This window comes from Microtus oregoni, unplaced genomic scaffold, assembly GCF_018167655.1.
Source record: "Microtus oregoni isolate MIOR12 unplaced genomic scaffold, Mior012 000007F_ref0000211, whole genome shotgun sequence".
Lineage (NCBI taxonomy): Eukaryota > Metazoa > Chordata > Mammalia > Rodentia > Cricetidae > Microtus > Microtus oregoni.
Window position 1 is genome coordinate 37,736,110 of NW_024543066.1, and position 72,089 is coordinate 37,808,198.

The 72,089-nt window shown below is 39.1% G+C and overlaps 3 protein-coding genes across 3 annotated transcripts; 1 reads left to right on the forward strand and 2 right to left on the reverse strand.

The window, feature by feature from the left end:
• Positions 1-7,818: 7,818 nt before the first annotated feature.
• On the reverse strand, positions 7,819-8,076 carry LOC121451121 (anaphase-promoting complex subunit CDC26-like). The gene has a single exon (XM_041656649.1). It carries the CDS (start codon positions 8,074-8,076, stop codon positions 7,819-7,821), a length of 258 nt encoding a protein of 85 aa, XP_041512583.1.
• Positions 8,077-10,362: 2,286 nt separating this feature from the next.
• On the reverse strand, positions 10,363-28,344 carry LOC121451015 (cysteine-rich secretory protein 2-like). The gene is made up of 7 exons (XM_041656466.1): positions 28,276-28,344; positions 21,495-21,611; positions 16,917-17,004; positions 15,285-15,427; positions 14,762-14,859; positions 12,878-12,966; positions 10,363-10,490 (listed from the first exon to the last, which is right to left on the reverse strand). The coding sequence occupies exons 1-7, from the start codon at positions 28,342-28,344 to the stop codon at positions 10,363-10,365; spliced, it is 732 nt and encodes a 243-aa protein (XP_041512400.1).
• Positions 28,345-42,358: 14,014 nt separating this feature from the next.
• Positions 42,359-62,680, forward strand: Rhag (Rh associated glycoprotein). The gene is made up of 10 exons (XM_041656468.1): positions 42,359-42,503; positions 52,904-53,087; positions 53,291-53,441; positions 55,797-55,944; positions 56,159-56,325; positions 57,985-58,122; positions 58,989-59,101; positions 60,413-60,486; positions 61,019-61,092; positions 62,606-62,680. The coding sequence occupies exons 1-10, from the start codon at positions 42,359-42,361 to the stop codon at positions 62,678-62,680; spliced, it is 1,269 nt and encodes a 422-aa protein (XP_041512402.1).
• The last annotated feature ends 9,409 nt before the right edge of the window (positions 62,681-72,089 follow it).

Below are 72,089 nucleotides of genomic sequence, written 5' to 3' on the forward strand. Positions count from 1 at the left end.
TCTCTGTTCTGCTTTCTGGATCCTTTTTCCTTTCTTTTAATATCATGAGATATAATAGCAAAAACACAAACCTTTATAAATATACTAAAATAGAAAAGCAAATACCCCTAAAGATCTTTACCCATTAACCTTACAATTCCAGTTTTATCCAGGAAGAAATCTGCCTCCCTAAAGCATTTAGAGATAGCAGAGTCAATTCTTCATATCATAACATGCAGACTGATTTGCCAGGACATGGCTCATGATGCTGCTTCTGGAAATGGAGGCTATGTAATCTATTCTCACAATTATAACTGTGAAATAAGTCAGAAATCAGTAGCCACAAGCTGAAACAGAAAGACAAAGCCAAATAGATGGGTGCCTTGCATCCGAGACCACTTAAGGCACAGTAAAGGAGAACAAGCCAGAACAGATAAACATGTTAGACTGGAAACCACTAGGCCAAAATCTAGGAAGACAAATCAGAATAGGTCAGTACCCCAGGCCAGGGATGGGAAGGATGACCCATCACGTAGTTAATGAAGAACAGAAGAGTGCTTTTTAACTGTGGGGAAGATATGGGTTTTTTTGTTTTGTTTTGTTTTTTTGTTTTTTTTATTTTTTTTATGAAAAAAAAATTTCTGCCTCCTCCCAGCCTCCCATTTCCCTCCCCCTCCTCCCACTCCTCTCACCCTCCCCCCACTCCTCTCCTCTTCCCTCTCCAGCCTGAAGAGCAGTCAGGGTTCCCTGCCCTGTGGAAAGTCCAAAGTCCTCCCCCCTCCATCCTGGTCTATGAAGGTGATCATCCAAACTGGCTAGGCTCCCACAAAGCCAGAACATGAAGTAGGATCAAGACCCAGTGCCATTGTCCTTGGCTAATAAGCAGCCCTCATTGTCCGCCATATTCAGAGAGTCCGGTTTTATCCCATGCTTTTTCAGTCACAGTCCAGCTGGACTTGATGAGCTCCCAATAGATCAGCCCCACTGTCTCAGTGGGTGGGTGCACCCCTCGTGGTCCTGACTTCTTTGCTCATGTTCTCCCTCCTTCTGATCCTCATTGGGACATTGGGACCTCAGTCTAGTGCTCCAGTGTGGGTTTCTGTCTCTATCTCCATCCATCGCCAGATGAAGGTTCTATGGTGATATGCAAGATATTCGTCAGTATTCCTATAGGATAGGGTCATTTCAGGTTCCCTATCCTCAGCTGCCCCAGGAACTAACTGGGAACCTCAGCTAGGGCACCTGGGAGCCCCTCTAGGTCCAAGTCTCTTGCCAACCCTAAGATGGCTCCCTTAATTAAGATATATGCATCCCTGCTCCCCTATCCAACCTTCCTCTATCCCAATCATCCCGTTTCCCCAAGTTCCCCCCAACCTCCCCTTCTCACTTTCTCTCCCCATCTCCCCTTACCCACCTCCCACCCCACCCCAAAGATCCCATTTTTTTTGCCCGGCAATCTTGTCTACTTCCCATAACCAGGAGGATAGCTATGTTTTTCTTTGGGTTCACCTTCTTATTTAGCTTCTTTAGGATATCAAATTATAGACTCACTGACATTTATTTATGGCTAGAACATAAGTATGAGTGAGTACATCCCATGTTCATCTTTTTGGGTCTGGGTTACCTTACTCAGGATAGTGTTTTCTATTTCCATCCATCTGCATGCAAAATTCGAGAAGTCATTGTTTTTTACCGCTGAGTAGTACTCTAATGTGTATATAATCCACACTTTCTTCATCCATTCTTCCATTGAAGGGCATCTATGTTGTTTCCAGTTTCTGGCTATTACAAATAATGCTGCTATGAACATAGTTGAACAAATGCCCTTGTCATATGATCAGGCATCTCTTGGGTATATTCCTAAGAGTGGCATTGCTGGGTCCAGGGGTAGGTAGATCCCAAATTTCCTAAGAAACCGCCACAGTGATTTCCAAAGTGGTTGCACAAGTTTGCATTCCCACCAGCAATGGATGAGGGTACCCCTTCCTCCACAACCTCTCCAGCAAAGGCTATCAAAGGTGTTTTTGATTTTAGCCATTCGGACTGGTGTAAGATTATATTTCAAAGTTGTTTTGATTTGCATTTCCCTGGTCACTAAGGAGGTTGAGCATGCCCTTAAGTGTCTTTTGGCCATTTGAACTTCTTCTTTAGAGAATTCTCTGTTCAGATCAGTGCCACATTTTTTAATTGGGTTAATTAGCATTTTAAAGTCTAGTTTCTTGAGTTCTCTATATATTTTGGAGATCAGACCTTTGTCTGTTGCGGGGTTGGTGAAGATCTTCTCCCAGTCAGTGGGTTGCCTTTTTGTCTTAGTGACAGTGTCCTTTGCTTTACAGAAGCTTCTCAGTTTCAGTAGGTCCCATTTATTCAATGTTGCCGTTAATGTCTGTGCTGCTGGGGTTATACCTAGGAAAAGATCGCCTGTGCCCATATGTTGTAGGGTACTTCGGACTTTTTCTTCTATCAGGTTCAGTGTGTTCAGATTGACATTGAGGTCTTTGATCCATTTGGACTTGAGTTTTGTGCATGGTGATAGATATGGGTCTATTTTCATTCTTCTACAGGTTGACATCCAGTTGTGCCAGCACCATTTGTTGAAAATACTTTCTTTCTTCCATTGTATACTTTTAGCTCCTTTATCGAAAATGAGGTGTTCATAGGTTTGTGGGATAAAATCTGGGTCTTCTATACGATTCCATTGGTTGACTTCTCTGTTTTGATACCAATACCACACTGTTTTCATTACTATAGCTCTGTAATAGAGTTTGAAGTCAGGGATGGTAATGCCTCCAGAAGTTCCTTTATTGTATGAGATTGTTTTGGCTATCCTGGGTTTTTTGTTTTTCCATATAAAGTTGATTATTGTCCTCTCAAGATCTGTGAAGAATTTTGATGGGACCTTGATGGGGATTGCTTTGAATCTATAAATTGCCTTTGGTAGAATTGCCATTTTTACTATGTTGATCCTCCCAATCCAAGAGCAAGGGAGATATTTCCATTTTCTGGATTCCTCTTCAATTTCCTTCTTCAATGCCTTAAAGTTCTTGTCAAATAGATCTTTCACTTCCTTGGTTAGAGTTACCCCAAGATATTTTATGCTGTTTGTGGCTATCGTGAAAGGTGATGCTTCTCTGATTTCCTTCTCTGCTTCCATATCCTTTGTGTATAAGAGGGCGACTGATTTTTTGGAGTTGATCTTGTATCCTGCCACATTACTAAAGGTGTTTATCAGCTGTAAAAGTTCTTTGGTGGAGTTTTTCAGGTCGCTTATGTACACTATCATATCATCTGCAAATAACGAAAGTTTCACTTCTTCCTTTCCAATTCGAATCCCCTTGATCCCCTTATGTTGTCTTATTGCTATTGCTAGAACTTCAAGCACTATATTGAAGAGGTATGGAGAGAGTGGACAGCCATGTTGTGTTCCTGATTTTAGTGGGATGGCTTTGAGTTTCTCTCCGTTTAGTTTGATGTTAGCTGTAGGTTTGCTGTAAATAGCTTTTATTATATTTAGGTATGACCCTTGTATCCCTAATCTCTCCATGACTTTTATCATAAAGGGATGTTAAATTTTGTCAAAAGCTTTTTCAGCATCTAATGAAATGATCATCTAATTTTTTTCTTTCAGTTTATTTATATGATGGATTACATTGATAGATTTCCATATGTTGAACCAGCCCTGCATCTCTGGGATGAAGCCTACTTGATCATAATGGATAATATTTCTAATGTTTTCTTGGATTCGGTTTGCCAGTATTTTGTTGAGTATTTTTGCATCAATGTTCATGAGTGAGATTGGCCTGTAATTCTCTTTCTTGGTTGAGTCTTTGTGTGGTTTTGGTATCAGGGTAACTGTAGCTTCATAAAAGGAATTTGGCAATGACTCTTCTGTTTCTATATTATGAAATACATTAAGGAGTATAGGTCTTCTTGGAAGTTCTGGTAGAATTCCGCATTGAAACCATCTGATCCTGGGCTTCTTTTGGTAGGGAGGTTTTTGATAACAGCTTCTAATTCTTCGCGACTAACAGGTCTATTTAGATTGTTCACCTGGTCCTGGTTTAACTTTGGTATATGGTATTTATCTAAAAAAGTGTCCATTTCTTTTACATTTTCCAGTTTTGTGGCATACAGGCTTTTGTAGTAAGATCTAATAATTCTCTGAATTTCCTCTGTGTCTGTGGTTATGTCCCCCTTTTCATTTCTGATCCTATTAATTTGCATATTCTCTCTCTGCCGTTTGATTAGTTTGGATAGGGGTTTATCAATCTTGTTTTCTCCAGGAAGCAGCTTTTTATTTCATTGTTTCTTTGGATTGTTTTCTGTGTTTCTATTTTGTTGATTTCAGCCCTCAGTTTGATTATTTCCAGTCTTCTACTCCTCCTAGGTAAGCCTGCTTCTTTTTTTTTTTTTTTTTTTTAGAGTTTTCAGGTGGGCTGTTAAGTCTCCAATGTGTGCTTTCTCTGTTTTCTTTAAGTGGGCACTTAGTGCTATGAACTTTCCTCTTAGGACTGCTTTCATAGTGTCCCATAAGTTTGAGTAGGTTGTTACTTTATTTTCATTGAATTCAAGGAAGACTTTAATTTCTTTCTTTATTTCTTCCTTAATTCAGGTATGGTTCAGTATTGACTGTTCAGTTTCCATGAGTTTGTAGGCTTTCTGGTGGTAGCATTGTTGTTGAATTCTAACTTAAATCCATGGTGGTCTGATAAGACACAGGAGGTTACTAATATTTTTTTGTAACTGTGGAAGTTTGCTTTGTTACCGAGTATGTGGTCAATTTTCGAGAAGGTTCCATGAGCTGCAGAGAAGAAGGTATATTCTTTCCTATTTGGGTGGAATGTTCTGTAGATGTCTGTTAAGTCCATTTGATTCATTACCTCCATTAATTCTCTTATTTCTCTGTTAGGTTTCTGTCTGATTGACCTGTCCATTGGTGAGAGAGGAGTGTTGAAGTCTCCTACTATTAGTGTGTGTGGTTTGATGGCAGCCTTGAATTTTAGTAATGTTTCTTTTATGCATGTGGGTGCTTTTATATTAGGGGCATAGATATTCAGGATTGAGACTTCATCCTGATGAATTGTTCCTGTTATGAGTATAAAATGTCCCTCTCCATCTCTTCTGATTGATTGAAGTTTGAAGTCAACTTTGTTAGAAATTAGTATGGCCACACCTGCTTGTTTCTTAGGTCCATTTGCTTGATAAACCTTTTCCCATCTTTTTACTCTGAGTAGGTGCCTGTCTTTGTGGTTAAGGTGTGTTTCTTGTAAACAGCAGAATGTTGGATCCTGTTTTCGTATCCAATCTCTTTGCTGTGCCTTTTTATAGGTGAGTTGAGTCCATTGACATTAAGTGATATTAATGACCAGTGGTTGTTAACTCCGGTCACTTTTTTAGTAGTAGAGTTTGTGTGTTTCCCTTCTTTGAGTTGTGCTGGTGAAGGGTCTCTAGATGTTTGAGTTATTGTGGTCATTGTTGGACTCCTTGATTTGTGATTTTCCTTCTATCACTTTCTGTAAGGCTGAATTTGTGGCTAAGTATTGTTTAAATTTGTTCTTATCCTGGAAAATTTTTTTCTCCATTTATAGTGAACAAAAGCTTGGCTGGGTATAGTAGTCTGGGCTTGCATCCATGGTCTCTTAATTTCTGCAGTACATCTATCCAGGACCTTCTGGCTTTCATTGTTTCCATAGAGAAATCAGGTGTAAGTCTGATAGGTTTACCTTTATAAGTAACTTGGTCTTTTTCCTTTGTAGCTCTTAATATTCTTTCTTTATTCTGTGTGTTTTGTGTTTTGATTATTATATAGTGAGGAAATTTTTTTTTTTGGTCCAGTCTATTCGGTGTTCTGTATGCTTCTTGAAATTCATAGGAATATCTTTCTTTAGGTTGGGAAAGTTTTCTTCTATAATTTTATTAAATATATTTTCTGGACCATTGAGCTGTACTTCTTCTCCTTCTTCTATCCCAATTATTCTTAGGTTTGGTCTTTTTATTGTGTCCCAGATTTCCTGAATGTTTTGTGATGAGAATTTGTTGGTTTTGCTGTTTTCTTTGATCATTGTGTTTATTTTTTCTATGGTATCTTCAGTGTCTGACATTCTTTTTTCTATCTCTTGTAATCTGTTGGTAGTACTTGTCTCTGTAGTTCCTGTTCGTTTACCCAGATTTTCCATCTCCATCCTTCCCTCGGTTTGTGTTTTCTCCATTACTTCCATTTCATTCTTCAAGTCTTGAACAGCTTCCCTTACCTGTTTGATTGCTTTTTCTTGTTTTTCTTGGGTATCTTTGAGCGATTTATTCATTTCCTCTACCTTTTTGTTTGTAATCTCTAATTGTTTATGGCAGTTTTTCACCTCCTGTTTAAGGTCTTCTATTATTTTCGTATAATTCACTTTTGAGTCGATTTCTTCTAATTCTTCTGGAGTAGGGTGTACAATTCTTCTTATTTCGGGATCCATGGATTCTGGTGATGTCATGTTGCCTTTCAGGTTGTTGGAGGAATTCTTGCATTGGCGCCTTCCCATCTCTTCCTTCAAATGGAGCCAGGAGAGGCCTGGTGTCTTGGTCCAATCTTTGCTGTGACTGACTCTCTGGGAGTATCTCTTCAGTGTAGAAGCAGGAACCGTCCCGTCCAGATGGAACTCCTCAGCACCGAAACATGGATGCCTGGTAGTCCAATGACCCGCGGACAAAAGAGAGAACTTGGGGGGCAGGGCGGGGACGAGTAGAACACAGGACACCCTGCCTCAAAAGCTGAAGGTGCTCGTGCTCCCTTTCGGGGGTCCTTGAGGCCTGCCCAGTATGCAGGCACTCACCGCTCTGGGTGGGTAGCCTTTGTGTAGGAGCAGAAAACCGTTCCTGAGCAAAGGACCTAGCAGAAAAAGTGTGGAGCAGGAAGAGGAAGCTACACAATTCCCTTTTATCTCTACCTTCCTATTGATATCAATCAGGAACTATCCAAAAGCCTGGGTAAAACCCAGCAAATGAGTCTCTTTGAAACTTGATTCCAGATGTTCTGGCTTCCCCAGCCAGTACTTCTGTCCCTAAATTTTATGGTAAAATGGGGCATGGTGCAAAAGTATCCAGAGATCAGATGGGTTCCTGCTGCACAGATTCTCAGACGCGTCCCAAAGGAAGAAGAATTAGAGTGGCCCGTGCTGTTGGAAATGTCCGTGTTTCCCTCGCTGTATAAAGTCTTTCTGTAAATGAATCTGACTCTTCGTTTTGTTTGTTCATTAGAATCCAATCTCCATGAGGGTCGGAGTCTTTGTCTTGGTTTGGTTTGTTTTAGACATTCTGAGACAAGATTTTACTCTGTTGCCCAGACTAGCCTCCAACTCATGAGAGTCCTACCTCAGCCTTCCAAGTGCTAGATTATAGGCATGAACACACTCATCTGGAATCTCTGTTGCTTGCACGATGGTCAGCAGTCACCAAATACTGAATAAATGGGTGAAGTGCAAGTTCGGGGATCAACTGCGGGTTCGGGGTCCTTTTGTAAAGACAAGGAGGATGACATCACCTCTGGCAGCGTTTGCCTCTCAGAACTGGGAACTTCATTGCTTTTAGGGATGTCTCGCATTTTTCCAAAAATATATTTAAATTTAAAAACAAAAATCAGGTAAATTTTCCACAGTTCAACTTTCCAGAAACAAGCCAGAATTTGGCTTCTAGCTTATCAGGAAAGTTGAACAGCAGTAATTTCATTCAGACATTATTCCTCTCTGTAGGAGACAGAAAACATTCTTGGTTGTACACACTTAATTCTCTAAATCTGTTCTGTACTTCTGACATCATTTCATTTCATTCCAGAGGTCTGGCATGCAGAATTCATGTCTAAAACTCCAAGTTTCCAAATTGAGATGTGCGGTTGTTGGGCTTAGGTTGGGGTTTATAACCAATTCGATCATTAATCATTTGTTCCCGGCTTTTGGGGTCACTGCTAAGCCCAGTGGCCCCTTCTCCATCACTGGTTCCTCCACCTTCCACATCTTCCTTCTGTTTCTTGCGTGTCTCCAAGTCCTTCCGAACACTCTCACACTCATCAATGTCATTGAGCTTGAGCTCCAGGCGTGTTGGTTTCCACCGCAGCATACTGGTCAGCGCTGGCAGTCACACCCAGGGAGCTACGGGCTATCAGAAATGGTGAGAGAGGAAAAAACTTCAGGTGGCGAATCTCAGCTACAAACAGATGAATTCAATTCACAGGATTATCCACAGGCTCTAACCAGGTCCTAAATGGTGAATCATTCATTAATCAGATTCTTCCTGCGCTGAGCTGTGAAAACAGACAAGAAAACAGACTATGCCAGTCTGGTGTAAGAGCAGAATTCAGGTGGGTCCTTCCAGCGCTGCATGAGCACTTAGCCCAGGCTGGGCTGTTCAGGAGTAGCTGTGGATGTCAACTCCCTCTTTTCAGGCCTCTGCAATTTCCCAGAACCTCAACTCCCACCATGACGCCATTGCTGCATGGCCTGAACTCGGAAGATATGTTTTTAAACTCAAGATTGAAACCAGAGAACACAGAAACTCAATTTGTTCTGTGAAGTTGAAATTGTTGGAAAGTCCCCAAATGAAATTACTAAGCAGCACTTTGTGAGATTTCTTATCCTGGAACACAAGGGTGTTCCAGTATCAAACAGTCTTCAAAATGAAGTACATGTGTGTATACATGTGATGCAAGAATACAGACTTGAAAGTTCCCCTAGCAAAGCATGTAGAGAAAAGGGTATGAGATGTGAGGGGTCTCCAAGAGCTTCCAGAACAATTGCTAGTGTGTTTCCTGCTTAGCAAAGATCTACCATAGACTTGAAAGTCTTTACCAAACTAAAGGACAAATCATCCTGTCTACCTGACTCCCACTGAGTCATGGAAGTAGCTTGGAGACATTTGTAAATATGACGTGTGATAGTTAATCTTGGTTATCAACTGACTACATCTGGAATCAGCTGAAACCCAAGCAGTCTAGTGCAACTGTGAAGGGTTTTTCTTGATTTGACCATTTGAGGAGAAAAGATTCACACTAAATCTGGGTCATTGTGTTCAGGAGATCCACCCTAAATCTAGGCCTCACCTACTGGTGGCAGCCAACATAAGCAGACATGGAAGAAAGAAGCTTGTGCTTTTTGCCTGCTTGTCCTCATTCTCATGCTGGGAAATTCATCTGTGAGTGTAGCTGAGGGATTCCTTCACTGATATTAGAACCTATTTCTTAGAGATTCCATGTAGACCGACGATCAGCTGAGACACCCAGCCTTGTCGACTGAACCACTACCAGATTCTTGGACTTAGTCAGGAGACAGTCATTGTTGGATTAACTAGACTACAACCTATAAACCAATCTAATAAACCATCTTTTAATGAATATAGATCCATTCCATCAGTTCCTGCAGAGAAACCTGACTAATACATGACTTTCCAGAAAGTCAAACTAAAACAGTTCATTTGTGAGTACACTGTTATGACACTGTATTAAAAAATTTAAAAGGGGAAATGATACAAAACAGATTATGAGACAATTGATTTCTCAAAGCAGCAATGAAGAAATGTTATTTCTGTAGATTTCCACTGACATTCATGGGTCTACAGCAAGAATGAATGTGCTTAATAATAGCAATGAATCCTCTAGGTTTACAATATAAGGTCATTTACTCTAAGAACTTGTTCCAACTCTTAGTTCCACAACCACTTGACTTTAAAAAGACATAATATATAAATGTCACATAAAAATTAAGCTGGGCAGTGGAGGCGCACACCTTTAATCCCAGAACTTTGGAGGCAGAAGCAGGTGGATCTCAGTTAGTTCCAGGCTAGCCCGGTCTATAAAGCAAGTTCCAGGACAGGGTAACACTGTTACACAGAGAAATTCTAAAAAAAAAAAAATATTACATGAAAAATGCATCTGTGTAGTTGCTGAAGTTCTTTATTGAAAAGGATGATTGCCTGTGTTTAATTAAAAGGACATAGGACAAATTCAGATGTCAGGCTTTATCCTGGGAGACACTGTAGAGTAGATTGGTGGTGACGTTATTACAGTCCACTATCTTGTTGCAAGTTGCTTTAAGACACACATAGTTCTCTTTTTTTCAAAGTTCTAATGATGAATGATGACCTGTGTTCATACAACTTTCAAAGTTCTGCATCCAACTCAATCCACTATGTTTAAAGCGCCAACATTGGTAATAATCAAAAAGTTGTCATCCTAAATGACACCTTTTTAAATAGCCGTATGAAAGAGATTTCTGTGTAAATGCAGGGAGGGAAAAGCTTTGTCATTTGGGATCCAACTTATCACTAATCTCCTCTAGGTTTCCCTGGCATGCCTCAGCTGAAAACTGCATCCCCTTTTCATGAAGTCCTTCTTGCTGTGCCCTGGGCATGTTAATGGATTTTGTTTTCACATAGGCAGGTAGCCTTGCACTTTTCCATCAGCAGTTCATGTTCACAGCCTGCTGATTTCTTCAAGGCCTCACAGTTACTAAGGGAATCTTCAAACTCACAGCTATTGGCTGCAATGAAAACAGTTTGGGTTAACTTATTGCCATTATCTGAAAAGCAGAAAAGTAGCAGCAGAAAAGCCCACCCATTAAAACATCCATGGAGAGGTAGAAATGAGAAACACACTAGCATTATTGCCACTGTGGTGGTCTCAAGTGACCCAGGGAAGACCCATTGGCTGAGGCCACTGGCTCACCCATCACTTTTTCTTATTTTTAATTCAATGGCATATTTCTAAAATGAGTTTACTTACTTATATCCCCTGGCAGTCAAAGAGAAAAAGAGATATAAGCATATCTATAACTGCTGAGTCTGATGCAGAAGCCACTAGATAAATGTAGCTATTTTGGTGCATCATAAACTCAATTAGTTTCTTAGCCTAACTCGGTCATTTCAAGTACCCAAGATCACATTCGTGGCTAATCTTCTCAGACAGATGTTACAGAGACTCCTCTTATCTCCCATTCTGGAAACCTAACTTTACACTTTCAGGAGTAAATGCCCTTTGTGAATGGGCTGAAACAAGAACAGTATGCCATGTTTTCCTCAGACCCTCAAAGTTGATTATTTATGGGTGTTAGTATTCAGGAATCTATACTGGCCTGCCGTTGGGGTTCTGACAGCTGTAGCCACACAGAGCCTAAGAGCACCTCCTGAACACATTCACTACATTCCCTTCTGAAAAGGTCCTGCTCACCTCCTATCTTTCTCTTTCTCTCTGTCTCTCTCTGCCCCCCTCTCTGCTCCTCTGCCTTTCTGTGTTCCCCCTTCTCTCTCTCCTCTCCCCCTCCTCTTCCCTCCCTTCATCTCTTCTCTTCTGCTGCTCTGGTCCTCAGAAGTCAGTCTCCCCCCTTCCCTTCCCACTTTTTTATGTTCCCTTTCCCCTAATAAAAATCTCCCTAGCAGAGAAAAATGTTTAGCTCAATAAAATCAATTTTAAAAAAAAAAAAAGAACCTTCTATGTGAACTCTGTCACATGGTGTCATTCTCTTAGGCTGCTTTTTAAAAGTACAATTATTGGGTATGGTCTCTTTGAAGCCCTCCTACAATCTCAAGGACAGAGCATTCTAATAACTTTGCTTCTAATTCTGGAGCAGGAACCAAGCAGGTATAGTCCATCTACTCCTGGCAAGCATGAAGACAGCACTCGGGCCCCGTTTATTTGGCTCACAATGCAACAATACCCATTGCAGCATTTAAACTGTTTCCCCGCTGCTTCTGAACTTGCTCCCATTTGCGATTTCTGTATCCTGGTGCCAGAAGGTTTTAGGACACATGACTGACACCTCCTTTTATTTAAAAAATTTCCTGTTTTATACTCACTGAAAGTAGGGTATATTCCTAACTGTTTAGCAAGTAGAATTCTGCAGAGGTATAGTGATTCAACACATTTTCTTATTAGTCTGTAGCTTTGATACTAATATTTTAAAATTATAGCTATAGAATTGAGTCAGGAATGATGCTAAATAAAAGAGAACATATTTGAAAGGTAAAAATCTCAGTGAGTGATTCAATTCTGTCATTAACAGTAATTTAAACAAAAAACATTTGAAGTGTTGGGCCCCAATAGTTATGCCTGTTTCTGTTAACGAAAAATAAGATACATGGCTTTTATGTTATTTATTCATTTGTAGCCATGTTTTCTCTATAAACCAATAGTATATGCACATTAGATATTGTAATTAAATATTTGCAAAAAAAACTACCACCCAATTATAGGAAAAAATGATAATTTTAAAAGTAAATAGTATGTTTCTAAATATACTAGAGAAATGAAAAAAAAAATCAACATTTTTTTTCAAAGACTAGTACTAGGGGATGTAAGAGGAAAAGCAGGATCTCAATTCATGCAGGTATACAGAATATGAATTTTTTAAGTTATGAGAATTATGTGTGCCTGCAGGTCTATATGTCCAGTACCTGCATTCAGGTACCTGAAAGTGGACTTCAAGTATCTTGAAACTGGAGTCATGGGCAGTTATGAACCACTAAGATCAGTTATGGCAATGGAACCCAGGTCCTCTGCAAGAACAGCAAATGTTCTTAATTGTGGAGCTATTTCTCCAGCACCATGATTTGTTTTTTTTTTTTTAATATCACTTTGGGCCTGTTGATATTAAGTTTAAAGAACAATACGTGAATGACTTGCAAGGTGAATAATAGTCTCTGCACATCACTCTCACCGAGGGTAGAAGGTCCACTATGTAGCTCAGGTAAAATTCTTCTCATTACAAATAAAATATAAGTTAGTAAAGTGTATAAACTATTTATTTAAGTGCTTCTCCTGAGTAAATTTTTTTCTTCTTCTAAGAATACATCACTTAGCTGGTTTAACCGTTTCCAGATAGATAACATACTGACTGTCTTATAACCCACCAGTGGCTCCCCTCACACTTACTGCATAATCCGTTATCACAGTTATTGGGACAGCTAGCACACGGTTCCCCTTGCTTGTAAGGAGTGCCCTTTGTCAACACATTGTTACCGCTGAAATTTAAAGCATACAATTATTTTTCTCTCATTGCTCTTTTATAGACCAAAGGATCAGTGAACACATGTTCATGGTTATGCATGATTTTCAATTTTGTTTACATCATTTTATAAACAAAACTGAAAATACTGATTTCCACATCATAACTCAGACAACAACAACAATTAAGAACACACTTCACACATGAACCCCTTTGCTCTAAGTTGCTGTCTGTTGCTAAGATAAAACAATGACTAAAAGAGACTTTGCGGGGGCGGGAAGGGTTTTATTTGACTCATAGCTTACAATCTGTCATTGAGGAAAGTTGTGGCAGGAACCTGGAGGCAGGAGCTGAAGAAGGCACAGTGCAGATTTAAATGCTGCTCACAGGCTACACCCAGGCTCAAGTTCAGCTACCTTTCCTTCAGGCTAGGTCTACCTACCTAAAGGTTGCATGGCCAGCAATGGGCCAGACCCTCCTACATTAGCCAGCAGAAAATGGCCTCACAAACAGGGACCCGGGCCAATTTAGTACAGGAAATTCCCTAATTGGAAGCTTATTCCCAGCTGTGTCAGGGTGACAACCAAGACCAACAAGGACACACTGTCTCTCTAGCCACAATAATTCATCAAACTAAGTAAGGAAATGGAGGTAACTGGCATCTAGAATTGTCCCCTTCAATTGCCAGACAGATGAAATCATTACTAAGGCAAGACACTCCCAGGTGTGGGTTTAGGAATCCCATCACTCTAGAGAAAGAATATCTCATAAATGGCAGTGGTAATAGAAAACTACTAATATTGGAAAGCTGAGCTAGTCCACGGTTACTCTAAAATCGAAAATAAAGTTTCAGCATTTGTTTTCTGGCTGAGAGTGAGTTCATACCGTTTGTGCATGGCTAGTAGCATGTACTTAAGCTGCTCTGTATGAGAATTGTATAGTTACTATGAAGAGAATGTCAGTTTGCATTGAGTCTCGGTGTATTGAGCACACACTTAGAGAAACAAACCATGAGGGTTCTACACAAGCGCTATAGGTTCATCCCCCAGCTTCCTCCCTCTATCCATTCCATATCTGGTTTCTTGCATCTGCTCGTGGGATGCTTTTATGATCAAGGAATAAATTTAGTTACAAATCTCCATGGTCTGTGAACTTTCTCTAGTCAACGTTAAAAGATGTATTGGCAGAGAAACAAATTCTGAGTTCTAAGCTCTCCTACTCAAGTCTTCTTTCACCTGAGTAACCATCACTCAACAAATCTAACAAGAAGCGTGGTCCCCACCCCTTCCAAAGAGTAAGTAAAATTAAAACGGAAAGTATGTTGTGGCTAGACACGTGGAATAGCAAAGTTTGCGTGACCGATGTAAGGTTTTCCTATTTTGTAGGTAACAAGGAATCGAAATATTTGAATAGAAAAATTGGTGAAATCAAGTTCAATCCCTTTTGCAAAACAACTGATTATTTACCCTAGCATTAAAAATGTAAAGTCCTGCAGTGTGAAATTAGCAAAACAGATAACGTGAAACCTGAGAAAAATTCACAACGCAAGGTTCCTTGAATGAAGGACCTAAGGAAGGATAGTTGAAAGAAAGGACATCATTTCATCAGTGAAGATGGAGATCTTAGATCTTTACATTCAGAACTGCACTCGTCTCTGACAAATTAACATTGCCTAGATCTTCACAATAAAACCCTGACATTTGCTCTTCACTTGGTGGGGTTACATTTCTGATTCTGGTTTGCTTTATATAATAACTTTCAAATATGAGTTTGCAGGTAAAATTACACACAATTCTGAAGTGCGTACTTACGCAGGACAGTATTGGCAAACGTAGAAATATTTTAGGGTATTTTGATTGGGACAGTAAGCAACTCCACATCCAATTTTGTAAGATGAATACCAAACAACCTACAAGACAAATGCTTGGATGTTTAATAGAAAGGTGGTAAAATATTCAAAAATAAATATTGCCCTATATAGAATATAAATATGTGGCTATAATAGTCATTAACATTTACCATATAAAATTTTTATTTTGAGTATCACAGTAATAAAATTTTATTTTTAATACCTTTTAAAACTAAGCATGTTATGTGGGATCACTATTTTATCCATTTGTAATGAAAGGTTATACTGCATGCTTTCCTATCATTAATTCTCCAGACCCTGGGCATAAATTAATATATCTTAAGGAATCAATCAAATGACAGAACTATATAATACCCACTCAGCCTGTCTCCTCAATTGAACGTAGGAATGGGTCATCTGCTGGCAAAGCTTTTGTCATTGTTTTGCAGTGTTTATTACTATGGCATCTCCATCCATCTGCTCACCTGAGTATAATGTCCAACAGCTGCACTGGGTTGTGCTCCTACACCGTAAGTAAAATATTCATTTTCGTCATACCAGCTTTGAATTAAGGTTGACCAAGGAGTAGGGTCACTTGACATATAGAGATTTTCACCACATCTGGTACCTGGGAAGGAAAATATTTATGAGGAAAACATTAAAACATTCAACGGCAAAATAAATTGACTATACAGCAAAATGCTGTACTTGCCATCGTGCCTATGCTGGGTAATTGTTGGTTGAGGTGGGGGCATGGTGCCTGCTTCTTAGATTAATTAACTAATTAATAGATTAATAATATATTAATCATATGAGAAGACAGTCATCTCAGACAGTTAAGCTGGCCTAAGTATGCAAATATTTGAGGCGGCTGTGAATGCTCCATTCTGTTAAATGGAGAATGTTCCATTCTTCTCCAATTGCACTGTCAAAACTGCAGCTAACTCGGCACTAAATTCTTTATGTGTGTATGTGTCATGTGCTCTCAGCATTGTGATGCAGGCCTAGGAAAGAGAAGGGGTCAACAATTACATGTTTTCTTAAAATATTCAGCCTCCACGATTTTTGATTATGATTTCAAAACATCAAGTATTTTGCAGCAAAACTAATGAACAACTGAACACAATCAGGTGTATATCATAAAAATAGATATCAGAGCAGGGCGGTGGTGGTGCACACCTTTAATCCCAGCACTTGGGAGGCAGATGCAGGCGGATCTCTGTGAGATCGAGACCAGCCTGGTCTACAAGAGCTAGTTCCAGGACAGGCTCCCAAACCGCAGAGAAACCCTGTCTCGAAAAACCAAAAAAAAAAAAATAGATATCAGAATACTGAACAGCTGTGCATTATCAAAATGTGGGGGCAGGTGATGAGATTTTGTAAGGCTTCAAGAAAAACATCTAGTGTGACCTGACTTCAGTGTGTTCTCTGGCCTGTCTTTTTCTCCCTAATGTTGTTTTTCTAATTTGAGAATTTTTGCAATAAAGGATGCTGATGGGGGGAGAGTCTTCTGTTTTGTGTTAATTTCATTGGTTAAGTAATAAAGAAACTGCTTGGCCTCATAGGTTAAAACATAGGTGGGAGGAGTAAACAGAACAGAATGCTGGGAGAAAGAAGCTGAGTCAAGGAGTCGCCATGATTCTCCCACTCCAGACAGATGCAGGTTAAGATCTTTCCTGGTAAGCCAGCTCGTGGAGCTACACAGATTATTTGAAATGGGTTAGATCGATATGTAAGAGCTAGCCAGTAAGAAACTGAAACTAATGGGCCAAGCAGTGTTTAAAAGAATACAGTTTCCGTGTAATTATTTCGGGGCATAAGCTAGCCATGTGGGCGGCCGGGGTGCTGGGAACTCAGCCCCGCTGCTCGTATTACTACAGGATGCCACATGCTCTGCTGTGCTTCTGAGCTCAGAGAGAACAAATGATAATCACATGAAACATTTGCATAATATAAACAAACATGAACCACGTTATAATTATATTTAAATCATAAATGGCTTGGAAAGATAGCACTAATACCATTTATGTGCAAATTATTAATGTAATATCCTAGAAATACCTGATATTGTTGAATTTATTCACTTATGAAGCAGTCATATATATAAAAGTACATACTGGTTTTTCGGGTTTCTGGATTACTGTGCTCTAAAGTACACTTATCAGCCCACTTCTGAGCATTTCCGGTTGTTTCTACGCTCCATTCCTAAATATCAAAAGAAAAAGAAAACTACATTTAATGATCCAACCATAACGAAAGCATATAATTTGATTGGTTAGCAAAACTTTAAAATTTCATTGGAAGATTTTTCTAATTATGACTGTTATTAAAATGTCTCTTTTGCATGTTTTAATTTTGTTTCCACAGGAAGAGAAGTCTATCAAGGTTATGTAAAAGGGCAAAATACTCAACAATAAAGCCACATCTATGATGTTTGTGAATGATGCTAAATACTGATACATGTGAAGCGCTCTAATGATGTTTTAATATTATAAGGTGTTCTGAGTTATTCCAAAGTTCTTTGATGCCTATTCCTTTCAGGTGGAAGAGATGGGCTTGGATGAGATAAAGGGATAGTAGTATTGTGTGCTGGAAAGTAGTGTATATGAAGAAGAGTGTAGTATTGAGAATGGAGAGATGACTCTGTGACTGAGAGAACCTACTTCTCATTTGCAGAAGTCCTGTGTTTGGTTCCCATTGCTGTCCATAAACCAACTTCTAGTGGGGATCTAATGCCTGTGCATGGCCACCCTCACACACAGAAACACATAAAAAAAAATTCCTCTCAAGAAGTAAGACCCTGAAAGACAGAAAATGCCTTGATGCGTGCCAAGGAAAGACAATGAACAAAATGTTTCACACAGGATTCTCAAAGGGTTGGTTTCTAATTCTGCCTAACTTATTAGATAAAAAACCTGAAATGTCTTTTAGCCATGTTGAAAATGAGAACAATGGACTCTTTCTCACATAAAAATGAATAAATAAATAAATTAGTAAAATAGCAAAATCAAAACAGGAACTCTAGGCAGCAATGTCAGAGGTGCAGCAGGTGGCAACTGAGCTTCAGGAGATCAGACACAGAGCACTGATGGCTGAATCTCAAATAGGCCCCAAGGGTTTCAAATCCAGAATAGTCTCTTGCTATTGCTGTCTTGGCATATTTGCTGCTGACAATTTTCTCTAGTATCAGGCATGGTGTCAACAGGTGTGGGGAGAATTCCACTGCTTTTAATGTTGTGTGATTATCTCACAAAAATATCCTGTTCTGCTGGGCATTTTTACTTGTGGATTATTATGAGGATGATTTCCACCTAAGCCATGCTGTTTAACTGAAACAATGATTTATGCAATAATAATGTTAGTTTAGATAGAATTTTGATGATTAAGGGTTTTAACAAACACAGTAAGGGATTGTGATAGGGGTTAGTTTATTTTTTTTTATTTTTTTAATTTATTTATTTATTAAGGATTTCTGCCTCGTCCCCACAACCGCTTCCCATTTCCGTCCCCCTCCCCCGATCAAGTCCCCCTCCCTCATCTGCTCGAAGAGCAATCAGGGTTCCCTGACCTGTGGGAAGCCCAAGGACTGCCCACCTCTATCCAGGTCTCCTAAGGTGAGCATTCAAACTGCCTAGGCTCCCACAAAGCCAGTACGTGCAGTAGGATCAAAAACCCACTGCAATTGTTCTTGAATTCTCAGTATTCCTCATTGTCTGCTATGTTCAGCTAGTCCGGATTTATCCCATGCTTTTTCAGACCTAGGCCAGCTGGCCTTGGTGAGATCCCAATAGAACATCCCCATTGTCTTAGTGTGTGGGTGCACCCCTCGTGGTCCTGAGTTCCTTGCTCGTGCTCCGTCTCCTTCTGCTCCTGATTTGGACCTTGAGATTTCTGTCCGGTGCTCCCGTGTGGGTCTCTGTCTCTGTCTCTTTTCATCGCCTGATGAAGGTTAATATTCCTGAGGATGCCTATGTGTTTGTCTTTGGATTCACCTTATTTAGCTTCTCTAGGAACATGAATTATAGGCTCAATGTCCTTTATTTATGGCTAGAAACCAAATATGAGTGAGTACATCCCATGTTCCTCTTTTTGTGTCTGGCTTACCTCACTCAGGATAGTGTTTTCTATTTCCATCCATTTGTATGCAAAATTCAAGAAGTCCTTGTTTTTTACTGCTGAGTAATACTCTAATATGTATATATTCCATACTTTCTTCATCCATTCTTCCGTTGAAGGGCATCTATGTTGTTTCCAGGTTCTGGCTATTACAAACAATGCTGCCATGAACATAGTTGAGCATATACTTTTGTTGTATGATAGGGCCTCTCTTGGGTATATTCCCAAGAGTGGTATTGCTGGATCCAGGGGTAGGTTGATCCCGAATTTCCTGAGAAACCGAAACACTGCTTTCCAGAGTGGTTGCACAAGTTTGCATTCCCACCAGCAATGGGTGAGTGTACCCCTTTCTCCACAACCTCTCCAACAAAGGCTATCATTGGTGTTTTTTATTTTAGCCATTCTGACAGGTGTAAGGTGGTATCTTAAAGTTGTCTTGATTTGCATTTCCCTGATCGCTAAGGAAGTTGAGCATGACCTTAAGTGTCTTTTGGCCATTTGAAGTTCTTCTGTTGAGAATTCTCTGTTCAGATCAGTGCCCCATTTTATAATTGGGTTGGTTAGCCTTTTACGGTCTAGTTTCTTGAGTTCTTTATATATTTTGGAGATCAAACCTTTGTCAGTTGCAGGGTTGGTGAAGATCTTCTCCCAGTCAGTGGGTTGTCTTTTTGTCTTAGTGACAGTGTCCTTTGCTTTACAGAAGCTTCTCAGCCTCAGGAAGTCCCATTTATTCAATGATGCCCTTAGTGTCTGTGCTGCTGGGGTTATACATAGGAAGTGGTCTCCTGTGCCCATGTGCTGTCTGGAGGCATTACCATCCCTGACTTCAAACTCTATTACAGAGCTACAGTATTGAAAACAGCTTGGTATTGGCATAAAAACAGAGAAGTCGACCAATGGAATCGAATAGAAGACCCTGACATTAACCCACAAACCTATGAACACCTGATCTTCGATAAAGGAGCTAAAAGTATACAATGGAAAAAAGAGAGCATCTTCAACAAATGGTGCTGGCAAAACTGGATGTCAATCTGTAGAAGAATGAAAATAGATCCATATCTATCACCATGCACAAAACTCAAATCCAAATGGATTAAAGACCTCAATATCAGTCCGAACACACTGAACCTGATAGAAGAGAAAGTGGGAAGTACTCGATAGGGGTTAGTTTAGTGGAAAAACTAATATAGGTAAAGACAGGATATGGTGTTGCCACCACCTTTGACAAAGCAGGCTCTGCAAAGGATAGACATTAAGAACAAGGAAGTGTCACCAGCTAGAACTTAGGAATTTCTCTTGAGGAGTCACATAGAGTGTAGCTTAGGTTAATGATTAAAAAAAAACAATTGTTTCCTAGACAAGGCTAGCTTAAATTCTCTTAGTCTCCATCTTGGGAGATGTGTTCATAGGTTTCGGTGTGCATCATAGCTGAAACAAAGCTTTACATAATGACCAAGGTTAAGTTAAGATGTCTTTGTTAATGGCTTTAGGATAGAAAATCTTATGGAACAGTTTAAAAGTTTAGGAAGGCAGTTGATTGAGGGACTCTTTGAGGTCAAGAAACAAGAACAAATATAGCCATGTTTTTTCTGGGTTTTTTGGGTTTTTTTTGGTTTTTCGAGACAGAGTTTCTCTGTAGCTTTTGTGCCTGTCCCGGAACTAGCTCTTGTAAACCGCCTGCCTCTCCCTCCCGAGTGCTGGGATTAAAGGCGTGCGCCACCACCGCCTGGCTATAGCCATGTTTTTATTAGCTCACATGCCTTTCTTTCTAGGATGGGTTGGTGATCAAGGGGATGATCAATTCCTTGTACCCATTTCTGCATCAACTTCCTGATATAAAAAAAAAACTGTTGATGTGTGGGTGTGCACCCTGAAAATTTAAGGTAATACTGACTGATTCCTCTTCATAAATAAAAGTTTATATTTGTTATTCTTTTGAGATTTTTTATATTACCTTCTGAGATATAGAAGGGTGGGTCTTGGACCTTCCCCAAAGCAATATGCCCTCTCTGAGGAATGGATAGGGGATGGGGTGGAGGGAAGGTGGAGGGAATGGGAAGTGGGGAGGTAATGAGAACTGGGATTGGTATGTAAAATGAAAAAAAAAAAGATAGTTTGTTTTCCTTTTTAAAAATAAATAAATAAATGTAACTACACTGTAATTTTATATTGTTTAAATGAATCTGTTGGGTTTTTTAAGCTGTAAGGGAAAAAATAAATACACAGAAGGGATATTTCTGGATAGAGGTAATAAAAGAAATAAAAAGATGAGAGGGAGATAATAGAGAAATCCTAAAGGTGGTGTGTGTGTGTGTGTGTGTGTGTGTGTGTGTGTGTGTGTGTGTTTTGCGCATGTGTGTGTGTTATTCCCTTTTTCGCTGGCCACAGATAAGTCTTACCCCCTCAGAGAGAAAAATCAAATTGAGTGTGCTGACTCTGTTGTTCCCGGCCCCCAGTTCCTGAGTTGCTGAAGCCTGGTCCTTCCAGAAGTAAGGAATGCTTTAAACCATGATGTTAAGTCATCTCCAGCTGTTCCTCCCCCACAGCTGGCTCACCTCATTTCCACCACAGTCTCTTACCATTTTTAGCATGTTGCTGGCTGTGGGGTTAACTGCTCTCCGCAGTTCATTGTGCTTATTCACAATCTCTCTTTGAACTTGCACCTGCCCGGTTAAGAGGGCAGCAAAAGCAGGGTCCTGGGGGAAAAGAACTTTTAACGTTTTTGTAGATGACAAACAGTGACAAAATTACTTCGACAACAACAAAAAATAATCACTTAAAATTAGTATCCCATAACATCACCCAAATAGAAAAGTATTAGTTGTTCGGCAATGCCAATACATCTGCGTCAACAATTTTAATAGGAATAAGTAGACAGAAGACTTGGAAATGATGAGTAATTCATTCCTAGACAAAAACTCCTCTGAGGTCACAAATGATATTTTCATATTTTATTTCAGCTTTCATTGGTGTGGGTGTGTATGTGTGTGTTAATGCAGTCCTGTAAGAGATGGTTCAGGGAGGTACTCTGAACATGACCAGAGAATAAAGGTTGATCAATAAATATTGATCATATTGGCCAGATACAAACCATGAGACTTACAACAGTGCCTGCATGTTAGACTGGTGCAATAGGACATCAATATTAGGAAAGGAACACACCACTTTTTGATTGAATTTAGGGCCTATTCCATGAGCTGGAACCAAGTTCTGACAACGCTAAAGTGGCAAAGAACCTGAGACTACATGGGCCATTTGATCTAAAGGAAAACCTACTATTATTCTGGTACAGGAACATAACAATAAAATAATGACATATCGCTATACTATAGATCAGTGCATCATTCAGGTCTCATCAGAGAAGCCTCTTCTTTCAGTAGAGGAGAACTTTCAGTAGACCTACAATAGGCCAATGTGCAGAGAGTAACAGACTTTGGAACACACCGTCCTAAGTGAGATGACCGAAACAAAATCGTCCCCACCACACATACCACCACCACCACCACCAAGATTCAGGGATCTATGCAGAAGAGGGAACTTAATGTTGCTAAAGGCAAAAGTGATGGTGACTCCAAGAAAAAAGTGTATTCCAAACACAAGACCAATACACATATGGACTCACAGAGACTGTGGCAATACACAAAAGATCTGCAGAGGTTCACCAAACAAAAATCCCAGGCTTGAGAACTGAAACTTGACATGGAGTCCCACCCCTAACTGAGTAGCTATCTGCTGGCAAAGAAAAAAAATCATTCTTCTCCAATGAAGTATCAGTGTCTTAGCTAAGGTTTTTGCTATTGCTATGAAGAGACACCATGACCTTGGCAACTCTTATGAAGAAAACATTTAATTGTGGTGACTGGCTTATAGTTTCAAAGGTTAAGTCCATTATCATCATAGTGGGGAATATGATGATGTGCAGACAGGCATTCTGTTGGCTACACCTTAGCTTGCAGACAATAGGAAGTTGACTGACTATCTGAACAGTATCCTGAACTTAGGAAACCTCAAAGCCCACCACCACAGTGACACACTTCCTCCAACAAGGTCACAACTACTTCAACAAAGTTATGTCTCCTAACAGTGTCATATCCTACAAGATTATGGGGTCCAATTGTACTAAACTTCCACAGTGAGTACAACTGTGCTCCAGGGCAGGCCCTATGCCCAAGAATAGTTTGTCAATCACAAACAGATGCCATTATGATTTTACTTGTTTTGGCATTTTTTATTTGTATTTTTGTTTGTTTTGCTTTTGCATTTTGGATTTTGGTTGTGATTTTGTTTTGCTTTGTTTCGTTTTGTTAGAGAGAGAGAAAGAACATGAAGTTGGGTGAATATGGAGATGGAGAGGATCCGAGAGGAGTTGATAGAGGGGGAAACATAATACATATCAAATTTAGATTAAAAATGAGATAACATTTTGTCATCAAACACTCAAAGCAGAAGGCCTAAGACTTATCCTTTTGCATTTGTTCAAACCACAATTAGGTATGGTGAGGGAACCCCATGATCCATAGACGACAGAGAAGATTGCTCTCTGTGGCATCTGCATTTGTAATAAGACTTGCAGATTCAGTCTTAATTCCCATCTCCTGTCCAGCACATGGGCAAAACCATTAGGCAGCACATTTTCCAAGATTGTTCAATACATACTTCTTAAATATTTTCAAATGTTTCCCACACAATTAGAGGGCAGCAAGTTCATCTATTGAATGGAATGTTTCTTACTTTATTCAGTTTACTAGTGAAATGTGATTGGTCCAGTGTTCATATTTTCAGCTTATCTTCATGATCATATGCACATGGCAGCTAAATCTCAGAGCAGAATGGGACTTTTGGTTGTTAGACAGGTTCTAAGCTTAAATTTATACAAAGGTGCAGTGTTCCAAGTGTGTGAGCAAGATTCTGAAGTATGTCTAATAGACACGCTGTTCATAGTAGGTTTTCTGACACTTTGGAATAAGTTACTTGACTGTTCTTCATAATACTGAACTCCCTCAAGACTCTCAAGTTTCTATTCTCATGCTTCTGATTACACAGCATTGGCCATTTTCTACCCTCTGTCCATTTTGACCTCTGCTTTGTGTTCCTAAGGACACAGACTATTAGATAATGCCTTGAGCTAGCAGAAGCAGCACAAACATAGATTCATACTTGATAGTGGATGCAAAAACAAGCATCAGCAATGACCAATCCCAGAATTACCAAACATTCCCATGTTCCCGTTATTCTCAAAATGTGACTTAAATTAACTTCAAAACATAAAAATATTGGTTTCTAGACAGGAGGAACAATAGAACCAGATCGAAGGCCCAGATATTAATTCACACACCTACAAACATCTGATTTTTGACAAAGAAGCAAAAAAATATACAATGGAAAAAATAAAGCATATTTAACAAATGGTGCTGGCATGACAGGAAACATAACATGTAGAAGATTGAAAATAGTTCCATATCTATCACCATGCACAAAACTCAAGTCCAAATGGATCAAGCACCTCAACAAAAAGCCAACCACACTGAACCTCATAAAAGAGAAAGTAAGAAGTACACTTGAATGCATTGGCACAGGAGACCACTTCCTAAATATAACCCAGTAGCACAGACTCTGAGAGAAACGATTGATAAATGGAATGTCCTGAAACTGAAAAGCTTCTGTAAAGCAAACAGCATAATCAACAAAACAAAATGGCAGCCTACAGAATGGGAAAAAAATCTTCACCAACTCCACATCAGACAGAGGACTGATCTTCAAAATATATAAAGAATCCAAGAAAATGGTCACCAAAGAGCAAATAATCCAATAAAAAATGGGGTATAGAAATAAACAGAGAACTCTCAACAGAGGAATACAAAATGGCTGAAAGACACCTAAGGAAATGCTCAATATCCTTAGCCTTCAGAGAAATGCAAATCAAAACAACTCTGAGATTTCATTTTACACCTGTAAGAATGGCCAAGATCAAAAACACTGATGACAGCTTATGCTGGAGAGGATGAGGAACAAAGAGAACACTTCTGTAATGCTGGTGGGAGTGCAAATTCGTACAGCCCTTTTGAATATCAGTATGATGATTTCTCAGAAAATTAGGAAAAAACCTAACTCAAGACCAAATAAACCACTTTTGGATATATATCCAAAGGATGCTCAATCATACCACAAGGACATGTGCTCAACTGTGTTCATAGTAACATTGTTTGTCATAGCCAGAACCTGGAAACAACCTAAATGCCCCTTGACTGAAGAATGGATAAGGAAGGAAAATGTGGTACATTTACACAATGGGGCACTACACAGAAAAAAATTACATCTTGAATTTTGCAAGCAAATAGATGGATCTAGAAAACATCACATATTGAGTGAGGTAACCCAGACTCAGAAGGACAAGTATCATATGTACTCACTTATAAGTGGCTTTTAGTCATAAAGCAAAGAAAACCAGCCTACAATTCACAAGAGAGAGATAAACAAATCTCATCTACATGGGAAGTGGAAAAAGACATGATCTCTTGAGTAAATTGGGAGCATGGGAGCATGGGAGAGGGTTGAAGGGGAGGGGAGAATGGAGGGGAGAAAAAATGTATAGCTCATTAAAATCAATTAAAAATGTGTTTTAAATGCATTAAAATTGGTTTCTTAGGGTAAGAAATACTTTCTGATTGTTATTCCATTACGTTTTGTCTTGAAATTTCTATGTATAGCTATGATTATTTTTATATGAATATCAATAGAGTTTTATTGGAGAGGTCAGAAAGTAAGATATATATCAAGTCTAAAATTACCAAAAGTCAGAATCTATCCTTAAGAGTTCATAAGGCATAAAAAATATGACTTCTTCAAATCAGGAATTCACCAAGGCCAGCTGGCCTGGGTCTGAAAAAGCATGGGATAAAACAGGACTAGCTGAACATAGCAGACAATGAGGACTACTGAGAACACAAGAACAATGGCAATGGGTTTTTGATCCTACTGCACGTACTGGCTTTGGGGAAGCCTAGGCAGTTTAGATGCTCACCTTACTAGACCTGGATGGAGGTGGGCGGTCCTTGGGCTTCTCACAGGTCAGGGAACCCTGATTGCTCTTCGAGCTGATGAGGGAGGGGGACTTGATTGGAGGAGGGGGAGGGAAATGGGAGGCGGTGGCAGGGAGGAGGCAGAAATCCTTAATAAATAAATAAATTAAAAAAACAAATCTGATAGGTGAAGTCTATATGAAGAGAGATCAATTTATTAAGGATAACAAACAGTTCACAAAAGATGATTCTTGGTTGGGATTTTAAAAGATGTACAGTTTTCATCGGACCAGAGAGAAACATAGAAAGTCATGCTGAGAGAGATTATCAGTAAGCAATTAGTGGTGCCAAAATCCAATGACATCTCACTGGATAATGACTTTTAGGAACAAAGGCCAAGAGTTGAACCAGGAAGTAATAAAATTGTGAGGTCCGAAGGAAAATCATTTAAGGAAGAAAAGATGGAAAACTGTTATAAAAAGTCTTTGGGAATAAGAAGCAAACTTCCTCCAGTCTAAGAATTTGGCTATTATAATGACATCTTGAAATTTGCGGGCAAACGAATGGATCTAGAAAATATTATATTGAGTGAGGTAACCCAGAAAGACAAATAACATGTACTCACTCACAAGTGGCTCTTAGACATAAAGCAAAGAAAAACCAGCCTACAATTCACAATCCCAGAGAACCTAGACAACAATGAGGACCCTAAGAGAGACATACATGGATCTAATCTACATGGAAAGTAGAAAAAGACAAGATCTCCTGAGTAAATTTGGAGCATGGGGACCATGGGAGAAAGATGAGGGGAGGGGAGAGAAAAGGAGGCGAGTGGAGAAAAATAAATAGCTCAATAAATAGAGTTCTTTTTAAAAAGTGAAAAAAGAAAAAGAATATTGTAGGGACCTAGCACAGTATCTGTCATATAAAAACGTCCAATAAATATAAACTATTTGGGAAAAACAAATGTGATTCTCAGACTGGTTTCAGTTATGAATGCCAAATAGGAGCTGAACAACTATCAAGGTCTTAATTTCTAGCTAATGTTGAGTTCTAAAAGTCATAGAAGAGTATGAAAAGAGACAACAATGATGATAGTATCTCACATTTGCAGGCTTCCAGGTCAGAAGGAGAACTCCATCTGTGAGCCTTACTTACACACACCGACAAGGATGGCTGGCCTTGTTCATAAAATCATGTGTGAAATAGGGGGTCTGAATTCAAGATTCCGCACAGTAACAATATTATATGTGCTAATACCAAGATCACTGATAAACACAAAAAGATTTTAGAAACAAGTCCAGTTATTTGTAAACAATAAAGAAAGAGATAAATATACTGAAACAGGAAAAGAAAATGTAAATTTTATTTCTGAGCAACCACATAGAAATGGAAAGAAACAAAGAACATAGAAAATCCTTGGAGTAGAAGACCCATAATTAATTAGCTCTTTAAATCCATATTACATGCTGTCTCTTTAAAATATGAGTTGTGCGTGACATGTGATTTTAATTGGAGATGACCTATTAAAGTGTGAAAGTAAATTTCAGCAATATCAATATATTTATTTGTGATAAATTGAGTAATTGCCCCCTAAATATAACACATAACACATTCAAGAGATCTATAAATATGGTCTTATCTGGGAAGAAAATGTCTTTACAGAAGTAATCAATTCAAGATCTTGACACAATATTATTCTAAAGTACCTAATTGGAACCTGAATATCGGGCCCAGTGATTTCCTGAGAAACACAGAGGAGATTATATGAACAAGAAGGAAGAGGTTGGAGTGACATAGCCATCTGCCAAAGGGCAACAACAATTGGCAGAAGTCACTATAAGAGAAAGGAAAGAATCAGTTCCTTCCTAAGTCCACCAGAGAGACCTCAATTTCAGACTTCTAGCCCCGACAGTTGTAGAGAATACACTTCTACTGTGTTCACCTGGCAAGTCTGGTAATTCTTAACAACAGTGCTATGAGCTTTACTATTATTTAACCAATTATATGAAATATATTATCTGTTTATTGACCATAGAATACTAGTGAAGTCTGTTGTGGTTGGACTTGTGCTATGTTGTTCACACCTGTGAACCTTCTCCTTGGAATATACTTTGGCTTTTCAAGTATCCCAAGGGCACATGTGACTGCAGGCCACCACAGCCATGAGAGATGGAACAGAAGACTTAGTCCCCTATTTCTGCCTTCTAGAGAAGTGCTCCATGACACCCATAGGCACTTTGCCACCTATCAGACACTCTGCATTCTTCTGCTCTCAAAGTGGCCTGCCCTTTTCCAAAGTTGACGCGTGCTCTGAGAGGATGTTCCCACCTTAACTTACCTTTCCTTCTGTGGGCAATGATTGCAGTAGCAAAGCAAAGAGAAACGGCATCACCTGGAACCAAGCCATGGCTGGAAGCTAGAAAAGCGAACAAATATCTTCACTGAAGTCGGTCGTGCTGGGACACAGGAGGGGAAATCAAGCCACCTGGGTTATATGCCAAGTGCCTGTAACTCCCAAATTCACTCACAATTTAACAGGAGTCACTATATGGCATAAATAGAATGACAGTGAAATGCTGTCATCTCTAAAAAGGACATGGACTGTAGACCTTGATGGCTGCCCTTGACTTACACGTGTAGTGACTTGGGAATTCCTAGCATCTTCCTGCAAATGTCTGTCACCTTTTCTTCATCCAAAAGGGAATGTGAAAAACTCAATGATTCCTTCATAGTTAGTTAGGTTGCTGACACTCACCTTCCATCTTATTATTAAGAGAGACGGTTCAGGATTTTTTCACTGTGTCTCATCTCTCAACTTTCTATTCTCAGTGAGGAGAGAGCTACTTATCTATCTACACAGCCTCATGGTAAAACACAGATTAATAGAAATGGGTTAATTTAACGTGTAAGCATTAGCTAGTAGGAAGCCTGAGCTAATAGGTCAAACAGTGTTGTGATTAATATAGTTTCTGTGTGATTATTTGGGTCTGGATGGCTAGGAAGAAAAGAACAGTCTCCAGCTACAAATTGGCCCTTTCTTTTTAACTGCAAGATGTAGCCTTCCAGTAAAAGACCTGACAAAAGCACTTTGTTTGTTGCATGGTTAATCAATAGCAAATTTCTTGGGATAATTTGTTTTTTACCTGTAGCATATAAAATGTTTAATCACCTGAGAGAGACGAAAAACATGTTTTTACCTATAATTATTCACTTGAAAAATGGAACACAATTGTTTTGACTCTTGTACTGCCTGGAAGATTTTGTTGGGGTATAAAAACTATAAAACAACATGAGAGGAGAGAGAGAAAATAGAGAACAAAGAAGAGAAAGAATAAAGAAGGAAACTATTAGGAGAGTTTGTATATGCCTTTTTTCCTAACCCTCGTCAGATAGAAAAGTTTAGCCTCACCAATTCTGGATATGCCTGTGGAGGCCCTGTGCTTTCTGGAGGCTGGTCCTCCTTAACATAGGGAAAATGTGTCCTCATTGAACGGTCTATGCATGAACCTGAAGATTTTATATAGGTATGTCTACAGCATATAATCCATAATTCTAAAATCTAGTAGACCAGGAGGTCACACAATCCACTCCTATACTGTTGCCAATTCAAACTGCAATCATCTTCATTAAGTCTGAAGAAAAACATCATTGCTGAAAATCTGTTCAAGAAAAAAAAAATGTCTTACATACCTCCTCACTTTCTATTTTATTCTTGATACCTACATTCATACATAGTTGAAACTTTGATCATCATTTTACCCTTCCTACATGTAATGGGAACAATACCTTGTCCTTTCTTTTGGTGCTCTAGAATCAGAATGACATGGTTCTTCTAAAATATCAGGAGTGAGATGTGTGCATTCATTGTCCTAGAAGATGGAAACGGTGTTTGAAACAAAGATATAAAAACAGCCTTATAGATATTTTCCCCATAATGTCATATAAATAAATTTTTTTTATTTTTTAAATTTATTTATTTATTAAGGATTTCTGCCTCGTCCCCGCAACCGCTTCCCATTTCCCTCCCCCTCCCCCGATCAAGTCCCCCTCCCTCATCTGCTCGAAGAGCAATTTTAAATTTTTTTTTTTTATTTGTTTACAGAGACAAGGTTTCTCTGCATAGCTTTGGAGCCTGTCCTGGAACTCGCTCTGTAGACCAGGCTGGCCTCAAACTCACAGAGATCCCCTGCCTCTGCCTCCTAAGTGCTGGGATTAAAGGCGTGGACCACCACGATCTGGCTAAAAGTCTGCTTCCTAACAAGTTCAGTGACCACGGGCTGGCTCCCATCCCAGAAAACTGCATTGTGTAGAGATGTTGCCTTTGATCTAGTACTCTGTCTTCACATTTTTGAAAGATGTTGTCTATAACTTCAACAGTTTGAACTACAGGCATCCGTGTTTGGTCAATATAGCTTCGCATCTTCTATTCTGGAAGTCAATGACAAGTTCAGAAGAATGGATGATCCATATCTCAATGCTATAGTCATATAAATGCAAATCCACAAAATAAAAAAAAATGGCCTTTTTAATTTAACTGCAGAAAAGTCATAGCTTTATGCTCCCTCTGTGACTCAGTAGAACGCATATAGACAGGACGATTTCTCTTTTTAGGTCAGAGGAAATCTCTAGAGATTCTTGTTAAGAAAGGGAGCTAATAGTTGTCGTTAAGTCTGCTGATAGTCCCTCACTCCACACATCATTCTCTGCACTAGATTCACCCATTTTTTCCTACCATGGTTACATCAGATCTCCCATTGTGCCTAATATTTACCAGGGCTTCATAGCACAGAGCTTCATGTGGTCCAGAGGGAACCAGCCCTCGCCCTTCCCACTGCGGGCGATGGTAACTGCCTCCTGCCGCCACGTGGGGGCGACGTTACGAAGCTTTATGTCCTCAGAGTAAGGGTTCTTCCTCATTGGAACCTTCGCTCTCCAACCCTTGCTCAACCAGCTCTCTGTAGGATGTTCCCGTTAAGTTCTTGAATATTTTCCCCGGTGAAAAGTGAACTCCTACTTTGCTATGCCATATGTTGGGGCCTGAGGGGAATCAATATCTGTTACATGACCGGGCTCTAGGAAGAGGAAAAAGAGATATATCATGAGTTTGAAAGTTCAGGAAGACAGAAGCAAGCGCTTCATTTCCAGGATGCCTGAGTGAAGAGCTTCAGAATCGGCAACTAAGATCAGGGAAGTCTTACTGAAAGACTTACTGAAAATTTCAGAATCGTGCAGTGTGGTGCCAGCACTACATCCAATGCGTTTTCGTTTACAAATTCTCCCTGAGCAGGGCGCTAGTGGCGTATGCCTTTAATCCCAGCACTCTGGAGGCAGAGGCAGGCGGATCTCTGTGAGATTGAGGCCAGCCTGGTCTACAAGAGCTAGTTCCAGGACAGGCACCAAAGCTACAGAGAAACCTTGTCAAAAAAAAAAAAAAGAAGAAGAAGAAGAAGAAGAAGAAGAAGAAGAAGAAGAAGAAGAAGAAGAAAGAAAGAAAGAAAAGAAAAGAAAAGAAAGAAAAGAAAAGAAAAGAAAAAATTTTCCCTGATCATCATCTGTGTCTGTCAAAAGTTTTGTGGTCAGAAAATTTAAGAATGGTAGCTGGCTCATCTTCTGAATACCTGAGATTCCTGACAAAAGTTTCTATCTTTGGGTTGAGAAGCTAGTTTTCCTTCGTTAGTGGACAATGTGTGGTTGGGTCTTCACAACAGGACTACATGCTCAGTGAGTAAATAAGGGGCACTGTTAGCTCATTACTTAGAGAAGGAGATCAAAGATGTCAAATCCATTAAGTCCCCTCATTCCTGCTTCTCTGTGTCTCATAGAGAAGAGGTAGGGAGGTTAACCACTTATTTCTCCTACTCTCTTTATACGGTTTATTGCATTTTATGTGTATATGCCTTTGTGTGGATGTGTAAGTGTGCACAGAGCTATAGGTAACATTTCTCAGAGTATTCACCTTTTTTGTAAACACAGTTTCTGACTGACGTGGAATTAGTGGAGAGGGCTGGCTGGCCTGCCAGTGTATGGAAGAGCTCCCTCTTTCTCCTCCTCCCTGGTAACAGGGTTATAAATGGTTGGCCCCATGCCTAGCTTTTTTTTGCATGGCTTCTGTAGATTGAACTCAGGCCCCTATTGTTGTGAAGCAAGCACTTTACCAGCTGAGCCATCTTTCCAGCTCCTTCTGCGTGTTAATTTTTGTCTTCTTGGTTTAATCTTTGGTAAATCAATTCCGCCTAGAAGTTTATCCCTTTCTTGTAGATTTTCTAACTTAGTGGAATATGAGTTTCAACATACACTCTGAAAAACTGGATGATTATCTGAATGAACCATTGCATGGGTGTGAAAATATCTAAATGGGAAGACACATGGAACACTTATAAAGAAAGCAGTGAAGGGCTCCTCTTAGTCCAAGCAAAATGTCAAACATCAGGTCCAGATTGAAGGAATTTGTCTCGCTATTCAAAATATAATCACAGATTTGATACCTTGCTATTCACCAGTGTAGGGAATTAGAAACATATGATCTTTCCTGGAAGAATTCTAAGAAGATGGGTCCCAGAAATCTCCCAGCTTTTCACAGAAGCAAATTATTTGAATAAGGTGCACACCCAATGTCACTAAAATCCTCTGTGACTCCACACAGAGAGGAATTTTGATGTCGAGAACACTGCAATAGTCACATGATAATATAGTAGTGATGCAATAATGTAAAACCAATTATAATGCAAGGTGCATACAGTTGATTTCAAGCAGTGTCGCTGTCACCCGGACCACTTCATAAGGCAATAATCAGCCTTGAGCACAGTTAGACAAGGAAGCCATTTATATACTATATACTTTTTCACCCAGTGTTGTCTACCCCTGCCATTTGATTGTTAGAGCCACTTTACTATTAGGGGACTGACACAAAGCTTCTTTAACAAGCAACTAAAGATTCTCTGCTCGGGATCTGGTGATGTCAGTGTTGTGTTGTCTGCTGGTTTTATTTGTATTTTCTGTCTTCCCTCACCATGTCTTAAACATTAACAAACTGCACCTGAACCTGAACCTTTACAAAGTAGAGACTGTGATGAGTCTTGGAGACATGCGAACCAATAAAGCATGATGTCTGCCCTTAGAGTGCTTATGTGTTCTAAAGGATGGGCATGTTATTAGCTACAATAGATAATTTTTCTTCTCCGAATCCCTCCTTCCCTGTCCCCCCTCCCTCTCTCCCCTTTGCCTTCTTTCCTGGTATGTAGTACCTGGTACTGGGCCAATCTTTTCTCCTCTAAGCCCTGCCTCTCAAAACTGTTTTTATTCTTCCAGCTAGCCTCCAGCAAGAACAGTGAGTCATAGACCAATCACCATGTCTTGAGACATTTAGCTGGTTTGATTAACAGCATTTATGATGGTAAAATTTTAATAATTAACTGGCGTGTTTAAATGAATCAACCTACCCATGCCAGAATGTCATAAAGTTGTATCTATAACAATATATAATTTTAATAGCTTCGAATGTGTGCATTAGCGTGTTTCTTGCTGTGCAGCTGTGTGGTGAGGGTCTCACTGCAGCCATCTCTAGGTCAAAACACAAGAGGCTAGGCTGTTTGTCAGAAGCCTCAACCCACCTAACTGGATGGATCAGTTAATCTTAGTGGAATGTCAGCTTCTAAATGAGTTGATCCTTCAAGCGGGAATCTGAAGTCAAAACAAGCTAAGTCATATACACCTGCATGGAGAAGTCGGGCTTGACTTAGGTCAGAGCAAAATAAACAGATGCACTTCTAAAAGCATAAGTCATGGTGAGGGAAAGGCATAATAATGACTCAGTGACAATTCGGAAGGGGCTCCTCAGAAAAGCTAGCAGCACACCTGGCATCCCAGATTGGGGCAGGCAAAGGCAGGAATGCCATCTAGAGTTCAAAGCCCTGGCCTACATGATGGGACCCAGGTAATCAGCGAGCTCCTGAGTGAGACAAAACGGAACACAGCATAAATAGAAATTACCGAGTTATTTATACTTAGACATTCCTGCTGATCTTCTTTTTAATGTGTAAAAAATGATTGCAAAAAAATAATACTTATTGGTTTCAGAATACTTTTTTAGAACACAGATTGACAGGCACTTAGATTCCTTTTTACCATGAAGCGATGCATTTTTAAATTTTCATTAGTTCTTTGTAAATTTCATAAAATGTGTTTTGATCGTATTCAGCCCCCTCCCCCAACTTTTTCCAGATTCATCCCCAGTATCCACTCACTCAAGATATGCCCACTGATGTAATAGTGGCATGAACATCATGAAAGTAACCAAGTACTTTCTAATTGGACTTAAATCCTTCTCTATAAGATTGAACTTATACTTAGTACCATTATAGGGCTAGAACCTATGCATATAGGTCTTAGACTCTGGGAATATCTGTTTTGTTAGGCTGCTAAATGAATATAATATTAAGTCAGCTCCTAATGGCTTATGGTTACATGCAAAGATCCATGCAGCATTCGATCCTCATCTGAGACCCTTTGTTTCAAAGCAGATGGTGATTAATATGGTGACCCACAACTGACCAAAGTTCATAAAATTAGAGACTAAAGGATTTTCATCCCTAAAGGGGACACACACAAAAAAAAACCTCTCTCTGCGTGTGTGTGTGTGTGTGTGTGTTTGTGTGTGTGTGTGCGTGTGCACGTGCGTGTGCGTGCTAAGTTCAGGAATCATTTTTGAAAAGAGGAGGGAAGAGTGAAAGAGGTAGAGGGGGTGTGGGTGATTGCAATTTCTTTTTTGCCTCAAAAATAATGTCTGTGTGGATATAATCTCATGGTTCTGATTTATAAAAGCCCTCTGAACTCAATGTCAAATCCTTCAATCCCTGGCAGTCTGCTCAGGATAAATAAAAAGAGATGCATTGCATCTGAGCATCTCTCTAAATGTGTCAGGGAGATATAGCAGCTCATGCAGCTTTCTCTCAGTACATGGGAAGTTCTCAACAATGCTATAGGCAAATAATAAATCAAAGAAAGCTGCAGGGAGGATGCTATGACATCAGAGCCTCTGTCACTAACTACAGAAACTATGTCATCTCTGAGGAAGAAACAGGCTCTTTTGGAAGGATATTAGGAAGCTCATAGAATCAACGAAAGATGAAAAATGGGAAGGAAAGTTCCACCAAGGCATCTCCTGTCATATCACTGCAACGTTTGCATGGCTGTCTTTTAAATTCTGCAAACTGTGATCAAAGAATTCAACTGACCAAGACAGAATCCAAGCAGAGAAGGGATAGGAGATGTGGGTCCCAACCTGACTGCTCATATTGAGAGCAAATGCCTTGTTTTGAAATTTCCTCAAAGTAGTCTTGGGTGTGAATAGCCTAGAAAGGACCAATGTGTGACAAATGCTTAAAGTGACCTTTTCTCTGGTATATCTTGTAATTTGTTAAGACTCGAATGTATAGCAATATTCTGATGCTTATGATAAATAATTTGGACCGTGTGGAGTAATTTTTATCTCCAACTTTTAAAGAAAAAAAAAAACACTGACAGAAACTGGGACTTACCCAAGTGCACATATCACATGGTTATTGCAGTTGGGCTGTGCTATCTGGATGCAAGGGCTACCGTTCTCCACTCTGTTCTATACTGCATACTCCAAAGCACCCTTTCATTTAGGCTTGCATGCATGAAGTTTCAAAACGCAGCTTTGTATCCCTCGAGTCATAATCTTCAATAAAAATGTACAGTAGCCTAACACGTTGTTAGTTGCTGATGGGATTTTTTTGTGCTAACGAACTTTCAAAAGAAGATGATGCCATAAATTTAGCCATATACAAAGTCTCTGAATCTCAGTGAGCTTCAGTCAGCTAGGCTGAAGCTTCACACTGGATTTTTATGCATTTACTATCTAATATATATTTAATATAAACTTGTCTTCCACCAAGGGGAAAAAAATCCATGGCAGAGTTAAAACTAGAAAACATAGCTTTGTATCCTCCTTCATGATTCGTGTGCTCCTCATCTGCATCCATTCCCTCCTTATCACCTAACAGTTGCCCTTTGTGGTCTCTTTTTGAGATGTTATGCTGTTCCCAGGTAATGTACCACAGTGGAAGAGTGCCTACTGAGCAAGCCCTCTGGGTTCCATTCATATATCATGATGCTAGATGTCATGATAAAGGCCTATGGTCCTAGTTACTGAAGAAGCTGAAGTACAAGGATCAGAGCTTAGGGTTACAAGGTCAGATTGGGGAAAATACCAAAATTAATAGATAGGAAAAGATGTTATATTTTAATATTTTAAAACAAGACAAATGTATGAAAAAATAAATGATGTAAATAAATAGCAGGAGACCAGAAAGATTAATATCAAACTATTATATATGATTATAGAATGATATCTGTATTTTTTTGTGTACTATGAATCATTTTTCACTCATTTGTGCAAACAGTTGTTGGTGTTTCTGTGATATAATACTTGAAACACTTCATTAAAAAGCTCCAAATTCAATTAGGCAGAAAAAAGCATCCAGTTTTAGAACAAGAAAGATTGGCTTTTGAGGTTGGGTAGTAGAATCATTGAGCTGGCATTAAACTTTAGTAGCCCATCAGTGAGTGGTTATTGTCCAATTCTAATGTCATCAAATGCCTAAGCTCAGCAAGCTGGGGCCCACTTACAAACATAATGAAGAATAAAACTAAGTTTCAGAAGGAATAGAAGTAAAGACCTGGCATTTCCAAGAAGCCCTCCAGTTCCTCCCTTATCTTTGAGAAGCAGCTGCACAAGGCCACCTCTGTAGCACAAGGCTTCCCTTCAGTGTGAGATGAATACACCCACAAGCCAACTGCCAACCCTCTAATCAGGTGGGTATCTCTGGAACCCAGAAACAAGTGTCTGGGCCTGCCCTTCATCTCTAGCACTTTCTGTTTCGCTAGCTTCTCTTCCCCCTTTATCCCTTGGTTTAATTTAGAATAGTTAAACTTTCAACAGCCACTGTTAATGCAGTTTCCATATTTTCATAATTAAGATGAAGTAATTCTGTCATTTTCCTAAAGCCACATAGCAAGTAAAGGTCAATCTTCCCCTAGCTGGAGACATGCCAGGTGATGACAATTGGCAGCTTTACCTCATTTACTAAAAAGTATCAGAGGAGAACAGTCTGTGTTTCAGAAGATGGGGTACTGAAAAACACCCCAGCCCTCCAGCCTGCTCTCTTCACTTCTTCAGAGAGATATTTTTGAAAAAGGCAGTCCGTGTCTTCAGACCCATACTGTCCTATTTGCCTCCAGCCAGATCTCAGGTCCTTCCACGCACACTGAGTGATCAGTTCTGTGACAGATGTGAAGGTTATGCTGGCAGGCCTTTTGCTGTTGGGACAGAGACAGGGCCTACAGTAGTCAAGTTGCTGTTGAGATGCTACAGATCGGTATCTAGGTTGAATTCATTAACATCAGTCTATCCCTGCTTTCCCTTCCTCACACCATTTGAACTGCTTTCTAATTCCCTCTTTCTTCTTCAAGCTTATCCCTAATTCAGTTTATTTAAATGATACTTATCATTTTTATACTGTTAGAGTATTGATATCAGACAAGCATCATGTGTGAGACAGAATATCGTCCCTAGAAGATAAGAGGCTAGTTTGGGGTTTGTTTGATTGGTTGGTTAGTTGGTTTTGTTTGTTTGTTTTTCTGATAAACTTTTTTTGAAGTTTTTATTTTAAAAATTCATACAATATAGTTTGATCACATTTCCCATCCACCAGCTCCTCCCACCTTCTTCTCACCTTCCTACCCATCCAAGTTCATGTTCCCTCCTGTCTATCTGTATCTCTATGTATCTCTTTCTCTCACTCTTTCTCTCCAAAAGAAAATGAAAATCAAAACAAACAATAAACCAATAACATACAAAAAAACAGAAAAAAGGCCACAAAAATGGGATCCCTGTCTTGTATTGACCATTATTCCTGGGCATGGGACCTGCCCTGGAGTGTGGTTGATATGCCCAGTGACAAACCATTAGAAAAACCTGATTTTTCCCTTTCCCAGAAGGTAACACTTGTAGATAGCTTCATGTTTAGAGGTGAGGCTGGCGCTCACTTCTCCTGATCAGTGCTCGAATTTTTGTAGTTTGAACCTGTGCAGATCTTGTGCATGCTGTCACCTCTCTACAAGTTCATGTGTGCATCGGTCCAGCTGTATATGGATGATGAGTTCACGTGTGCATCAGCCCTGTTGTATATGAATGATGAGTTCTTGTGTGCATCAGTCCTGCTGTATATGGCTAATGCTCTTTCCTCGGAGTCATCTTTCACCTCTGACTCTTCCAGTCTTTCTACCTACCTTCCACATAGCTCCCTGAGTTTTGAAAAGATATGTCTGATGAAGACATCCCATTTAGAATTGAATGCTCCAAAGACTCTCACTCTCAGTTGTGAGTCTCTGTGTTTAAAAAAAAAAGACCTTTAAAACATGTATGTCAACATAGTACATACAGAAAATACCATAATCTGAAAAATCACATATGTTAAAAAAGCCCTTTCCCCCAGCATGACAGTACTTGGAGGTAATCAAAGCTTCATTATAGTGGAACCATAGATCCTTCGGGCAGTTTACCCCCTCAGTGCCTTATGACTTCCTTTTTCTGATTTGCTTTGAACACAAAATAATAAGTTTACTCTACCACGCAATAGGTAGGTCTACTCAGTCTTTAACTAAAACCTCTGAAACTTAGGCTAAACTCTGTGGTTAAGAGAACTAGCAGATCTTCCGGATGACCGAGGTTCAGTTCTCTGAACCCACTTGACAGTTCACATCCTCTGTAACTCCAGTTTCAGGGGACATCCTCCTCTGGCCTTCTGTGACACCAGGCACACAAGTGGAACACAAGCATATATGCAGCCAAAACACTCAGACACATAATTTTTAAAAAATATATATCTTTTTTAAATTTCTGAAACCATGACCAAAATAAGCCTCTTTTCTTGAAATCTAGTTATCCCATAAATCAGGCTAATATTTAAAAAATAACTATATAAACCTAGTTTAAAATGCTAGAGGACTAATTTTGTTGAGTAAATAACATTTTGAAACCTGACTGCTGAAGAATGACAGGAGTGGAAAGAGGAAAGACTGTGAGGACCTGTTATCAATCAGGGGAAAAGTCATGTGTGTGATAATTAATGAGAGAGGTATTCCTCCAGGTGACTCGTGATGGCGTCTATTTCAATACACAGCATACACAGCAAGGCCAGCAAGTTGGAATCCCCCCAGGAAAGCCACTGAAGACAATTCCTTCACTGCACTGTATAGATAAAAGGCCTTGTTCCCACTGTTATGAACATTTACCAGGTGAGAATGAACATCATGATAGGTGTTAGATTGGTTAACACATTTTTTTTCATTTTGTTATATAGTTTAGAACCACACTGGCTTAAGATATTAACATGTCTTTATGATACACAATTTTCTTGGTTTACCAAAGCAATTGTATGGTTTATTAACATAAATACTTCAGGTTTCTTACTCATTGGAGTCTCATGAACACTGTGGTGCTATTTTGTTTGTGATGTAACAAATAGAGACTGAAGATCAGAGTGTGGAGCTACTGTAATGATTGTTCTGTCTCTTTAAGAGACAAGCCATGCCCACTCCCTCCCCCATCTGCTGAGGCAGGCTGATCTTCAGCTTCAGGCCTGAGCTCTCTCTCTCTTTTCGGTCCTCCTCATGGAGAGATAGCTTCTGCCTCTCTCCCCACTTCTCACCTTCCCCTCTTCTGTCTCTCTCTTCTCTCTCTTTTCCGTCTCTCTCAGAGAGGTAGCTTGGGTCTCTCCTCTCTCTCTCTCTCTCTCTCTCTCTCTCTCTTTCTCTTCTCTCTTTCTCTCTCTCTCTCTCCCCCTCCACCTTTCTGCCCTTCTCCCTTCCCTTCCGTAACCCCTAAATAAATATCCAAACTCCACTCTGTATGGTGTGTCCATCCATCTCTCTCTTGCCTGCTCCCCACCATCACATGGAGACCTGGAGACCTGCCGTGTGGTCCCGTGTGCTGTCCCTACCTAGGACTGCTCACTGCTTGGGACTTGTACCATCCCAGGACCCGCTGTCTGTCAGGGGGGACAAGCCAGCCGCCCACAAGGCTTGATGGGGACCAGCCACATTTCTGCCCAGGGGTCTCATGCGTAGTCTCTGCCTGGAACCGGCTGGGCTGCTAATGACCCCAAGCTGCCAGGGACCTGCAGCAAACCCATTACAGCTACCCACACTAGTTAGCCATAGAGGCCAGGCAGTGGTGGTATACTCTTTAATCTCAGAACTTGGGAGACAGAGGCAGACAGATCTCTGTGAGTTCAAGTCCACCTTGTGTTATATGAGATTGAATTGGTCTAAAAGAGAAACAGAACTCATACCTTTGATCCCAACACTTGAGATCACATGCCTTTAATCTCAGCAGTAGGGAGGTGGAGAAAGGAGTGATATGGCTAGACAGAGAGAGAAATACAAGCAGGAGGAGACAGAAGCTCAGAGCATTCAGTCTGAGGATCCTCCGTAAGGAGAGGATCACCCCTTTCGTCTGAGTAATAAGAAGAGGTAAGAACTAGTGGCTGGATGCTCTGCTTCTCTGATCTTAAGACAAGCTGTGTTACATCACAAACAAAATATCACCACAGAACACTCTTAGGGTCACCACAAAAGTCAGAAATCAAATTGTGGGGTGAACGAGTATTCCCACAATCAGACAGGTGACATAGTCCTGTTACGATTTCTGTAATGAAAAGGTAAATAGAGATTTTCCATGTCTTCAAGTTGGACATTCACAAATTCTCAGAAATAATTTAGTCCTGAGAGCTAATGTTCTTTTTTTTTTTTTTTTTTTTTTTTTTGATTTGTCGAGACAGGGTTTCTCTGTAGCTTTTGGTTCCTGTCCTGGAACTAGCTCTTGTAGACCAGGCTGGCCTCGAACTCCCAGAGATCCGCCTGCCTCTGCCTCCCGAGTGCTGGGATTAAAGGCGTGCGCCACCACCGCCCGGCGAGATCTCATGTTCTACCACATAAAAAGTTAAGAGAATATATACACATGGACAGACATGTACTGGATCTGCTGGGCACATGTATGTGTTCATGTAATATATGCACATGTGTGCTAGGGCATGCCAAATGTGGACTTCAACTGTGGGGTTTTTGGGTTTTTTTTTTTTTTTGTAAATCCCCCAGTTAGACATTTTGAGAGAGGATCTCTCACTGAATTTGGTTGGTGTTTGGCTGAACAACAAGTCCCAGAAACCCACTTGTCTCCTCCCTATTTCTGGGATTACTGTTACACGCCTTCATGTCCCACTTTGCATGTGGATGCTCACAACAGAGCTCAGGTCCTCACACTTGCAAAGCAAGTGCTTTACCCACCGAACCATCCTCCAGCAGCCCAAACTATGCTTTGTAAACCAACAAGCAATTGTCCCGATATAGACTATGAATGATCTAGCAGGCATTTGTACTTTCCTCCTTATTTTGCATAGAAATTTTTGAAATGGGGTTAAGTGACAGTAATTTTACTCAATGGCTATCTCTTTATTCTCAAAAGCAGGTCTACTCTACTAGAAACACAATTCCAGGTTGGATGAAAAGTCTTCCATCCACATGGTAGTTTTGAATTGCTTATCAACTCAGTAATCACAATAGTCATGATAACAGATCTTCCCTGATTAAGGTCATTCTCTCTGTAATTTTTTATTTTATGCTTTATAGGATGCACTACGGTAGCTCAACACACATACAATTGTTATATGTTGTACATACCAATCCAATTGAGGCACTAATATTTCCAACTCTGTCCATCACTCACTGAATGTGATGAGAATTTTTACCTCTTCTGGACAATTTTGAATATATCATGTAGCTAACTATTCTTTTGTTCTGCATTTGTTTTCATACAATCACTCACTTATATTTCTGCCTTTGCAAATTCCAAATTTCCCTCAAGGAAATTTGTAAGTCCATTCTATATTTTGTTTAAATTTATATGTTTTATGGAGCTAGGGAGAGTATTTAGCACATAATAAGCACCGAAAAACTGTCTATTGAATGAGGTTAAATACAATTCGAGGCACATATACAGTATATCACTTGATTTCTCAAGCATTCTACATTGTATGGGTCAGTAGCCCCTCCTAATCTATGTAATGTGCTCTTCAACATTCAAAACTTAATATGTTTCCAGTTTCCAACGAATAGAGAATTTTAACCAGTCTTGTTTCTCTCTCTCTCTCTCTCTCTCTCTCTCTCTCTCTCTCTCTCTCTCTCAGTGTGTGTGTTTATGTGTGTGTGTGTGTGTGGTCTCTGAAATGTTCTGAGCTCTGAACATGCAACCTAATTCCACACACAAATCAGTCCTATGCTCTTATCAGCCCAACACAGCCTGTGAAGCCCTCATTGCAGCTCTGTCCCTCGCCACAGTCATGAGGTTTAAATTCTCTCTCATGGCCATAGGCCTGGAAGTTATTATAATTGTCTTATTTGGATTATTTGTTGAATATGAGACAACCCAGCAGGTCAATGCTACAAGATCCCCAAAGACGGACCAATTTCTTCAGTTGTATCCCTGTGAGTAAAAAATTTACTTCTTATACTCCTTTCAGATCTTCAGGGTCTCAGACTGTAAATATTTAAATGTTATATTATTATTATGCATTTTAGGTAGTCTTAAAATTGTCTAGTATATTGAATGTCATGGGTATTGTATGTCCCCATTAGTACATTTTTATCTTCTGTTTATGATTAAAGTGTTTAGACAGGATCTGTGTGTGTTCCAATGTCAGAATAATCAAGTAAATCTTAACATTTTGTCTTCTTTTTTTTTTTTTCAAATTCATCGAATCCTTAAAACTAAATAGCCATCTTTATTGTTTGGGTTTCTCTACTCATTTTGTAGGAAATACAATAACTAACAGCAAGTGTAGCACAGAGACAAGGGTGAAATGGAGTGAAGAAGGGGGAGGCAGAATTCACCGTGGGTCCTTAGATATAAGACGGGGTATTGAGGCAGATGAAGGAGGTTACTGGAGTTTTAATTCATGCATTCTGGGTTTTGTAGCATTTAAAAAAAAAAAAGACAGCTTGTTTTGTTTTGTTTTTGTTTTTGGATTGAAAAGTGTGAACCTTTAATTTAAAATTAGAGTTCTTTACTGGAACAGAGACTAAAGAAAAAGAACAATTGAACTTCCAGTTCTAAAAAGCAGACTACGAAATAGTTAATATACAGAAAGTACCATTTGCTGAGGGATTATTATTATGAGCCTGGCACAGTCATCAGCTCGTCTTCAAAGAGAGATAAGGTACATCATTATTTCTACATTTTTAAATGAAGCTGAAACAACTTTAATTTTTTAAACCATTTAAAATAGCAACCATTATTGTTGCTTATAATACCTGTTTAAACTTCCTAAAATAATGCTTTCATGCCTATATTTTTGAAGAGTAAATGTAATGGAAGCTTTCCCATTTATGACTTATGACCAAGAATGACTCAGCAAACTACAAAAGTCAAATTTAAAAGTAGAATTAGAATCATAGGCCAATGTGCCAGCATATGCCACCAAAGCCATGAGTGAATTTTGAAGCCACTGGGTGAAGGCCAATGGAGAATATTCCATTTACATAGTCTGAGGGAATCACTGCCAAGATGTGCTAGTTACAAGACAAAAAAGCATTTATAATGGAAAGATCTGGCAGTATATGCTTAAGCATGTGATCTAATTCACCATTGCAAATATTGTCTTACAGTGGATCCAATGGGTAGTGTACACCTGCATACCACTGATAAAATACTTAGTATGATTTTAATTATGGGACACACCCAAATGTATCCAAGTTGTGAGACATCTACATGAACAGCTAAATAAAACCACCAATAAAAAGCAAGTGGGAAATTGCTCAAAATTTAAATGATCTAAACAGACATAAAAATACACAGCAACTAATGCTGAAGATTTTGAATATATATATATATATATATATATATATATATATATATATATACATATACCCCTACTTATAGAATAAGCAAAAAAGCAAATCTAGAAAATACTGCTAACATAAATTTAGGTACATTTTATACATATATATGGGGGTATTCACATATATATTCATTTTACCATATTTCTTAAATATTTGACATGTTTGAAAAGTAATAATCTGAAGGTGGTTAGAAGAAAATTTCTAAGAATGCTATTCACTAAGAAAAGATGAGTTCCCTGAACATGTGAATGAGTAGGTATCTTGGACTCTTTTCCTTCTGTTGGTTTGGATTGTCCAACTTGGATGTGATAGTTTTTGCTTTAGCTTATTATATTTTTGTTATATGAATGAATGAATGAAAACTAACCACTTTACTAAGGTAAAAGTTAAAAACTGAACTGTCATGTACATCTTCTGGGAAAAGAAAAATCAGTTTGCTCCAATGGAGTGGCACTGGGTATATGAACTACTTGAGGGCAGGCCTCATGTTCAGGAGTAATTGACTAACATAAAATGAACTTCACAGGTCTCAGTCTCTCTCTCTCTCTCTCTCTCTCTCTCTCTCTCTTTCTCTCTCTCTCTCTCTCTCCACCCCCCCTTCTCCTTCTCTCTCTTTCTCTTTCTCTCCCCGTGTGTGTGTGTGTGTGTGTGTGTATGTGTGTGTGTGTGTGTGTGTGTGTATTTAGTTAAAGATTCGTTTAATGTCTTGAAAAAGTTTAGACCAAGAGCAATCCCAAATTTGAATTCTGTACTTCTCTCATTGTCCTTTCCTTTCTATTGTCTATGGTTTCTAGCCTATCTGTTATCTGTCTGTTGTGTGTGTGTGCAGGAAGCATGGTATGGGAAGGCAATGAGACTTTTTTTTGCAGAAATTATTAACAGAGTTTTACAAATGTCTTAGTCAGTGTTCTATTGCTGTGAACAGACACAATGGCCAAAGCAATTTTTTTTTACTTTTTTTTGGGGGGGGTTACTTTTTGGGGGGAAGCAATTTTTATAAAATAGAATATTTAATCTGGGCCTTGATTGCAGTTGCAGAGGTTTAGTTCATCATTATCACAGCAGGGAGCAAGGTTGCAAGCAGGCAGACATGGTGCTGGAGAAATAACGGAGATCAGCTACATCCTGATCCAAAGGCAGCAGAGAAAGTGGGAAAGATAAAGACAGAGACAAAGAGAAATTGGACTTTTGAACCTCAGTGTCTGCCCCCAGTAACAAGCCTCCTCCAACAAGGCCACACCTCCTATTCTTTCCTTACAGTCCACCTGGGAACTAAACATTCAAATAAAAGAGCCTATAGGGGCCATTTTCATTTAAACCACTGCAACAGAGGCTACTTTACTAACCCCACTGACCCAGAATAGGACTAAAAACTTCAAACAGATATTATCAACCTATATCCACATGTTGACTCCAGCATTTATGGGATATATGTTTTCTTTAAGATTGCTTTCAAATTGTTGGACCTTTCCATAAATGATTACCATAATATTCACAGATACATTGTTCCAGGTCAGTAACATGGAACAGTTTATTTTTTAATTAAAACCATGCATTTAATTAGGTTGTAAAAGCTGATTCCATAAAAAATTGAATACAATGTTCTTGTTTGTTTTTAGGGTTTTGTTTTTTTCTTGTTTGGGATGTTTTCTTTTTTCATTCATTTTCTTTTTTCATTCATTCTTGTTTGTTTGTTTGTTTGTTTTGAGATGGGATTTCTCTGTGTTACAGAGAACTCACTTTGGCTGCTCTGGAACTCATTTTGTAGACCAAGCTGGTCTTGAACTCATTGAGATCTGCCTGCCTCTGCCTCCCAAGTGCTCAGCCCTATAGTGTTTCTTTAAAGGCAAATTAAATTTAAGTAGACTGACTACACACAAAGATAGCAAATTAAGTAAATATTTTACAAAGTCCGAAGACACATTATTAACTGTGTTGCAAGTTCAAATTATGAAGGCAAGAAGTATTTTCAGAAAAAAGATAGTCCCACAGCAGAAGAACATTGTCTTACAATCATGTTTGCACAGATGGAGTACATATTCACATGTATGTGGTATGGTATTGAGGTCAAGGATGGACATGATCTCTGTTTCATTCTCCTTCTTTCTGCTGGTCTCCTTTGACTCCTACTCCCCCAAAAAGAAGCTTTTGTTTCTTCTTTTATGTCATGTACCTCACATTATGTATCTATATAAGATTTCACTATATCATTTTTATATTCAAACTTGCCTTATATTTCCTGAAGGAATGTATAGTTGGATTGCTCCATCTATTTGAAAAATGATAAATGAATATACAGAGCAAGAAATGAGAGATAACAATATAGACAAAACAAATACAGTAAAAGTAAAAGGTGATTGTTATCCATCATTGCACTGAGAAAAGGATTAATTCTTGAGTGGGGTCTAGAAGATTTGCAGGAAAAGAAGTGTTCAGTGTAAGACAAAGAAGATATTCTGAGAAGAAAAAATAAATGTACATAAATTTTAAAAATGGGGAATTCAATTTATTTTTTTTTTGGTTTGTGTGGTATAGGTTTAGCTAAGTCAAGTTTCATTTTAAGTTACGTGATTATCAGGGTTTGTAAGATATCCTATTGCAAGAACAACATGGAAGCAAAATAGAACAGAATTAACAAAAAAGAACTTTGCTAAATTAATACTAATGAAAGGTATGTTTCTGTTCATGCTGTGCTGTTGATGGAGATGATGTGATTGGGAGGAGCTATGAGTGATGGAGAAGATGTTGATAGTGATGGTGATAACTGTGATTGGGAGGATGGAGGTGAAGAAGATGTTGATAGTGATGGTGATGGCTGTGATTGGGAGGATGGAGGTGGAGATGTTGGTGATAATGATGGCGGTGACTGTAACTGGGAGGATGAAGGCAGAAATGATGGTGATGAGGATGATGGCTGTATCCTGTCAGGTTTTGATGCCAACCTCTTTTTTGAAAGCCAAACCCTTTGTTTGAAGCAATGTATAGACTTTCAAAATTCAAATTACTAAAAAGTACTAAGTAGGAGATAGAGAGATTGCTCAGTAGTTGAAAGTACCTGTTCTTGCAAAGGGCTAACTTCAGTTCTAGGGCATCGTTCTTGCTTCCACAGACTCTAGGCATGCATGTGTCACACAGACCCACATGATGGCAATAAATTTCAAATAGTAATACAAGAACAAAGTTAAATTTGGCAAAGGTAAAGGGCTAATTTAGCACTTACTTATATTTGATACAGCCATTCGTATACAGGTTACAAAGAAATGCCTTAAAGTTGTTAAGTAGTTCTCCAAAAGTCAGATGTTTAGTAGAAGGAAGATTAATTGGAATCCAATCCTGGGGTTTTGTTTTGCTTTGTATTGCTTTGTCTTTAAGGTCTATGATCAAACTACGGCATTGTATACCAAATATCAATTTTTAATTCAGAGTGCAGGATTCATTTATCAACATACGCCTATTGTCTCCAACAAAGCCATTTACAAATATTTGATCTTCTCTAGCATCAGCCTTCCTCCTCCTTGAAGGAAGGGGGGGGGGTGAGTTGTCATTGACTGTCTTCTGTCTGGATCTTTTTCCACCTTATGTTCTGAGAGAAGATCTCTCCTGAATCATTGATGAAGCTGGCTATCCAGTGAGGTCCCACAAATTTCCTGCCTCCTCCATTCCAGAGCTGTGTTTATCAGCACATTCTGCTGCATCCAGCTTTTGATGTGGGTTCTGGGGAAGCAAGCTCAAGAGTCTGTGTTTGTAGAGAATACACATTGTCAACTGTGTTGTCTTCCCCAGCTCAGAGTCAACCAACATCTAAGAGAAAAATATTTACTCAGTAAAAATTCAGTGAAATGTTTATTTCCCTTTATTCTGAACAACTTGTAGAGTTCTGAGCCATTGCTTGAGATACCCATGAAAATTCACTGTCAGCTTAAAGACATAGAAACAAAAAAAAATAGTGCATTTCATTAAAATCTCCAACAAAATACATCTACTAAGATAAAAAAAATCAGTTTAATTATTTGAAATATTTGAATAGTCTATCTTCCTTTAAGGATGACCCTGAGCATAGTATCTTCTTAATATAGATCAGTAATAAAGTGTAAAAACCTATTGTCCTATGCACTCATGAATTTTTTTGTTGTTGTTGCTATTAGAGACAGGGTTTCTCTGTAGCTTTTTGGAGCCTGTCCTGGCACTAGCTCTTGTAGACCAGGCTGGACTCGAACTCACAGAGATCTGCCTGCCTCTGCCTCCCGAGTGCTGGGATTAAAGACGTGCGCCACCACCGCCCGGCTCTGCACTCATGAATTTAACTTGCTTATTTAGTATTTATTTAACATAGAATGTGTCTCAAGAACTGGAGACATCAGAACATAAGCAAAAGCAAAATCCAGACCCATAAGGAATCTTATACAGTGAGTTTGCTTTCATTTTATGAATGTGAAAACCTAGGCTTAGGAAAATTTATTGAATATACAAGGGCACTCAGCTAATAGAAAATTTGAATGAAACATGAGATATTAGCCATTTGTGCTCGTTAGTCTTATGTCAGCTTGGCACACAAGCTGAAGTTATCTGGGAGGAAAGAACCTCAGAAGAAAAAATGTCTCCATAAGATTCAGCTGTAAGGCATTTTCATAATTAATGATTGGTTGGGGAGGGCCCCGTCAGCCCATTTGAGGTAGGGCTACCCCTGGGCTACAGGTTAGGCAAGCCACAGGGAGCAGGCCAGTAAGCAGCACACCTCCATGGCCGCTGCATCAGTTCCTGCCCCCAGGTTCCTGCCCTATTTGGGTTCCTGTCCTGACTTCCTTCCATGATAAACAGCAAGTCAAATAACTTTTAGTTTCCCCATTTCCTATTGTGAAGTTTCTGAAAAATATTTAAAGTAAAAAGCAAAATACTGTTTTGTTCTCAGGAACTGGTGAGAAAAGAAAGAAAGGGATAATCAGGGCCACTACTAAATTAGTGTGAAGAAGGCAGAAAGAAGATGATTGTTGGAGGAGAGAGTGGGGGTGGGGGAGGGAAGAGTAGTAGGAGTGAATATGAATCAAAGTACAGAGATTGTGTGTGTGTGTGTGTGTGTGTGTGTGTGTGAATATGTTGAGATAAAACCCACTATTTTGTACACTAACTAAAACATTCTTGTTAAGTGGGAATTGAGAAGGGATTTGAACCAGTTTGCTCAGTTGCTCTGTGCCCCCCAAGCACTCACTTTAAATAAAAAGCAAGCTTTATAGCACCGCTCTACAGCCTTTTGTGATTTGACTCAGATGAGGGTTTCTCAACAGTGGCACAGTTAGCATTTTGAACTAGAAAACTCCTTGTGGTGGGTGGTGGGGGCTACGCTGTGCACATAGCATGATTACTGAACCGCACTAGATGGCAACAACCAAATATGCCCCCAAATGCTGATGAATGCACTTTCAGCACAAAGGCAACCTATGCAGAGAGCCACTGGTTGAGCGACATCTAGGAAACTCTTAAAACCGGCTGCAAAATAACCTCTCCAACCTGCAAAGCCCTAAATAAAACCCAGTTCCCGGACACAAAGTGCTCACTTTATTGTTTAAAAGGCAGAGCTTTGCTGCACAAAACTAAGTGGGCATTTGCCCGGTTTCATAAACTTTCAATGCAATCCTGACTACCTAACCTGCTTTGGTCTGTCCCTAGTAAACAGAACTGTCAACAGTCTTCAAATTCCATTAGTGCCTTAGCAACTTGAATATCAGATGAAGTGCTTATGCCCTCTTGTGGCGGGAACCAGTAACACAAATTGAAACAAAACATGAAATCCTTTGCCACATATAAAATGTCTAGTTTTCCATAGAAGGGAATGAAAATAGATCCTGCAGGAGACATTAAAAAAATGGATAAAATAATTTTAATGAGTTGGCTACTGAATACCTTAAAGCTAGTAGGTTACAGATGGGAACAAAAACAAAAAAAAGAAGCTCTAAGAAAAGAAAAGATGTTGAAAATCGAATATTGAATTAAAACAACAATAAAGCATCCAAGTAGGACATCTGTATCATATGCCTACCTCCCCAAGAGGGAGCGTCAATCAACTAAGAGCAGATTGAAAGAATATAAGAGCCAGAGGGGTGAGATTGCTGCAAAGTAATGTTTTCAGGAAATGACATTTGTACTTTTAAACTCACAGCAACTATGGCTTCCTTCACAAATCTACCTAAGATTAATCCAGTCAACACACAGCATAAAAGGAGTGGGACCCAGGGTCTCCCACCTCCAGCTGAGGCGCTACCCAGAGTTGATGGTCCATAGCGGAGGAAGTCAGTTTTCTGATCCTTTGTGTCCCATAGTGGATTGCCCATGATCCATGAGACTGCACCCTACAACAATGAGACTCGATGGGTTATTTTAAAAAGAGAAGGAATTAGAAGCACCTAGAGAAGGGAGTTCTGATATGGCTTAAATACATTGTATATTCACATATGCAACTACCAAGAAACAAACTAAATAAATAAACCTGTAGTGGTCCATTCTAGCATTAAGATTACAAATAAGTCACTGAACTGAGCTTTGGGCTCCCAGACACAAACCAAAATAAAATAAAGTCCAGACTAGAAGGCCATTTGGTCAATATCTAACCCAAACCTTCCTTGAAAGAAGACATAACACAGTTCTAGAAAGATTTGGCAAGCACTTGGGAGGCAGAGGCAGGCGGATCTTTGTGAGTTCGAGACCAGCCTGGTCTACAAGAGCTAGTTCCAGGACAGGCTCCAAAACCACAGAGAAACCCTGTCTCGAAAAACCAAAAAAAAAAAAAAAAAAAAAAAAAAAAAAAAAAAAAAATCATGCAAGTTTTTTGTTTGTTTTATTTTGTTTTTCTTATTGCATTCCAATGGAGTCTATGATCAAATATAAATACATAAAATAAAAATGGTGGTAAGACAACTTTTTTTAAAAAAAAGCATACACATGATCACATATTTCAAATGTTTCAGAGATTGATACTAGTTGACAGCTATTTAGCAGTATCTTATTCGAGTTCTAGTGTTCTCCAGAAAAGTACAGAATGAGGTCAATACAATAATGATCAGTAACAACAGGAGACACATTTGGGAAGAAAAAGGCCCTACCTAATCCCACAACGGGCTCTAAAATATGGCTCAGGTGGCATCAGGTAGTCCATTCCCTCCCAAGGAGGATGTCTCCAGTGAACACAGATCTGGGAAAGAGCTATGGCTCCCACCAAGACAAGAGCATTTTCCAAAATGAATGCAGAACATAAGGCTGCCATCAAGGAACCCAGGGCAAATGGGAGGTAAAAGCCCACCTAAGGGTGACAGTGCTTAGCAACCTCTACCAGAGTAGGCAAGCTTGAATGGAGAGCAGGGTCTCCCACTCTCAACCTGTGTGTTTGATTATAGAATGAAGGAACAGAGGAGGCACTTCTGGTGAGGACTCTCTGCACATCTGAAAAGCCAATGTTCTGCTTGGAGTATCTTGACACTCCTACCTTACTCAAATAAGGAAGGAATGGGAAAACTCAGAGCTGACTTCAAATGTTGGCTCTATCATTTTGTGAATCAGTTTCTGTTTAAATCTTGGCTGCAATATTTAATGCCCAACCATCTCTTAAACATTTCACTTTCTCTACTTTTAAATTGCACGATTTTATTTAATTGGTTTATTTTTTACATATAAAATTGAATCATAAGAGATTGCCAATACTCTTAACATTATCAATGGTGTTTTCTTCTTTTACTTGAAAAAAATCATACAATATATTCAGATCACACTTCCCTCTCCCAAAACTCCTCTCAGATTCTTCTCAACTCTATTCCCATGCAACTCCATTCCCTTTCCTTCTCTCTCTCTCTTTAGAAAAATAAACAGGCAAACAGTAAATAGACCAAAAATAATCCTCACAAGAAACATACACACACAAACCCCACAAAAGCACAAAATCAGAAACCATAGTATATGAGGGAACCAGTAAGACAAGAAGAAAAAGAAAATCTACAAAAATCCAATAACAATGTTAATCTCATTGCTAACATTTGATTTTATATGGTTCCTTATTCAAATGTCTGGATTGATGATGTTACATTTGATCATGATTGACTTGAACTGTATGAGTCCTCTGAAAACAAGTCATCCCACTGGAGATAAGCCTGTAAATCTAGCAGATGAAATATTTAAGTTCCCAGATATTATAGAACCTGCCCAACATCATTCCACCACATAATAGATCTGGGAGGACCAAGCCATGAACTCCAGACAAGTCAAGTGTTTGCTCCTCAAGAGGAAAAAGCCTGCATGTCGATTCAGTGATTTGGGATGACTTAAAAATGCTACAAAGTTATTTTATTGTTTGGCTAAAATTTCCAAGCATTTATACTATTATATAAATTTGTAAAGTGGAAACTAGCTCATTCAAATATTTGTTTCTCCATAAGACTTTTATTACTTTTCTCTTATATGCAGAGTCATCACTCCAAGTTCAAGGGGGGAAAGGCTAAAGAAGCCCTAACCTCTTCAGTCAAGAAGCAGCAGAAAAGGGCTTATTTCATCTCTAAGGCCATCACTGAGAGAAGTTATGGCAAAAACTCAAGGCAGAAACCTGAAGGCAGGAACTAGAGCCAAGGCTGTTGGAAGATGGCTGCTAACTGACGTACTCTCCATGGTTTGCTCAGCCTGCCTTCGTATACCAACTAGGCCTGCTTGTATGTAGAGTAGCATCACCTACAGTGAGCTGGGCCTTGCACATCAATCACCAGTCAAGAAAATACCCTACAAACCTGTCTGTAGGCAATCTAATCGAGGCATTTTCTCTATCAAGATTCCTCTTCCCAGATAACACAAACTTGTGTTGTCAAAAAAACCTAACCAAGACCATTAGGAATCTCCTTTTGCAGTTTTATACAAAGATGAAAGCCTTTTCTAACTGAAAAGTATTTATGACAGAATCCTTTGGGCTCTGTTCTTCAAAGATTTTTTTTTTGTTTTTTTCCTTTCCTCTTTTTCAGTATTCCAGGATGTGCATGTCATGATATTCGTTGGGTTTGGCTTCCTCATGACCTTCCTGAAGAAGTATGGCTTCAGTGGTGTTGGTTTCAACCTCTTCCTCGCTGCTCTGGGCCTTCAGTGGGGCACGATTGTGCAGGGACTCCTTCATGACAAAGGAAAGAAATTTCACATTGGAATCAAAAAGTGAGTATCTTTGAACACAGATGCTTGTGCCTTCATCTTCAAAGCTCACATTTTGAAATCTTAATTCCTAAATTGGGAAATAATTAAATCTGAAGGCAAAATCTCGTGAGTGGGGTTAGTGCCCCATTCAAATCTGCAATTTATTAGTCTATTTCAATGTGCAATTCGCTCTTAACTCAATTTATTCTTTCTTGCACCCTCAGTATGATAAACGCAGACTTCAGTACAGCCACGGTTCTGATTTCTTTTGGCGCTGTTCTGGGTAAAACAAGCCCCGTCCAAATGATGATCATGACAATTCTAGAAATTGCTGTCTTTGCTGCCAATGAACATCTGGTTACTAGCCTATTTGAGGTAAGGATAAGAAAATATGTATTTACTAAACTCTGACTATCAGGTCTGGCCACCACATGCCATGGATGCCCACTCTACATAAGGGCAAATCTCTACAGGAGTGCTTCCAGACAAAATAGTTAAAAGACAAAAATAACCACTATCCATGGAGTGCTTAGTGTAAAATGGGCCAGGGAGAGTTGTATTTTATTTCCTGTCATCTTTAAAAAATCATAGAAGGAAGGTAGGTGTCATTGTTACTACTATAAATCCACAGTCAAATGGTCACAGGTGCTAACTGATTCATCCATTTGAGTGAATCTGGATTTAAACCACTTTATCCTAACTCTGGCACTCATTTTATTACTAGCAATAACTAATCCCCACTTATATTTAAATGACTATGTAAATAGCACCATATAAAGCCTCCTCTGTGCTCAATTTTTTTTTCTCCATGAAAATGTTACTGATTCTCTCAAAGATAATAAGTAGGCTGTTTCTGACTACACTGGTATGAATTTTCTTTTACTTATACTTGTATTGAATATTTGATTCAAGAGCTAATATATTAACTTTCTAAGTGTTGGTGCTTTGCCAACAAAACAAAATTAGTTAAGGTTTCTGACTTTACAGAGCTTAAAGTATAATGGGTTAGACAAAAATCAAATATTATATATCCACTCTAAACTAATTTATGTTGGTGACAAATTGTCTGAGATAGTTAAGGTAAGAAAGACACCCTTTGATTCACACGCTCAGAGTCATTAGTCCCTTGTCTCCATTGTTTCTGGGCCCAGAAGGAGGCAGATCTTCACATTGGTGGGCTGCACTTGAGTGAAGCAGCTCACTTCCTGGTAGGTGGGGAGCCAGGAGAAAGATGTTGGGGACATTCTCCTCAAGACATGCTCCTTACAGCTTTTACCAAGTCCTAATTGCCCACTCAGTTTTAGACCCTTCAGACAATGACATCCATTCTTCAATAGAAAATCTTTCTTATGATACAATCACTTCCCCAAAACCACATCTCTGAAAGCTACTGCACTGGGGTCCAAGCCTCCCACACATGAGCCTTTAGGAGGCATTGCATGTATAAACATGGCGGAAAATGGGAGTTCTGAGAAAACTATTGAGTATAGAGTAAAAAGCAAGGAAGGGGCTGTCTGCGGAAGTGACAATGACACTAACATATTGAAGTTTCACAGGTCACTAAGGTGGGGACATGTCCTTAATGCCAAAGGAAGCTCAAGAACAGTTCATTGGTAGTCGGGGGGTGGGGAACTTGAGTTGCCGAAGATGAGCATGGTTGTCCAAAAACTGGTGAAGCTACCATAGAAAAATGAGATTAACAGAGGCCCCATAGGCTCTACGAAGTGTTTAAGTTAAGACTGATTTGATGGATTCTGAGAAGGAAATAGAAAGGGTTGTTTTGCTACAAATAAGTGAGTGTTTATAGAGGGACACAGACTTACATAGTGTTTGTAAAGTTCAAATATAATTAATTTTCACCTAATTCTCTCTCCTGAAACCATATGGTAAAGAGAAGTAAGGCTCCTATATGGAAGTGTTCAGCAAAATTGAACATCCTACAGTGATGACTGAACTCAAAACAACGAAGTTGCTCTCTAAGGGCCCAGGATCCCTGTCTAGTCAAAGATGGAGCAAATCAGGAGATTCTTCTACTTGCACCACTTTGAAAATCTGAAATGAATTGGTGATGCTTTCTTACCTTGGTTTGCAATAGGAATTGTTCCTGGCTGAGCATCCTGAATTTTCTCTCTAGAAGCACAAAATTCGGGATACTTTAAATTCATACAGAATCCTAAAAAGGGAACAAAATGCCTCTCCTCAAGTCAGTATTAGAATTCAATTAGTCTTTATGTAGCATATAACAGGATGTAGAACCAAGGGATTGAGTGTCCTTTTAAGGTTCAAGCCTTTGAATTATAGTTAAATGAACTTTAGCTGCGAAGTCAAATAAATGTGAATCATTTTTGTTTCAAGTTGAGTGCAATACATGGTGGTTCACTGAGCCTCTTTCAAACCTGAAATAGCTTAGCATGGACTGCATGCCCAGTAAGGACCTGGTTCTTTCTTTAGGAATGTGGTCTCACCTAAGCACCAACACAATTCTGTTAGGTGGATAATACATCCTGGTTTTATAAAACCTGAATTCATGGATATTTAGTAATGTTTTACCCCCACATCAGAAGTACTTCACCTTTGCATGTCTCAAGAGCTTGTCATATTTTTTTCTTTTTTTACTACCTCATCTGTCTTTTCTTTAACATCTCCCCTAAGCGATTATTTCATGGTCTTTCTGCCTGTAAGGAGACCCATTTTCACCTCCATTCATGCAAATGCTATCTTTCCCTGTAGGCCTCTGACACTGGGGCATCAATGACAATCCATGCTTTTGGAGCCTACTTTGGCTTAGCTGTAGCAGGTGTCTTATATCGGCCTGGCCTCCGATGGGAACATAAAAATGAAGAATCTGTGTACCACTCTGACTTGTTTGCCATGATTGGTGAGTAGAATGAGTTTACCTGATTGCTTGTCTATATCTGAAGATTCTCAGAAGGCCTCTTTTGAACATCGCTTTGTTTAGTGGTGGGTCAGTAATCCCTCTTCTGCCTACTTCTTAAATGATGAAGCCTAAAATCATGGGTATCAATTCCCAGAGCAAATCATGCCCTAATAGGATCTTTCTTGTAATAACTAATACCATTTATGGTTTACAGGAACACTTTTCCTTTGGATATTTTGGCCCAGCTTTAATTCAGCCATTGCTGTAACTGGGGAAAAACAGTACAGGGCCATTATCAATACTTATTTGTCCCTTGCTGCCTGTGTGATCGTAGCCTATGCCTTGTCCAGCCTTGTTGAACGCCGAGGCAGACTGGATATGGTAAGTGTCAATATTAAACTAATGGAAACTCCATTAATGTCAACAGTTTCTCAGATAAGAAAGTCAGTATGCATCAGAGCTGGGCTCCCTGACCAAACTACAAGCAGCAGACTTCAGAGAAATATCTGAAAATATTTTCATTTATTCACTGGTTATCTGTTCCACTTCAAAGTCTAGGAATTTGCAATTTGTAAGGTGTGCAGTCATAAAACTCACACATAAAGGGTTTTTTCTTTTATATTAAAACTGTTCTTAACTCCACAGAAATTTTCCCTCAAAACTTGACTTGTGAAAGAGTAGGGCAGGGGAGTGAGATGGTGGGTGTTGGTTCTATTTTGCCAATTGCAAGGGTTCAAAGATGACAGCTATGCTGTGCAGTCTCTGGTGAATTCCCCTCCCTCTGGACCATGGACCCACACTCTTGCATGTATGAGCAGCATCAACAGTATTCAGTAGACTATCAAAAAAAAGTGAAGTAGAGAGGGGCCATGTTAGGAGAATGATGGAGAGTTCGAAGGGGTAAGAAGAAGATAGGTATTATCTTTCATTGTATACATGTATAAATTTTAAGGAAAAACATTAAGAACAGAAACAATAATCCCAAATAGAACTCTAGAAAACAATGACAATTTGGCTGCTAAAAAATTCAAATAAGATCCTTGGTAGCGCTGAAGTAATGATCATTTTATTTTACTATGTTCGTGTGAGATGTCAGGGAGGGATACACACGAGGGACATCTAAAAAGTCTCTGAAGCAATTTCTGCAAGTTCTTTGTGGTCAAAAAGTAACATAACATCTTTTTCTAAATTCAATCTGGCTTGCCTATTTGGGATTTAGAGAAACTGCTATACAGAGAAAAACAAAAATAAAAGCTCAAATCAAGAACTCTTTTTTTTTCAATGCAGGGCAGAAATGAATGCTTCTCTCTCTCTCTCTCTCTCTCTCTCTCTCTCTCTCTCTCTGTGTGTGTGTGTGTGTGTGTGTGTGTGTGTGATTTATGTATTTTTATTCTTTTATTTTGTGTTTATGGATGTCTTGCCTGCAAGAATATATGTGCACCCCATGCATATAGTGCCCATGGAGGCCAGAAGAGGACATTGGATCCCCTGTAACTGGAGTTACAGACATTCGTTAGTCACTGTGTGGGTTCTGGGAACTGAACCAGGGTCCTCTGGTAGAGCAACCAGTACCCTTAAATACTAACCCATCCCTGAAACCCCCAGAGTGCATATTTAAAGCAAGGTTGAGAACTCACATTTCCATTCTTTACAATTTGTGTCATAAGAGACAACGGAAACACATGTTTAAAAAAAATAATACTCATAGGTTTACTTTTAAAGATGATAGATTATCCAACTCCCTTGGTAGGCCAGGCAGACTGTGGCTTCTGAGAATTCTGGTGAACGGAAATGAGCTCTCTTTCTCCAGCCTCAGACATTTCTGGCTAGATTGTGTCTCAAAAAGAAAAGAAAAGAAAAGAAAAGAAAAGAAAAGAAAAGAAAAGAAGAGAAAAAGAAAAAAGTGTGTGTGTGTGTGTCCGTCCATGAAAATGTCTTTCAAGTAATGGCTAATGCAGCTGTCTACTGGGCACTGTCTGCCTCTAGTCTTTCCGACATTGCCTCATTCCACATCCTCACTCGTGGTCTGTCTCCATTCAGGTTCACATTCAGAATGCCACTCTGGCAGGAGGTGTCGCTGTGGGCACATGTGCAGACATGGAAATCCCCCTCTTTGCTGCTATGGCCATTGGAAGCATTGCTGGGATCATCTCTGTGCTTGGATACAAGTTCCTTAGTGTATGTATGACAGGTGTATTGAACCAAACCTTAAATCTGTATCCCTATCTTTCTTAGGTCCCACCAGTAGGGTCAGTGGGGTTTCCTTCCCTGTAAGCCTTCCACTGGAGGCCACTTGTCTTCCTTTCTGAAATGCCACTCACATTGCAGCCACATTGCAGTGACTCTCCTCTTTCCTGGTGTCTGTGTGGCAGGAGAAGATCTGGTACTAGTCGTTAGTAATTTAGCATGAAGGCAATGTAGTGGATTATGTTAACTACTTTAGAGAAGTTCCAGAGGATGTTTTACTTTTGTTGTTTGTTTATTTGTGTACTTCGTGTGCTGATGAAGCATCTGAGATGTTATTAGAAGATGAGAAAGTGACATAACTTCCTTCCAGTCCAGTCACTAAAGACTGCCTGATTACCAGTGTACTTAAAGCGTTTGACATGGGTGTACTTCAATTTCAAAGGAAAACTGAGCCGTAGAGAAAATTGCCTCTTCTGAGTAGAGGCAGAAATGGAGAGATAAGGAAAGTAGCGGACAGCAGACCTAAAGGATCAACAAACTTTGAAGTCTAACATATGTAAGAACTACCGTTTTTTAATGTACTATGTTTGGAATTCATGCTAGTGAGTAGTTTTTAGCTGCTCATATCAGAAAAATCAAACATTTAAAGAAGGAGTAAATGTGAACATGATGGGGCTGACAATTTGGGTCACTCTAGTAAAATTGTAACCATGCATTTGTAATGTGTAACACTACACTGTTTCGTACGTAAATGGTAAGAACTTATAACTATATTCTTCTACACAGCTGTTTGCTCCACATCCTTATGGAGCTCTGTCTGTCTTACAAGATAATGACCTTCCTTCCTTTTACATTAGCCACTGTTAGCTAACAAACTGATGATCAAAGATACATGTGGAGTCCATAACCTGCACGGCTTACCTGGTGTCTTCGGAGGCCTTGCCAGCATTTTGGCCAAATACTTGGGAATGTCTGCAGTGTGAGTAAAAACCAGTGGGTGTTTCTTGCTCAGGTCCTGTGCTTTGTAACTGTACTTGTGGAAATACACCATGATGGGGATGGGACCCTGTTGGTGGGGTTAACAGTCCAGGCTCAAAGAGACATGAATGCTCTTGATGAATCTTTTCTAGTTGCTTCTTTCACAGACTCACTCCCCTTATGTTTTATAAACTCTATTACCCACCTTCTCAGAGAGTAGCACTCTGCTAGGGATACTACTGCCTTCAAAGTTCATATGCCGTTTGCTTAGGAGTCTTACATGTTTTGAAGGCATCTATCACATTCTTCCACCCTCAACTTATAACTTTATAAAGTTTTATATTTTTATTTACTCTGTGTGTGTATGTGTGGCATGCAGATGCACATGTATGTGCATATAGAAGTCTGAAGGTAGCCTTCAGGAGTCAGTTCTTTCCTTCCTCCATGTGGATCCAGGGATCCAACTCGGGTCATTGGCAGCAAACTTCCTTACACACTGACTCTTTTCCCCAGACCAATGAATGATATTTTATTTCAAAGTAACTGCCTCTGGTATGACAAATGTATTCTTTGATGACTTCATTGTCTTCTCCCTAACATATATGTCATATTTACTTTTTTGGATGTTGTTAATGAACCTTCTGATTTTCCTAAAATTGTTTAATTACATTGGTGAGGAAATGGTATGTTGTGGGACAATGATCTGTATCCTGTCCCTTGTATTTTAATAAAACGCTGATTGGCCAGTACCCAGGCAGGAAGTATAGGCAGAGTGACCAGGCAGGAAGTATAGAAAGGGCAATGAGAATAGAAGATTTCTGGAAAGATGAAAGGTCAGTCTGCAGTCATCATCCAGACACAGAGGAAGCAAGATGAGAATGCCTCGTTAATAAAAGGTACCAAGCCACTTGGCTAACATAGACAGGAATAACAGGCTAATTTAAGATGTAAGAATTAGTTAATAAGAAGCCTGAGCTAATAGGCCAACCAGTTTATGATTAATGTAGACCACTGTGTGTTTCTTTGGGATGAAATGGCTGTGTGTCCAGGCAGCACAAAAACCTTTGTCAACAATGATAGTCACATTGTTTTAGAATGGTCTCACCGAGCCTGTTAGAACAGAGATTCAAGAACTGATGTGCAATTGACAGTGAGTGAGTGAGTGAATCAAGGGTAAATTTTGGGAAAGTGCTAAATTCCTTTAGATGAATGCCTTATTAACCATAACTAATGAATGACAAAGAATATTTTTAAAAGAAAAAGAAAAAAGAAAAACCAATGACTACATATTTGCTTTTCCTAGGTCTACCACAGGTATGCAGGCAGCAGCCCTGGGTTCCTCCATTGGCTCAGCAATTGTTGGCGGTTTGGTTACAGGTCTGCATCAAAAGTAAACATTTAGCTGAGTTCTGTGGTACATGATTGTAACCATGGCTACATGGGAGGTTAACACAGAAGGATTAGGACTTCCAGACCATTGTAAAATTGTATCTCAGAATACTAAGAATAATAACACGTGAATTCTTTTTTTTTAAAGATTTATTTATTTATGTATACAACATCCTGTCCCCATGTATGCATACCAGAAGAGGGCGCCAGGTCTTATTACAGATGGTTGTAAGCCACCATGTGGTTGCTGGGAATTGAACTCAGGACCTCTGGAAGAGCAACCAGTGCTCTTAACCACTGAGCCATCTCTCCAGCCCAACATGTGAATTCTTGCCAGTACCCTATTACTTCATTTACTTTGCAGAGAAATGAATAAGACACAGTTGATTGGTCAATTCCAAACTGTGCTAAAGTTCTGGCAATTAATTACCTTAACTAAAGGAGATGTTTTCTTAACAGTATTTTAACTGCTTAGTAAGCTTTCCCTCTTCATAATATTGTATTCCTTCTACCCTCACAGGTCTAATTCTGAAGTTACCTATCTGGGATCAGCCCCCTGATGAGTACTGCTATGATGATTCTGTTTATTGGAAGGTAATGGACAGGATTCAAAAAGAGAATATAAATCATAGTTCTGTCATGGTTTAGATGACCTAACCTCTTAGCACCAGTCATACAATTACACGATTCCTTCTACTAGCCACAGAAGAGATGCTTCCCATCTGGCCAGCATGGAAATGGGCACAGAATCATCAAGAATTCACTGTGCCTTTTGGTAGCAAAATATCTACTTTTCTGACCTCTATGGGTTCCTGCATGTATATGGTACACATAAACTCATGTGAACACACACATACACACAAAGTACGTATGTAAAAAGTAATATATATTAAAAGATATGATATATTTTAAAGTAGAAACTCAACAAATATAGAATTTAACTAGCAAATACCATTTCAGTTCTGTTATATCAATTTTTTAAAGATATTTTTTGTTGACCAAGATTTCTGTCCCACCCAGTCTCACAGTCATTTAGTCCCAAAGAAACACACAGAGGTTCACATTAATTATAAACTAACTGGCCTATTAACAGAGGCTTCTTATTAATTAATTTTTACATCTTAAATTGGTCTGTTATTTTTGTCTATGTTAGCCACGTGGCTCGGTACCTTTTTTGGTGAGGCAGTCACATCTTGCTTTTTTGCTTCCTCTGTCTCTGGGTCACCAACCGTAGACTGAAATATCCTTCCTCTCAGAATTCTTGTTGTCCCGCCTCTACTTCCTGTCTGGTCACCCACCTATTCTTTTGGCCTGGCTATTGGCCAATCAGTGTTTTATTAAAAATCATACAAGTGACAGGATAAAAGACCATTGTCCCACAGCACTCCTTCCTTTAAAACCAAACCAAAACAAACAAACAAAAAAAGAACTCTGAATTTAATATACTCCAGCGACAGAGGAAGCAAAATAGCAAGATGTGACTGCCTAGCCAAAAAAGGTACCAAGCCACGTGGCTAACATAGACAAAATAATGGGCTAGTATAAGATGTAAAAATTAGTTACTAAAAAGCCTGAACTACTAGGCCATTCAGTTTATTATTATCGTAGGCCTCTGTGTATTTGTTTGGAACTGAATGACTGTGGGACTGGGCAGGACAGAAATCCCAGTCAACAGTTTATAAAAAAAAAATACCAGTCAGTAGCGCAAGGTGTTATATTCAATGTACAAGTAAGAAAAAGCAATTATAATGTTTAAGGCTGAAGGCTGTGAGGAAGCACAGATCCAAAGGTCCTGTGATAGACCAGCCCCACGTTCTGCCTTTTGACTCCACTGCTGCTTTCTCCCTAACCATTTCCTGAATTCCCTGAGGGAGATAGGTGCTTCTACAGACTGTTGGGGAAACTGAGCTTGGGAAACTGGGAAAGCAGTCAAAGTCGGTGGGATAAATTATTTGCTTTCTTATTTTTCTTTAATTCAAATAATTTTTCTTTTCATATTTTCTAAGTTTAGATAGTAGCATTAGTAAACACCTTTGCTTCAGTACTAACTTTAGACAGGCCCGGGGAGGAACCATTCAGTGTCACATTGTTTCTTTTGCTCTCCAAGGTTCCCAAGGTCAGAGAACTTGATCCTCAGTTCTTTCAACATGCGAATCACAATCACCTGGAGCATGAAGTCTAGATATCATTCCTAAACTCTGCGTCCTCAGCATTACCGAGAAGAGCCAAGCTGAAGCAAACAAAAGTATCATATTCCCATACCCAGGGACAGTGGGAGATACATTCCAGGCCCCAAATGGCCAATGTAAAAATGCCTTTATATCTGGTATTATTCCTTGATGTTCAAATGATTTCTCAATTGAAAGAAAATTGCCCGTTAAACAGACTGTCAATTGGGTTCTATTCCAGACTTGAAGAATGACTTTGCAAATGGCTAGAGGCATAGTAAATATTTGATTCTATTCTGGATATTTTGCAAAAGAGATAGATTTACATAGAAACCAACACTCCTTGATCATGTCAGACATCACCCACTTTTTAAGTTAACATGCAAAGTAGTAGTTTTCATCATGGCATCTTTGGACACTTGTATCATTACTTTGTTCTTGTTCATTCCCCTACCTGCTGCAATCCCTTGTAATCCCTTACCTTTCCTAGCTGAGTCCTTCCTTTCCTCAGTTAGATATGGCTTGTTTTATTACATGTATTCCATCACCATCCCTTTAATGTACATACCATGTCTTCAGTTCCAAAAAGTATAAAGTTAGAGTCAATAAAATGACATAGTAAAGAATCTATACTACAAGAATGAAAGAAATCTTTGTAAATAAAAAGTAATATTAATCTTCTAGTTAGTGCCTTTTTAAATCTTAAAAACAGTCAGAGTAATGTTACACTGCTGCTTGCAAATTAATTTCTTTTTATGGTTATTATTTGTAATAAGAGCTTAAAAGCTATCTGTATAAAATTTTGAATAATTAAATATTATTACTAAATAAGGTATTTGTCTCTAGCTCACTTTTATATGATTATTGAAATCCATTTTCATTATAAGCACATATATACATACCTCATACTTAATGCATATTTAATTTAAATATATTACTTATATATTCACTATCAAAATAAAGTGACCTTTACATAGTATAACTTTTAAAACACTGCATTTGGAGATGGTGGCTGACACAATCACATTAAATCATTTTTATAAAAATCAAGCAACATTTTCCCAACATTTTTCTTCTATCCCCCAGTCCCCAAATCTTAACAGGAAGCACCTAGGGTCCAAAGGACTGGGAGCCCTGCCACAATCGATAGTTACAACTTTAAAACTACAGGCAATGATGAATTGCTTAATATTTTATTTCAGGTAAATATTTCTAAATCATAAGAACATTGTGTGTCATGCAGGTGACTTCTTGCACCAGGCTCTCCTTCAAATAGCCTTTTCAAATGTGTCATATAAGCAAAATCTACTGCCCCCTCCTAAGACGGCCTCAAAAAACAAGCATCTTCATTACCCTGGTACTCATGGTTCCTTTACTCTCTATGGATCACAGAGAAAATCACAGAGGGTCTGGAGACACTAAATTATATGAAAGCTGATCTGACTTCTCTGGAAACGTGTTGTGATGGCATCCATGACTGGCTTGTGAACACTTTCATTGACCTTTCTTCAATACAGGTCTTAGAACACTAAAATTTTGTTTGTTTAAACTCTGAGTTAACATCCTCTTGTTTGCAGTAGTGTATTGTCTTTCTTTTGATGGACAGAATATTTTTATTGGGTGAGGAAGGACACTAAAAAAGAAATCCCACACTAGCTCAGAATTGAGTATAATAAAAGGTTATTTATTTAGAGGTAGACTCGCAGATCACAATCCTCTGCTGGAATGGGGAACAACAACTAAAACCTGCTGCCAGAAAAGAGGCTGGACATGCACTTTATATCAGCATACATGGTGTAAGAAGCCACATCCAAGTGGACAGGTAACTTAAAGGCTACTGGTGGTAAGAATTCCTACAGCACCCCCCTTTTGTTTAAATAAGAAAGTTCTAAGATTAATACAAAGTTATATACAATAAGAACAAATATCAGATTTAAAATTTAGAATTACAACCAGCATAAACAATATCAAGCAAGAAACATGTGATACATGTTTCAATAATTATCTTATCCTAAGGAGATTTTTAAGTCTTGTATATAAATAACTTGGACAAGTCATGAGAGGAAAGTAACTACAACTTTCTAGTCTTCAACCCCATCAAAGACCTGAGAAGGGAAATAATATTACTTGAGTAAGCAGGAAGTGCAATCAAGCAACTTCCAAAATGTGCAACAAATGACAGAGACTACTGGCTACCTGGGCAATCACCCAGAGTCTCATTTGCACTATTGGAGCAACCAGTTTTGACTAAGGCCTAGAGTAACTAACATACCATTTTCAGAGGCAGGAAATTTTTCAAAACCATCTTACGCTGTCTTGGCAAGACTTGACAGTCTTTTTTCTTGTATCCTGCTTGTCCTGTCTGGACATCATGCATTTTGTCAATGGTCAATGCATGGGCAGTTCCTTGTCCAAAGGCCAGTTTTGCCAAGAAGAAAGCAAGCTCCAAGTGGTCTTCACATTCTCTTGTGAATAGATCAGTGGTGCCAGGAGCAATCATGTCTCACTTCAATAGAACCCTAAGTTATTTAAATGCCATATTCTACAGCTCTTTGAACTGAAGTTGGCCTATCTATGCAGAATGAAATCTCTATATATCTAAAGAACCTGATTAGTCTAACTATAAGTATGACAAACATGGATGACTATTGACCTATGAATCTTAATAAAGACTAAAACTTCATAATAGAATATTAAACAAACTTTAAACAACTGTGCAACAAATGAGGACAATGATCTCAAAATGTAAACAATGTACAAGTATCTTGATCAGAGGTAGAAATGTATATTGCGATATGATAAATATATCCTAAAATTATACCATAAACAAAATGTCTTAAGCAGAGGTAGAAGCATGCATTCATAGAATATGACAAAATAACTTTGCCTAAATATGCAAATGCTGTAGATAAAAATAGGAACATATTCAATATAATTTAAGCTTGTATCAATATACAAGAATCTATACCGATGTAAATTGCCTATAACTAATAGCTCACAAGTATTCACTCCATTAATCACTATTATTGTTACTGTAAGCTCACACTAATCTATTATCCCACCCAATTCCCCCCCTTTTTTTCAAAGAGATCCCTGAGCTTACATAATTTCCCCCAACCCCCAACCTTATAACAATTATAATCAATCCCTAAATGATGTACCTAACTCTGAGGACAAACTTTATTGGGAGTGGGGACGTCGTCCTCTAGAATTACTTCCAGCTGTCATGAGGGCAATGTTCTTTCTATGGGATCCTGTGAAAATAAAATGATGGTTAAGTTCCAAGATTACTGTCTGGTATAGTTGCAAATAGTCTCTGAATATCCGGTAAGATTTTTCTGAAGTTCTTAGTTGGAGTTCTGGCCAGAACGTTGTAAAAAAAGTGCACCATTTCAGCTAACAAAGGTAGAACCATCTTGACCAGCTGGTACCCAAAACAGGTCTTATAGTAGCACTATCAGCATCATAATGTCATATCAGCCAGGTGAAGTTGTTGTTGTGGAGCCCCATCTTCTTCCTGGAAACTTCAAAGATTACTGCAGGAAAATTCATAGTTCATTGTGGAAAACTTAAATATTATTTAAATAGACATATACTGGCATATATATTCAATGAAATGTATAATAGAGACAAAAATATGTATGAAGAAAAGTAAAATGTTTTCTAAATTCTTTTTTCTTTCTGTCTCATACCAAACGGCTCTTGACATGAGAAAGAAACTCTGAAATTTTCTCTTAACAACATGCTTGGAGGTGCTGGAGAGATGGCTCAGCGGTTAAGAGCATTGCCTGCTCTTCCAAAGGTCCTGAGTTCAATTCCCGGCAACCACATGGTGGCTCACAAACATCTGTAATGGGGTCTGGTGCCCTCTGCTGGCCTCCAGACATACACACAGACAGAATATTGTATACATAATAAATAAATAAATATTTTTAAAAAAAACAACATGCTTGGATTTAGAGAAGGACAGAGCCATGTCCAACACCAAAGCCAACTCTATATATTCATACATAAACACACACACACATATATATATATATATATGTGTGTGTGTGTGTGTGTGTGTGTGTGTGTGTGTGTGTGTATATATATATATATATATATATATATATGTTTAAATTACCTGTCCTAATAAGTCATATTCCTTTTTCTTAATGATCCATATTGGATAGTTATCTTTGCTTCTGTCAGCATCCAGACATCCAGGGTCTCTTGAATTTTGAAGATGTGTATTTTCCTGTAAAGACAAGAGCAGAACCCTGCCCCAACACTATATGGTTTCCTGACCACCTGTATGATTGTCATCATTGTGGATGAGCTGTCATTTCTCTTTCTTAAGAAATTTCTCTTTTTCAGCTAATCTTTATTAATTTTGATGGTATCCATAGTTTTTTCTTCTCCTGTGGAAACAAGAGCAAAACCCCATCCCCTATTCTCCCAGTCTTCTACCTTCCTCATCTTTGTAATATTTATTCCCTTCATCTACCCCAATTATGTCGATTTTTTTGTATATCTAACAAAAATTTATGTGCAGGTGTTCTGGGTGTGTACAAGTGTCTATGTGATATACTAAAAACTTTATTACTTTAAAGATATTTACTTGAAGGAATGTTTTTAACTCAAGTTTGAAGTCTAAACCCTCTCTATTTTAATACTTAAATAACATCACTTTCATGTCAACAAAACAAAACAAAATTCAATATGTCAAATCAATCTGCCAGTTAATGGGTTTGAATGAAATTTCAAGGTATATTTAGTTGATCAGTTTCAGGAAACTTTTGTTATTCTTCATTCTTAACTAAATCTGAAGTGCTGACCCAGTATTATTAGACGCAATTTCAGACAGCTTTGTGAAATTTAAGATATCTTCAGAATTCTCCAGCCCTTATTTCCGCGGCCTTTAAACAGGGTTTTGTATAAGATGAGAAAGAGCTGCTGGTTGGCCTGGGATTGAAAACTTTCTCCAAAGTTCTACTTTGTTCCAAACTATTTTTATTTAGAATAAACTTCAGCCTGTTTTAATTCTCTTCCCCGGGGTGTGTGGTGGGGCCTTGCTCTAGGCAGAGTTTATTTATGTTACTACTACTAGGATTTCAAGTTCACACTACTGAGGTACTTTGAATGGCAGTTAGGGAGGCAACCAGAAATGGTATGTGCTTTCAATTCCAGCCCTCAGGAGAACAGGTGGGAAGATCATGAGTGCCCAGTCAGCCTGAGCTACAAAGCAAAACTGTCGCTCAAACAATTGCAACCACAAAGCAATGTGAGGGACAAAAGAACTCTCTTCTTAGTACATCTGCCTAGTCCCAGAGTGCAATTCCTCTGGATAACCAACTGAAGGACAAGCTCTCTGTGTTCTTCAATAGCAAAAGGCTGTATATTTCCTGTCATCCAACAAGACTGAATAAACTCTCCTGACCAGCCTTTTGTAGGCTCACAAGTCATCAAAATTCTCACCACCACCCCAGGGAACTCATCATAGGAGCTGCACCTCACTCCCATGATGGATCCCAAGTAATCACTATTATATGTGTAGAATACAATGTGGGTGTGCACATGTGCCATAGCACACTCACAGAGGACAGGGGCAGCTTTGTGGCATCTATGTGGAATCAGGCATAGAATTGAGCTTTCCAGGCTTGGACCACAGATGAGTTTATTCTCTAAGCTGTTTCACATCCCCAGTTGTCAAATTGTTCAGTCCTTCACCATCTAACAATTTCTTCTTCTGTATTTTTCTGATTTTCATGATCTTGAAACTTTTAAAAACTACAGATCACAGACGTTGTCTCCAGTTTGGATTTATCTGGTGTTTCCTTAAAAAGTTGTATTCAGGCTGTGCGACTTTCATGCCAATATCGCAAAGGTGAGAATCTGCATTGAATAACATCTGCCTGGATGGAACAGGATTTGAACTTGGTCCATAATTAATGGTTGTTCTTTGAACACCAATGAAGCTGACTTGTTTCTCTCTATCTTAAATTTTCTTGTTTTGGAAAGGCTAGACAGATAACATAGTCAGTAAAGGACTTGACACACAAGCACAAAGACGGGAATTCAAGTCCCCTCCCCTCTCCGCTAGCCAGGAGTGGTGGCACACCTTTGTCATCTCATTGCTAGGAGACAGAGGCAGCGAGATCCCTGGATCTCAAATGGCCAGTCAGCCTAACTTGCTTACTGAGCTCAAGGCTAATGGGAGACCACATCACAAAAAATTAATAATAATAATCAAAAAGGATAATGCTGAGGGATGTGTCACCCAAGCTTGAACTCTGGACTCCACAGATATGTGCACATTTGGGCACATGTACCCATTCCCACACTAGCATCTACACAAACAAGCATGCATACAAACACAATAAGTAAATAGTTTCTTGTTTTGCCTTTGTTATTACTATTTTGTGGGGAAGTAATGGGAAATGCCCATAGTCCCTGTGTCACTACATCTTCCTTGCAAGTCTTTCAGTGTGTTCATATATGAACTTATATACCCATATAGACTTTTAATTTTTTCTTCCTTTCTTCCTTCTTCCTTCCTTCCGTCCTTCCTTCTTCCTTCCTTTCTTTCTCTTTTTCTTTCTTCCTTTCTTTCTTTTCTTTGTTTACTGAGGCAGGGTTTTTCTATATGATAGCCTTGGCTGGCCTCAAACTCATAGAGATCTACTTGCCTCTGCCTCCCTAATTCTGAGATTAAAGGCATGTGCCACCATTTCCAGCTCTTATTCAATTTTCAACAAAGCATACTAAAATGGCTGTTAACTTGAAATGATCCCTGACTTTGCCAATAAATCCCTGTTTATGATGCTTTCTGCATCTCTTCCTACATGCTTGTCTCACGCTTGGGCCTATGTTAGCTCTGGAACCAGCCATTGTTTAAATAGCTTTTTCAGCGGCCTTTACCTTTGGAGATGTAAAGGCCCATGTAGCCATTGTCATTGTGCTGCCATTCTCCTGGTCCTCTCTGTTGTCAGAAACAGAGGAAGCAAATAATGGGAATCTATGTGCAAATGCTTGCATCTACGATTAGTTCAGACTATCAAAACAGTTACACAGAAAATGGGGGCTATTCCAACACCTGCTTTAGAAATGTGAATTTGTGCCAGTGTAATTGACAAGTTAAGGAGGAAAAACATAAAAAAACTTGGTGTTCGCACACATTAGATTTATTTTACTTTTAAAATTAGTGTACAAAATTCTCAAAGAACTAATTTTTTAATCACATAATTATGTCTGGTATATAATAGTATTTACATTAAAATAAGTGATGTGAGTATACAAATATATTCGTGCATTTCTATGTCTAAACAGATACATAGAAAGTCAATTAGAGAGTGGCAAATTCTGTATCTTGAATAGACTCCTGTAAAAAGAGGTTTGCGGAAGAGGGATTTTTCACTTGCTCATGGCAAGTGTTAGCTCTGCATGTATCTTCTGTGACAGTGTTGTATGTGTTCATATAATGCACATGAATGCAGGTTAGAGAAACTTTTTAAAAAGAAAGAAAGATAGCTGGTTATGGTGGTGTATATCTATAATCCCAGCACTCGAGACAGGGACAGACAAGATCTCTGTGAGTTTGAGGCCAGCCTGGTTTACATAGTGAGTTGCAGGACAGCCAGGACTATACTATACAGAAAGACCCTGTCTCAGGAAAAAACAGAAAACAAACAAAAAACAGAAAGAGAGAGAGAGAGAGAAGGGGGGATGGAGAGAAGGAAGGAAGAAGGGAAGGAAGGAAGGAAGGAAGGAAGGAAGGAAGGAAGAGGAAGGAAGGAGAGCTGAACATAGAAAACTGCATCCAGTCAAACAAGATGGCACATAAAATATAAGCATGTATGTATGTGTGAATGCCATTTTAAACTTTGGTAGGATTTGGTTCACACAGTACTAGGTTTACAGCTATATTCTCCCTGCCCAACTTGTTGGTTATGTAAATGAGAAAGGGTGAAGAAGGTAAAACAATTACAGTTTGGGTAGTGACATTAGCATAGGATATTCTCTCTTGCATTTGCATTATGGAGTATGTTTTTGTATATTTGTTCCCTTCAGGGTGGACATAAAAATTATTATCTTGAATTAGAGCAACTGGCATATAATTTTTAATTTGTAGATTTTGACATTCCAAACAGACTTTCCAATGTCTTCAAAAACTCCTAGATACAGGAAGGAAGGAGAAGGGAAGGGAAGGGAAGGGAAGGGAAGGGAAGGGAAGGGAGGGGAGGGGAGGGGAGGGGAGGGGAGGGGAGGAGAGGGGAGGAGAAGGGAAAGAAGGGAAGGGAGGGAAGGGAGAAAGAAGGAAAAAAGAAAGAAAGAAAGAAAGAAAGAAAGAAAGAAAGAAAGGAAGGAAGGAAGGGAGGGATGGGAGAAAGAAGAAAAAAGAAAGGAAGGAAGAAAGAGAGGGAGGGAGGGAAAAGAGTTAATTTCAGGCATCGTGTGCATTCTTAAATAATTATTACTTAAAAATTTTGTAAAATGGGAAAGTGGAGATCACAGGAGAAGGTAGAAGGGGAGAGGGGAAGAAGGAAGGTGAATGGATAAAATTGCATAGCTCAATAAAAGCAAAAATATTATGTGTCAAAATTGGGTGGCGAGGAAATGGGAGAGTGTGGATCTTAGAAGAATTGGGGGGCATAAATATGAGCAAAACAAATTGTATACAACTTAAAACTCAGTGAAATGTTTATATATCAGTGTAACTAAGAAGAAAGAGAACTGCTGTGTGCACGTACCAGAAAGTACCAATCTAAGGGTCATCCAGATCATTTTAACATTCAGTTAAGTTGTTAGAAAGACACCAAATTTGGAAAAGATAATGTATTGGCAGTCATATTCTGTTATTGCAAAAAGACACAAATTAAATAATACTTGCCCAGGGGTGTGTGGTCTCAGGATAAAGCCAAGAGCACCCAGGCACAGGCTCCCAGTTGTTTGAAAGTCATGGAGTCAATCAGACAGGACTTACTCTTAACAATGCTTTGTGGCAATATATAAACCTAGACATATCTTCAAGGAAGGCATCTTAATTAAGAAAATATCTCTATAAACTTGACCTGTCAACAGTCTGTGGGGTACTGTTTTCATTAATTATTGATGTTGAAAAGTCTGAAAAGCCCAGCCCATGGTGGTGGGTGGTGCTAGATTGTATAAGAAAGCAGACTGGGCATACTATGGGGAGTGAGCCCTTAAGCAGCACCCTTCATGGTCTCTGCTTCAGCTCCTGCATGGAGCCCCTGCCTTGGAGATCCCAGTTTCCCTCAGTAATGGTGTTTGACCTGATAGTCGTAAGTTGAACTAAACTCTGTCCTTTCCAGGTTGCTTTTGATCACAACATCAGTAACTCATAGCTAGGACAGAAATCACACAAGCCTAAAAGGCGTCTTCCTTCGCATTGCTAGTCACATTTCTTTATCTCCCTTAAAAGTT

Bases quoted from the DNA above. Each gene is read 5' to 3' on its own strand.
- LOC121451121 (XM_041656649.1), bottom strand. From the start codon at position 8,076: ATGCTGCGGTGGAAACCAACACGCCTGGAGCTCAAGCTCAATGACATT.
- LOC121451015 (XM_041656466.1), bottom strand. From the start codon at position 28,344: ATGGCTTGGTTCCAGGTGATGCCGTTTCTCTTTGCTTTGCTACTGCAA. The intron at 17,005-21,494 runs GTAAGAGACTGT...TTTGATATTTAG, and splicing joins CCAGCAACATGCTAAAAATG to GAATGGAGCGTAGAAACAAC. The intron at 12,967-14,761 runs GTAAGTACGCAC...TTTAAATTTCAG, and splicing joins GTTTGCCAATACTGTCCTGC to CGGTAACAATGTGTTGACAA.
- Rhag (XM_041656468.1), top strand. From the start codon at position 42,359: ATGAGGTTTAAATTCTCTCTCATGGCCATAGGCCTGGAAGTTATTATA. The intron at 58,123-58,988 runs GTATGTATGACA...CTTTTACATTAG, and splicing joins TTGGATACAAGTTCCTTAGT to CCACTGTTAGCTAACAAACT. The intron at 60,487-61,018 runs GTCTGCATCAAA...CTACCCTCACAG, and splicing joins TGTTGGCGGTTTGGTTACAG to GTCTAATTCTGAAGTTACCT.